General features: G+C 59.2%; 3 protein-coding genes across 3 annotated transcripts in view; all 3 read right to left on the reverse strand.

The window, feature by feature from the left end:
* PCSK9 (proprotein convertase subtilisin/kexin type 9) overlaps positions 1-13,229 on the reverse strand; it is a 16,192-nt gene extending 2,963 nt beyond the window's left edge. Inside the window, exons 1-10 of the mRNA XM_051856432.2 lie at positions 12,624-13,229; positions 9,069-9,260; positions 6,188-6,311; positions 5,393-5,541; positions 5,040-5,181; positions 2,631-2,827; positions 1,762-1,945; positions 1,107-1,280; positions 720-868; positions 1-134 (exon numbers count right to left, since the gene is read on the reverse strand). The exon at positions 1-134 is cut by the window's left edge and continues 38 nt beyond it. Coding sequence (XP_051712392.2) covers positions 1-134; positions 720-868; positions 1,107-1,280; positions 1,762-1,945; positions 2,631-2,827; positions 5,040-5,181; positions 5,393-5,541; positions 6,188-6,311; positions 9,069-9,260; positions 12,624-13,127 — 1,949 coding nt within the window. The 5' untranslated portion in view covers positions 13,128-13,229. The remainder of the gene's footprint in view (positions 135-719; positions 869-1,106; positions 1,281-1,761; positions 1,946-2,630; positions 2,828-5,039; positions 5,182-5,392; positions 5,542-6,187; positions 6,312-9,068; positions 9,261-12,623) is intronic.
* A 17,951-nt stretch (positions 13,230-31,180) lies between these two features.
* On the reverse strand, positions 31,181-39,935 carry BSND (barttin CLCNK type accessory subunit beta). Its single transcript, NM_001082221.1, is given in 4 exon segments — positions 31,181-31,598; positions 32,495-32,767; positions 33,502-33,596; positions 39,759-39,935. Coding segments are annotated over 4 exon segments (963 nt in total).
* An 8,879-nt stretch (positions 39,936-48,814) lies between these two features.
* On the reverse strand, positions 48,815-57,567 carry TMEM61 (transmembrane protein 61). The gene is made up of 3 exons (XM_008265200.4): positions 57,316-57,567; positions 52,981-53,330; positions 48,815-49,197 (listed from the first exon to the last, which is right to left on the reverse strand). The coding sequence occupies exons 1-3, from the start codon at positions 57,388-57,390 to the stop codon at positions 48,945-48,947; spliced, it is 678 nt and encodes a 225-aa protein (XP_008263422.3). The 5' UTR covers positions 57,391-57,567; the 3' UTR covers positions 48,815-48,944.
* Between the last annotated feature and the right edge of the window lie 11,483 nt (positions 57,568-69,050).

Raw genomic sequence — 69,050 nt, forward strand, 5'->3', positions numbered from 1 at the left:
CCGCCAGCCCTGGCTGGTGGGGCCGTGTGGACACTGCAGTTGGCCTGGGGCAGCAGGCAGCACCTGGCAATGGCGTAGACACCCTCACCCCCAAACGCGTTGTGGGCCAGGCATACCCGCCTGCCCCCTTGGACCTGAGAGAGAGACAGACACAGGGACCTCCTCCAGCTGGGCCGAGTCCCCAAACCCTTGTCGGTCCCACTCCCAGCCCCCCCGAGGACAGGGAGCTCCTTCCTGCCCTGGCAGGGGCTTGGCAATGGAACCACAGGGAAACCTGAGAGAGCAGAGCGGGGACCAGCCTGTCCTTCCCCACCGCACCCCCAGCCCGGCTCCAGCCAGCACTCACACACCCAGTCTCTCCGCTGCAAGTGCCTGCCCCCACCCTCCCACCTGCATCCGGGCACCTGCACCATCCACACCAGTGCCCCCTCTTGGCTGGCTTCAGCTCCAAGCACCCCAGACAGTATGAATGGAAAGCGCGCTTGGCCCCAGTCCCCAGCCTCCCAGGAAGCCCCTCCTGGGCCGCCCCTGCTCTGGCCCAGCCCTGCAGGCTTGGGACAGAGAGCAGGGACGGAAGTGCTGAGGATGGAGGGGCTCTCCAGGGCCAACCCCCGTCCCCTGAGCTGAGAACTGACAGCACCCTACACACACACACACACACACACAGCAACAATCCCCCTGCCCACAGGAACACACTCAAGGCTCAAGGCTGCAGTTACCTTGATGCGCTCGCCCCGCCGCTTCCCGCTCCTGGAGAAACTGGAGCAGCCCAACAACTCCTCATCGGGGGCGCAGCGGGCCGTGGCCGTGGCCATGCACATGGGCCCCGAGTGCGCCGACCACACGGTCCTGCAGAAAAGCTGCCCGCCTGAGGCGAGGCCCCCAGTGAGGAGGGGTGGCCTGAGCTGGGACACTCCAGAAGTGTCTTCAGTTTGTGGTGGGGAGACAGGGCCTTCAAGAGCGTCATCTGCAACATCTCCTCACCACAGTCCACACCCCAGCCCGGTGGACCGGGTTTAAGGTACAGGAGCAGAGATGGCGGGGGCCGCAGACCCTCCATACCCCCGGCCTGGACTCGGTCCTCCCTGCCCTGCCATCCTGCTCACCTGCTGTGCCGGTGCTGGGGGGCAGGGCAACCACCAGGTTGGGGGTCAGGACCCGCTGGTCCTCCGGGAAGCAGGTCTCATTGATGACATCCTTGTCAGAGAAGTGGATCAGCCTGTGCCTTAGCTCGGCTGGGGAGAGCCCAGGCGTGGAGGCCAGCATCATGGCTGCAATGCCTGTGATGGGGCAGGCGGTCAGAGGTGGGGGGCCGCCTTCCCAACCAGGGGATTCCTGCTGGCACACACACGCACGGACACATGCCCAGCACATGGGTGCGCACACAGACACACCAAGCTGCTATCCCCATGCAGGTAAGCCAGCCACACCCCATGCATGTGAAAACCAGGTGGTAGGACATCGGGCTCTCACACCTGTGGGCCTTGGCAGCTGCTGTCTTGTGTGCCAGGGGAACGCCTTCCATCCACCAGCTCAAACCCCTCCCCTCCACGAAAGCATCCCTGACCCTCAGGCTGCCAGGTGCTCCCCTGGGCTCCCTCTAGCCCGGCCCCACCTACTTGGTGTTCCCACCCTCCGCCTCCCCCAACAGACTGTGTGTTTGTGCCCAGGCCCAGCATAGAGCCTGGGGCAGTCCCTGCCTGCCGGAGGGGCTGGTAGAAGCACAGCAGACAAGGCCATGTGGGGGGAGGGGGGGCTCACCGGCCACGTGGGCGGCAGCCTGCGATGTCCCACTCTGCAACATAAAGCAGGGGTCGCAGTCACTGGCGGCACCAACGATTTTCTCCCCTGGGGCGAAGAGGTCCACACAGCGGCCATAGTTGGTCCCCAAGGTCTCCAGGGCCAGTGGCTGGTCCTGGGCATTGGTAGCCCCAACAGTGATGACCTGAGAAGGTGAGGATGCAGGGGTATCGAGAGGAGTTGTGGGAGGGGCTGCAGGCACAGACTGGGACCTTGCCAGCGACACCGACTGACTCCTAGAAACCTGCTGGGGTCCCACCCAAATGGCCCAAATGAGGGACGTGCAAGTCCCTGGGCAAACTCTGTGCTCCCTGCTCTACCTGAGTGCCTCCTGCACTAGCCTGGAGCCATTCCTCTGTTCTGGTGGAGCAGAGCAGGCAAGGCTGGACCAAGTGCTGGGTTTTGTTTTGCTTTTTTGCAGTTTTAAATTTGGCAGCCAGGGGATCCAGAGAAGGCCCAGGTTATCACCGCCAGGTTCCCATCTGCACCCCCCACTGCCCCCCACCTGACTCTGAACCCCTCGAGCTGGTCAGAACGGCCTCAGCCCCAGCAGGCCGTCGGCTCCTCTGAGCCAGGCACACAGCAGCCCCCTGGTGCCCCCGGGTGACTGGCTCTGACTTGCATCTGCTCCTGAGCTCCTGAGCCATAGGGGACAGCTGCCTGCTGGGGGTGGGACTGAAGGTGCTGCCCTTCCCAGGAGTTGGGATCGTCCGGAGTCATGCCCTCCCCTCCCCGGGCTGCTGCAGGGGAGCCAGGCCTGCACGGCCTCTGGGAAGGGGACCCATCTTCTCCTCCATTCTGCGGGCCAGGGGCAGCATGCCAGCACCCACCTCGGGAGCAGAGGCTGGGGAGTAGAGGCAGGCATCTTCCCGGAAGTTGCCGGCAGCAGCGACCAACACTATGCCTGTCCTGACCAAGCGCTGGCAGGCGGCATTGAGGACCCGGCTATAGCCACCGGCCAGGGGCAGCAGCACCACCAGCGGCACCGTGGGCTGGGCCAGGTGGTTCTTCTGAATAAACTCCAGGCCTGAGAGGACAGAGCCAAAGTGAGACCCTGGAAAGATCCACCCTTCCAGGCCCGTCCCACAGGGGTGATTCCAGGGCAGCTCCATGCCCTGTGTCTGCTCAAGCACTTGTCTGCAGGCTGCCAGGAAGGTGTGTTTCGGATATGACTGACATTTCAATCAGGAGATGCAACAGCAGATGGCCCTCTGTGATGGGGGATGGCTCATCACCCAGCTGGAGGCCTCATGAGAAAAGACCGGGGTCCCCAGTAAGAGGGGGTGCAGCTGCTGGCTCGCGACACCTGCTATACTTCCTAGCCACCGCATCTCGGGAGCCAGTTCCTTCCAGCTCTTCTGAGCACACACATCCTGCAGGGCCCAATGGCCTGGGACCCCCTGACTGACACCCATGAGAAGCACATGGACAGCACCCACTCCAGCCCTTCCGGCTGTGGGTGCTCTCCAGGGGTTGAGTATATGAGCTCACAGCTACCTCACAGCCACCCTATTACCAGCCCTCTCCAGGAATCCGGGGTCCTATGGGGGCAGAGGGGCCTCAGAGGGATGACCAGGGCCTCCTTGACCCACCCCCAGGACCTGGCTCACACGCCCCTCCCCTACACCTTGGAGTCCTAGACCCACACACACTGGGGCCCTGTCCTGGCCACCCACACACCAGCTGCGACCTTTGGGACAATTGCTGCTCAAGGTTTAGTCTGCATGTCCTGCAGTGGGGCCTCCCCAGCCCCCTGCCCTGAGGGTCAGCTTCCTGTGACCTCGGTGGCACTTTGCCCCTCTTTCTTAGGACCTGAGCTTGCAGGCCAGGGTCTGCCTTGGGTGGCCAGGAGGGATGGATGCGTCTAAGCCCTGGCCCCACCAGCGAGCCCTGGTCCACCGTTGAGCCCTGGCCCAGGGGCCTGGAGACCTGGAGCCTAACAGCAGCTCTGGTGCTGCTGCGCCAGGGGACCTGGGGATGATAGCTGGTCCCCTCATGCTCTTGCTCCTGCTCTGTCAAAATGGGGGGGGTGGCCTGGCCATCCCCTCAGAACATTCTGGATCCTGGTCTCTGGGACATGTCCAAGGCGGTGGAATCCCACAGCTGGCTCAGAGTGGAGGTGGCTGTGCAGATGGGAGAGCAGCCAGACAGGTACAGCTGCGGCCACGGCACACCTGCTGTGTGCGGGTCCCTGCGCTCGGACCATCATCTGCTTCCACAATGCAAGGAGCAGCAACTGTTCGCAGAGCCCCTGTGCACCAGGTAACGTACCAGGGGCCGCGAAACAAGGCCAGGGCTGCAAGAGGGGGCTCCTTCTTCCCTGGGGAAAGCCTCTTGAGAAATGGCAGCCTCCTCACCACACGCTGACCTGTGGGCCTGGCCTGCCTGGGCGTAGGAGAGCCAGTGAAGGCAGGGTCAGGCACAGGGGCCAGCTGACGGGACAAGAGGTGACTGATCTTTGCCTTTAAAGTGGCAGCAGAACCTGTGGTCCCGAGGCAGAGCTCATGTAGCACAAGGCAGCCTCCCAGGCCTCCTCCACCTTCCAAACAGGCCTGCGGGCTGTCTCTGCCCATGCAGGGGCCGCCGTCTTACACAGGGCCTGGGGTTCAGGGGGAGGGCTAGCCACTGCCCACAGCCGGCACTTGTACCAGTGAGGTCAATGACATGTGACTACACGAAGTCACCTGCCTCTCTGCGCTGGTTGTGTCAACTGCTTCCTAGGAATGGCAAGGCCTGCCCAGGGTGTGGGGTGCAAAGCCCCATGCTCCAGGTCTTGCCACAGGAGGAAACTGGCAAATGAGCACTCACTCCTGGCTCTCTGCCCACGACTCTCAGCCAGACCTCCCCAGGGCTCCTCTAGGTGGACCAGGTGGAGGAAGCTGCAGACGTCTGGAAGAAGCCCTCGGCCTGGCTGGGGCACCTGCAGGCGCCAACAAGTTACGCAAGCCAGTGAGGTCCCCGGCTTTAGAGGCGTGCAAGCAGAAGAGAGAGAAGTGGCGTGGGTCACCTCAAGCTGCCCTGAAATCTAGGACAGCACCACGCAAGCCCTAACCACGTAAAGGGATTTGAAAATGGGAGCCCTATGGAGCTATGAAGAGACCAAGGAGCCGGCCTCTTGGGCTCCAGTTCTCCACCTGCACCGCGAACCCTGGGGGCCTGCCCGGCCAGGAGATGCTGCTGGTTCTCGCTGTGCTGGGGCCACCCGCCCAGCAGGCGCAGGTGCAGAGAGCCCCACTCACCCATGAGAATGCTGCTCACCGCTCCCCTCCCTTGGCAGTTGAGCACGCGCAGACTGCGCAGGCTGGTGCCCTTGGCCACGCCAGCATCCCGGCCACTGACCACCCCTGCCAGGTGAGTGCCATGGCTGTCACACTTGCTCTCCTGCAAAGTGACACAGAGCCGTGTGAGAAAGCCCACCCACGCACCAGACATCAGCAGGGGGCTGGAGGGACTGACATCCCCGCCCCACAGTGGAAGGCAGGGAAGGAAGAATGAGGGCTGGGAAGGCCAAGTTGGCGGTGCAGCCACGATGCCAGCACTCAGGGCAGTGGGCCCCACCCACCTCCAGGATGGTGACAGGAACAGGGCTCACCTGTCTATGGAAGTCTATTCCATCCTCTTCAGGCACGTTCTCGAAGTCGGTGACCGTGACCTTGCCCTTGATTTCCCGGTGGCCACTCCGGATGCTTGTGTCTAAGAGATACACCTCTACGAGGCCACTTCCATCTGCCCTCATGGACACTTGTGCAAGAGGAGAGAATGACCCTGTAGTCAACGCTGTGGCAGCGACGTAAAACACTTACTACATCCCAAGCACTGTGGTAAGCACCTTCAATGCTTCCCCACATCCCCCACATGTGCTACGATGTCTTTATGTTATAGACCAGGAAGGGGAGGCACAGAGAGGGCAGGCAACGGTGCAAGGCCACACAGCTGGCAAACGACAGAGCCCGAATGTGAATCAAATCATCTGGCTCCATCATATTTATAATAGCACAAAATAAGAACATTCAAAAATCATGTTATGGTCTAAGATGACCCAAGCCCTCATTCCTGGCCTCCCACAGCTCAGCAAGCCCAAGAGGGAGACAGATAAGGTTTGAAAAAAGTAGAAGAATAATGACTGCCCAGCAGTGGGAGCTGGCCAGCTCGTCCCACAGAGAGGAAACAGGCGTGGAGGGGAGCCTGGGGGTCTGGGCCACTCCAAGGATTTGTGGGAGGTGAGGAAGGACTCGCGTGCCCCGTGGGCCAACAGAAGGCAGCAATTGGGCTTCGGGAGTAGGGATGGGACAGACAAGGGCCCCCGGTGGGGAGGAGGGGCAGGCCAGGGCTGAGCAAGTGCCCTCAGCATGGGTGGTAGGGGGCAGGGCACAGCCGGGGGTCTTACTGGACGGGCGGTGCTCATCCGCCTGGTACCGCACAGGGAAAATCTGCTCCAGGTTCCATGGAAGCTTCTGGGCAAAGACGGAGGAGTCCTCCTCAATGTACTTGACGTGGGGCAACTTCAGGGCCTGCAGACACCAGAGACCAAGAGACTGCACTGGGCCAGCGGCCACCACAGCCACAGCCACGCCCTACCCGCCCAAGTGCAGCCCAGCCGCCTGGCAGGCTCCCTCCAGGTGCCCAAGTGAGGCAGCGGCTGGGGTCTCGTCACTCCTCCATCAGACTGGGAAGCTCAGCACTCCCACAATTCAGCCATGGAGCCGGGACCGTCCTTTTAGGAAGGATTCTGGATTTCACAGCTCATGCTAGGAGCCACTGCCCGGCTCTGAGCAGTCTGGACAGGGATCGAGACGCAGCACCCAGGGCTGTGAACCAATGGATGGTAGATCTATCTGTATGTGTGTGTGTGTGTGTGTGTGTGTGTTACTTTCTGTCACTCAGCCTAAAACTCAGGATTGGAACTCCACAGCCAGGTCTCACTGAAAGCACTGTTTGCCCCCAGATCCACTCCCTGCTTGTCTGCCCTGCTCAGCACCCAGGAGGCTGACCCTACAGACTGCAGCTCCAGGACCGCCCCCCGCCCCGCCCCAGCTGTGCTCAGCCAGTGGGAGGCAGCAGCAAGAGTGTGGGGGGCCAGAGTGTGGCTGCAGCACTCCCCCTCCCCCACTCTGGGACAGAGATCCAGCAGCGGCTGCAGCCTCCAGTGACCCGGCCCCCTCCTCCACCCTGCCAGTCCCCACTTGGCAGAGGGAAAGCTACACGCTCCCCATGCCCTTCCACATAGAGGTGCAAACAGCTTCCCACAACCAGTCTCTGGGTGCCTCAGTACCCCGGGGCCGCTAACCTACCCATGCCTCCGTCATTTCTGTACTGAGCATCTGCCTAGAACCTTCACGCCTCTAGGACAGGCATTTAGCCCAGAGGATAAGGCGACACTTGGCACACCTACATTACATAAGAGGGGGCCCGGGATCAGTCCCAGCTCTGCTCCCTGCGAATGCACACCCTGGGAGGCGGCAGCTGAGGTCTCAGTAGCTGGCTCTCTGCCACCCAGGTGGGAGATCTGGATGGGGTTCTGGACTCCTGGCTTCAGCCTGACCCAGCCCCAGCTATTGTGGACATTTAAGGAGTGAACCAGCAGATGGGAAAATTCTCTCTCTTTCTCTCTCTCTCTGCCTTTCAAATACATACATACATAAATAAAATGTTTACTTCTTCATGGTTTTACTTGGCCCTTAAACAGCGACCCTTGTTGTTATACCTGGCCCACAGACAAGGGGCTGGGGGCCCAGGAGGTGGAGGAATGTGTCCAAGCTTAGACAAAGTGATGAACAGCAGCTTCAGGACTTGCACCCGGGCTGGGGTGCAGCCAGAGCCTCTCTCTCCTTGGCCAATGTCTGCAGCTTCCTCGCCTCTGTGAAGCTGCCCTGGCCAGTGGGCATAGGCTTTCCATTGGGCAGTGGGTGGGCACCGTGGCCCTTCGAGACTTGGCACACTGACTAGATCATGGGCAGCAGTGCCATGGAGGTAGGAGAGCTGCCAGTCATATGCTGTGTGACTTCAGGCAAGATCTGTCCCGCTCTGGGCATCAGTGTCTGCAGGAGGCTGAGAAGCCCCCAGCCCAGTAGAGAATCAGTGTGAAAGTGATCATCAAGTTAAAGGGCAGGGAGGGAGTAGGTGGGGAGGTGGGGGCACAGGCAGGAAAGTCTCTTTTTAAGATTTGCATTTGGGCCGGCGCCGCGGCTCACTAGGCTAATCCTCCGCCTTGCGGCGCCAGCACACCAGGTTCTAGTACCAGTTGGGGCGCCGGATTCTGTCCCGGTTGCCCCTCTTCCAGGCCAGCTCTCTGCTGTGGCCAGGGAGTGCAGTGGAGGATGGCCCAAGTGCTTGGGCCCTGCACCCGCATGGGAGACCAGGAGAAGCACCTGGCTCCTGCCATCAGATCAGCACGGTGCGCCGGCCACAGCGCGCCAGCCGCAGCGGCCATTGGAGGGTGAACCAACGGCAAAGGAAGACCTTTCTCTCTGTCTCTCTCTCTCACTGTCCACTTTGCCTGTCAAAAAAAAAAAAAAAAAAAAGATTTGCATTTGGCACACCCTGGGAGGCAGCAAGTGATGGCTCGAGTACTTGGGTCCCTGCCACCCACGTGGACACCTGCATTGAGCTCCTCATCGCTGGCTTTTGCTTGGTCCACCCTGGCTGTGGTGGGCCTTTGGGGAATGAACCAGCAGATGGGACATCTCTCCCTATGTGTCTCTGTCTCTGTTTCTCTGACTTTTGAATAAATGAAACATGTGCATGGAAAGCATTAGGGCCTGGGTAAGGAGAAGCGAGGCCAGAAGTCACCCAGGTCCCTTTCTGCCCGTCCAGCAAGGCTGTGACACTCGGAACAAGCTGGAGGGAGGAGGCCCTCCCACCCCAGCCTAAGGGAGGAAGGCCACCATGGAGAGCATCCGCTGCACAGGAATTCGGGGCCCTTGAGTCACCACTTTCATGAAATGACTCAGAGGCCTGGAGTGTCCCCGGGCCTTGTACCTACATGTTCCCACAGGGAGCAGGTGCACCAGCACGAGGACAGCTGGCAGGCAGACACTGCATCTGACCCAGCTGCCTGTGTGATCCACTCTGAGCCCCAGCCTCTTCTTTCAAGTGAAAATGGACTCACCATGGCAGGGGTGGGCATGACCAGACTCAAAGGACCCTCCACACAGAGGCGGTAGTCACCGCTCTGGGCGCTGTCTCCCGATTGGGGCGCCGGGCGCACTAAGGACAGCTGCCCGCAGCCCAGGCAGGAGCGAGCGGCCATGCCAAGGAGGGCGGCTCACCAGGTCCAGCAGGTCACTGCTCATCTTCACCAGGAAGCCGGGGAAGAGGTCATGGAAGAGGTGCAGGACCTTGGTGAAGTAGCCACAGCGGGCAGCCCGGGCCTGCAGGCGGCGGGCGGTGCGCTCTGTCTGCTCACGGCTGCACTCCTCCTTCAGCACCACCACGTAGGTGCCCTGCAGCCTCCAGAAATCCTGTCCCAGGCGAGGAAGAGGAACACGATGACACCGAAAGCCCCACGCACTCCGGGTGCCCCTTGTCCTACTCACGACAAATCGGAATGACGCAGCATAGTAAACCACAAGGAGCAGGCACCAAAAAGGGCCCAGAAATAAACACAGCGTCACCTGCAGGCCGACCCTTAGTTTAACGGAGTTCACCAGCAGTCAGACAAACATGGCACCCAGAGCTACATGCAACAAAGGGTTCTCCTCTGTGCCTGCACCTAGCTCCCCAGGGGCCCTGCCAGGTCCTGGTCACCCCTGGAGGCTCTGTCTAAACGCCATCGCTGCCCAGAGGCCTTCTTGGTTACACCGCAATCAGGAGAGGCCACTCCCTCCCCACTCAGTGCCCCCAGGACTCCTCCCCCAAGGAAGTCCAGAGGGCTTTCAAGCCAGAAAAATGTGCACCTGATTCTCAACTTCACTCTTCACTGGTTGAGTGGCCATAAGCAGGTCACTCAACCTCTCTGAGCTCAGCTCTCTCATCTGTGTTATGGGGACCACAGCCACAGCACAGGCTTGCTGGCAAGGCCAAGAGAGCAGGTTGTGGAAGGCACCCAGCAGGACAGTCCACATGGGCAGGCAGTGAGCCAAGACCACACTTCCCCAGCAGGCCACCGTCTGCAGGAGATGTGCTGGGTCTTAGCTCTGTCTGCTCCAACTGCTCTCAGGCAAACACATTTGCTCTAGAACCTTCCACAAATGGGCTTTTCACGCAGGCATTAAGATGCATCTTAATGCAACTCGGGATGCCCACATCCCAAGTCAGAGTGCCTGGGTTTGAGCCCTGGCTCTGCTCCTGATCTTAGCCTCTGGCTACTGTGCACCTGGGGAGGTATCAGGTGAGGACTCAAGCACATAAGTTCCCGCCACCCGGGTGGGAGACTCAATGGAGCTCCAGGCTCCCGGCTTCAGCCTGGCCCACCTGGGCTGTTAAAGGCATCTGCGCAGTAAACTGGCAGATGGAAGACCTCTGTCTCCCTTTCACATAAAGTGAAAATTAATTCATTTGTTTTTAAGATTTATTTGTTTATTTGAAAGTCAGAGTTACAGAGAGAGAGGGAGAGAGAGGGAAAGAAAAGTTCCATCCACTGGCTCACACCCCAGAAAGCTGAAACAGCCAGGGATGGGCCAAGCTGGAGCCAAAAGCCAGGACCTTCATCCAGGTCTCCCACGTGGGTGGCAGGAGCCCAAACACTCGGGCCATGTCCCACTGTTTTTCCCTTTAGCAGAGAGCTGGATGGGAAGTGGAGCAGCTTGGACATGGGATGCTGGTGCCACAGGTGGCAGCTTTACCCTATATGCCACAATGCCCAGCCCAAATTTAATTAAGTTATTCAACAAAAAGCCTTACACAGTAAAATCCAAATGCCATCTTCCTCCTTGGTCCCCTGTTAGCCTGCCTGTGCAGCCTCATCTACACACAGGGTAGGATAGAGGACACAAACCCTTTATCCGAAGCCACAGGGCCATATGCGTTTTGAAATTCAGAATGTGTTGGGATTTTGGAAATGCAGTAATGAGCATGCGCAGAAGAGTCTGCGCTGCATCCCACAATCCACAGCAAGTGCATGCCTGAGCATATTCACACACGTGGAATATGGAACCCTGTGTCGGGCAGCTCAGAGTCCATCTCTGGCTAAGTTACAAAAACCCTATGGCTTCCAGGGGATGTCACATTTCGGGGGGGGGGGACAGAGGCCTGGAGATCCGCACCCCCTGCTCCCACCTCTGCCGTCCCCTGCTCTGTGCTGGTGTTCCTTCCTCCTGCCACCTTCATGGGTCGAACTCCTGCTTAGGCTTCAAAGGCCACCAAAATAATTACCCCGTGCTCAGTGAAAGCTGACTGAACTGCGAGGCTTGTCCTGCAGTGGAAGCAGGACTCTCCGGGGAAGCTGATTCTAACACGCCTCCTCTCTCTGGGCCTCCGTGTCCTGCGACTACAACACAGAACATTCTAAAATTTTTCTTGATGGCCAATGTCATTGCCATTCTAAATTCAATTCATTCACTCATTGAAGGAATGAAGTCTAGGAGGTCTCTGTGCTAGTCTGCCACCAGCCTCGACTCAGGGATCTGTGCAGCCCCTTACTGCCCTCTCAGGGTGGGGTGCTCGCTGCTTGCACAGCAGTTATTTTAGGGCCGTGCAGACTTGCAATGCCCCTTCTTATCCCGGCCAGAACCCCACCAATTCCCTCAATAACGCAAAGGCGCAGGAAACCAGGAAGAAGGTGCTTTGAGGCGAGCGAGCGAGGACCTGACACCCTGCAGCCCAGTATACCAGGGAGAGGCAGGACACAAGGCTGACAGTGGCAGGATCTTCCCCTCTGCCCCAGGGCCTGCCCTTTGCACCAGAGAGGGTGTCGCTGGGGTGCCACCTGGCGGCTAGGGACTTAACTACCTCCTGCAAGTGACCACCCCTGGTCACTCACGCTGTCAAATTAAAACTTCCCCTCCACTTTCCCCACCCCGCCCCATCCACTGCCACCCCCGGGGAAGGACAGCCCCCTCCCTTCTAGCCGACAGTGCAGGCTAAGTGACTTGCCAAGCCCCACAGGAGTCAACTCCAGATGCGACTCCACCCTGGGACAGGGGATACCAGCAGAGCCTGGGGCTTACAACTGCAGGGCACCAGAGGCTGGTACCAGGCAGAAGCTGCCCAGAGCAGGTGGAGAGGGCTGCGGGCTCGGGAATCCCGGCTACCACGAGCCAAGCACCCCCAGCCCCTGCCCTGTCCTAACCCTGACGCCCAAACACTCCAACGGGGCCATGAGAGAAACTGTGCCCCTTCCCCTTGCGTTCGTTCTTTCTTCAGCTGAGTAAGACCCGGGTACGAGGTCCCTGGCATGAAGAAATTGCCACCTGCCCCACTGTCTGCCGTGTCTACTCCCACCGCACCCCTACATAGGGCAACCACGCCCTCTCTCCAGGACTCCCTCCGCAACCACGGTCGGCTGGCCGCGTTGTCCCACGAGCATTCCAGGCGCCGCCTCTGCCACGCGTGTGCAATCCCGGCCGAAGATCACCGCGAGCTCTCTGCTAGCCGGACCTCCGCCCGTCGGGCCTCCCATCCCGCGAACCTTGCTACGCACAGAGCTGTGCGCCCCAGCGATTCCCCAGACAGCCACCTTCCCCGTCACCGGCTCTTCGGTCACCGCCACCTGTGCCTGTAGTCCCCAACAGTGCACCAGGCCCGTGGCCGGTGAGAACAGGGCCCCTGGAGACCTCCATTGCAGCCCCTCTTACGTGGGGGGAAACTGAGACTGGAGGAAAAAGCGGCATCCACCTGCATTCCCGCCGCGGGCTCCTCCCCGCCTCGCACCCTGGCGCCCGCACCTTGGCGCAGCGGTGGAAGGTAGCGGAGGCCACGTGCTGCGCCGTGTTCGCCGGGTCATCCTCCTCGGATGGGAAGGAGAACGCCAGCTCCTCGTAGTCGCCGTCCTCGTCCTCCCGGGCACGGGCACGGGCACCTGCAGGACCCAGGAGCAGCAGCAGCAGCAGCATCGGGGCCAGCGGCCACCACGGCCGCCCAGAGCCGCCGTTGCCCATCGGGGTGACAGGAGGGGTCTGCGCCCTGCCGCCCAGACCCAGAGGATGCTCGCGGTCCACGGAGACCGCACCCAGTGTGTGGCGGTGTGAAGACCGTGCAAGCGCGGGAGCTCCGACTCGGGGCTCGGGGCTGCGTGCGTTCTGCGCGCCACAGAGAAGGGGCAGCCTGGGCCAAGCCGACTCCTCCGGGCTCGTACCCCGAGGTGGGCGGCTCCGCCCCGTCGCGGGGAACCGTGTCGGGTGTGGGTGATCCACGCCCGGGGGCCGGAGATCACACCACCCGAGCCCCATTGGACGATCCGATCCGATTAAACATTAACGGAGCCCCCCCCCCCCAACTGGAGGATCAGGTTTCGGCATCGCCCTCCCCAGAGCGCCTCAGATGACGCCCGGAGGGAGGGGGAAAGGGTCCCAAATCCTAATTGGGCTGGAAGGCCGCCGGTGGGCGGCATGCACCTCCTCTACAAGTCTCACCCTGCGCCCTGCGAGCTGTGCCAGGCTCCCTTCCCCGGCGCCCACCTCGACAGCATTTCCGGGTCTGCCTTCCACCTCCCTGGCCTCTTGCTCCAACGATGTTTAGCCACCTCCTCCAGCCGGCCTCCTCCCTGCCCCTGGTGACCCTTCCTAATCAATGTAGCTGCAGGCTGTGCCCAATTCTGTCTCCAGCTTCACCTGGCATCTTTCTCAATCTAGCCTGGAGCGCATCCAGGCCTCTGCCCCCTTCTGCTCCCTGTGCTTGGACCTCACCAACTGGCTGTTCTTGAAGACACTGCTTGCTTCTCATTTCCAGCCTGCAACACATTTCAAGGGACCAAGACTCCCCCAAAACTCAGTTTGATCATGTAAAGCTATCATACAGGTACACTCAACATCCCACGGTCAGCTCCAGCTCAGGGTTCCAAATGATGGTGAAGATTCCTTTGACACACTGTGTCCAAGAGCTGAGCAGGGCAAGTGCCCAGGGACCACCTACCGTGTGCCACGCCCGAGAAGGCAGAGACCTTTGGGTGCAAAGAGGTTGGCTCTGCCCAGGAGGGCTGCACCGAGAAGCACAATGAAGGTTTGTGGGTCCCACTTTGCAGACACACCGCTCCTTCTGAGAATAGCCCCAGCTCGGGTCAGAGGTGTTGCTATAGGAACCCCTAAAACAGGGTCAGCTCAGTTGTTGCTCAGGAAACCAGGCACTGACATCAGGCTGATGGGGCCAGGCAGGTATATATTGCAATGTGCAGTCATCACTCAATCCCCGACTCCCCAAGGTCACGGCAGTGAATCCTACAGAGCTGGGACTGAGCAGCTCACGGCTGGGCCTCAGCCTGCAAATGTGAACTGGTCTGTGATAGGGGCTAGCACATTGCCTGTGGGATGGCAGAGGTGGGCTCCTGTCTGTCTGGGTCTAATGGTACACAGGGTGTTAATTTCTTTGATCAGGGCTTGAAGTTCCTGGAAAAAAAGGTCTCAGTTAACGGCTGACAGCAGGATGTGAGCTGCAGAGGTGATAAGGGAATTCCTGGGATTGGAGCCCTGCCTGTGAGTCCTCGCAAGGGCGCAGAACAGAGACCGTGTTAGCTGTAGGGACGAAGGTGCCATTCCATGGTGCTACTCCCCACGTGAATGAAGCTTGACAGAGGAGCTGCGGGGCTAAGCAAGAGATACCAGCACCCAACAAAATCCACATCAAAGGCTCCTGGGGCGGGGGCTGGGCTGCAGGTGCGAAGTGACTCTGAATCTGGAGCCTAGACTGCCAAGGGGGCGCCCTTTTCACCCAGGCGGGCCACTGTCCAAAGACGGTGCCCCCCAGGGGCGCAGGGACAGAAGCCTCCGCGAGCGAGGCAGAGCCGCCCCTTTTTGTTCCGGTTTCCTTATCCAATGCGGTCCCTGGCGCGGGAGAGGAGCGCATTAATCATTTAATCAAGGGGGCAGCCGTGGCTGTCCTTGGGCTTCCCAAACGGAAGTGTACTGGCAATGCGCTTTGGGCAGCATCCTGGCCCAAGGCTTTGTCCTGCCGCGGGGAGAGAGGGGACCATGCTTCCCTGAGGCTCCCCTGTCTGCCCAGGCACAAAGTCCCCAGGGAGCTGCTGCCCAGGGTGCAGTGAGTGCGTTTGGATTGGGGGCGGGTGAGGCAGCCCCCTCCTCCACAGGTGCCCAGGCTCTGTGACAGATGGAAGCAGAGGGGCAGTCACTTCTCATCACACACCCTCCACTGCACTCTGCGGGGCCGCCACCTGGCAGGGTTTCATCCTTCGGTGATTACTCCCTGACCCGTAAGTCGCCCGAAGCTGCTGTGTCACCTCCTCCCTCTTCTCAGATGGTCCCCCGCACCCGGCCACTGACAACCAGGCTGCTTCCCACGGAGCTATGGACAGTCAAGTTCAACACGGAACGTTCATCTTCACCCCACCGTAACCCACTGCCGTGTGCTGAATAGTTACCCCAAAAGATATGTCACAACACAGCTTCTGATACCTGTGCATGTGAGCTTATTTGGAATAAAGTTTGTGCAGATGTAATAAAGCTATGGACCTCATGACAAGGTCATCCAGGGTTGAGGGTGGGTGCTAATGCGATGACTGGCGTCCGAAGAGAAAGGGGAGGGAATGAGCAGAGACACAGGCCCTGGCAAGAAAGCCAGGAGCCACCAGACGCTCGGAAATAGGACATATCTCTCCAGAGAACTCACTTTATTCTTTTTTAAAAATTTGTTTCATTTATTTAAAAAGCATAGTGACACAGAGAGGGGGAGAGACACAGTGGGGGGGTGTCTTCCATCTGCTGGCTCATTCCCCGAGATGACCTCAATGGCCAGGGCTGGGTCAAGCCGAAGCCAGGAGCCAAGAGCGTCTTCCGGGTTTTCCACGTGGATGCAGGGGCCCAAGCACTTGAGCCATCTTCCACTGCTTTCCCAGGCCATAGCAGGGAGCTGGATCAGAAGTGGAGCATCCAGGACTTGAACCTACACCCATATGGGATGCCGGCATTGCAAGTGGCAGCTTTACCTGCTACGCCACAGTGCTGCCCCAATAAATATTTATTTGTTTGTTTGTTTTAAAGACACATGCATTCCACATCACAGTAGCTGGGTTCAATACTCAACTCCGGTTCTTGACTGCAGCTTTTTGCTAATGCAGACCCTGGGAGGCAGCAGGTGATCCATCAAGTTCTTGACCTGCATGGAGTTCACAGCTCCTGGCTTCAGCCTGGCCCAGATCCAGCCCTTGTGGGAATCTGGGGAGTGATCCAGAGGATGGGAGCTCTCATTCTCATCTGTGTCTGTGCTGCTCAAAACAAAACAAAACTCCAAGAGCAGCCCTGTTAGGCAGGAAGCTGGAAATCAGCCTGTGGGTGTGAGAGGGGCCCCAGAGCCCACGGACTGGAGTGGAGCTGCCTCCGGAAGCTTCGGGAGGCACCTTGGGGGCAGCCCGGCATTCCACACTGCAAAGCCCTGCCCACACCCCCACACCCTACAGGTGGGCCCAGCCTTCCCCCAGAAAGGCCTGCGAGGACAGTGCTGGTGCCGGGGGGCTGCCCAGTCTGAGGACGTAGGGAGGAAGTTCACCTGCCTCACACCCAGCAAGCCCAGGAGAAGAAGGAGGAGGGAGGAGAAAAGACGGAAAGGTGTGGACCCCACTCCCTTACAAGCCCCGGTCTGAACAGAGACTGCACTGTGCTCTCAGCGTCTCCCGAGATGCCCACCTGGTCTTTCCAGCGCACTGCTCTCGGCCCTTGGCCCTTTGCTGAGATGCCGCCTGGTCCACCACCAAGTGGCATAACCCTGCCCACACCAGTCTGAATGGCCGGGCACTCTGAGATTCCATCCGCTCTGACATATGCCCTGGCCGATTCGACCCTGATACTTTGTTTCCCACTCCTCTCTGTCTCATCCCTGCATTCTTTCTTTCTTTCTTTTTTTTTGACAGGCAGAGTGGACAGTGAGAGAGAGAGAGAGAGAGAAAGGTCTTCCTTTGCCGTTGGTTCACCCTCCAATGGCCGCCGCGGCCGGCGCACCGTGCTGATCCGAAGCCAGGAGCCAGGTGCTTCTCTTGATCTCCCATGGGGTGCAGGGCCCAAGCACTTGGGCCATCCTCCACTGCACTCCCTGGCCACAGCAGAGAGCTGGACTGGAAGAGGGGCAACCAGGACAGATTCCGGCGCCCCGACCGGGACTAGAACCTGGTGTGCCGGCGCCGCAAGGTGGAGGATTAGCCTAGTGAGCCCCGGCGCTGGCTTGCATTCTTTCTTGCATGAGGACAGGAGCCTCTTCCACTCACCCCTGCTAATGGCCCTATCCAGGCCTCTTGGCACAGGGGACTGTGTCTGTTTCACAAATTCCTAGCAGTGGACATTTTGACGGAAAAGGGGTCCCATGAACACTTTATAGTGACACTATCCCACCAGCAAGCTTGGGGAACTGTCAGAGTGGGCAAGGCTCTGCTCCCGTCACAGCCTCCAGCGCTCAGGGGCTGCAAAAGGCAAGGGTTAAATATTTCTCTCCCACACCAGGTGTCCCCAGAGGGCTTTGCACCACAAAGTCCTTGTCCTTTTCCTCAAAAGGGCTGATAAGTAACCATGTGGGAAATTGCCAGAGGCCAAACCAGGGCACCACCTGCGCCTCCACCCAGAAGTGACCCCACTGGCTCCCTTCAAGACCTTGAGCAAGTCCAAGTTCAAAGGTGGGCACCCAGGAGGAAAGTGGCAAGCATGGCAAATATCAGCAGATTGCAAAACTCACCTGCCACCTGTTGTGTGTGCTGCAGAGCTGGTCTCCAGCTTGTTGATTGGCTTTTGACTTTAAGATAATTTTTCAATAAAAAATTTTAATTTTTATAGTCAAATTTATCACTGTTTTGTTTCATGACTTCTGGATTCTGTGCTGTGCTTGGAAGGCCTCTCTCTTACCAAATCACACAGAAATTGTCCTTTTTAAAAGATTCATTTATTGGGGCCGGCGCTGTGGCGCAGAGGGTTAAAGCCCTGAAGCACCGGCATCCCATATGGGTTTCGGTTCAAGTCCTAGCTGCTCCACTTCCCATCCAGCTCTCTGCTGTGGCCTGGGAGGGCAATGGAGGATGGCCCAAGTGCTTGGGCCCCTGTACCCACGTAGGAGACCCAGAAGAAGCTCCTGGCTCCTGGCTTTGGATCGGTGCAGCCCTGGCCATTGCAGCCAACTGGGGAGTGAACCAGCGGATGGAAGACCTCTCTCTCTCTCTCTTCTCCCTCCCTCCCTCTCTCTCTACCTCTCCTTCTTTCTCTGTGTAACTCTTTCAAGAAATAAATAAATCTAAAAAAAAAGAAGTCCAGATGTTGTGTGGCGGGGTTGGAGGGGCTCCATCTGTTCCCGTGGGTCAGAGCCCCAGGGGTCTCTGGCCAGCACTGCCCAGTGCCGTCTCCTGCTTCTCAGCAGGGTGAGGGTTCCCTCTGAAGCCCACAGAGTCCCTGTGCTCTCCCAGCCTCTGGCTTCCACGGAGTGTCCTGGTTGAGAGAGAACAGCCGGGAGGGCACACAGCTCCCCGCAGAGGAGCAGGGGACCGGCAGCTGCCTAGTCCCAGGTTCTAGGAGCTGTCCTGGTATTTGGGGCACCGTGGGGGACAGTCATTAGCAAGGATGCGTTGTATGTCTTAAAGTAGCCTGAAGAGGGGACTTAGAGGTGCTCATCACAAAGGAATGTGTGTCTGAGGGGCTGGATGGGCTCCCGCCTCAGATCTGAGCACTGCACCTGCTGCACAGCACAGCCTACCCCGGAGACAAGACAGTTCTTGGGTGTCCTGGAGAGGTTTTCACATTTCCCTGGTGAGCCTCTCCTCTCCAGCTCAGTACATTAAAACGGTTTTTTTTTTTTTTTTTTTTTGACAGGCAGAGTGGACAGTGAGAGAGAGAGACAGAGAGACAGAGAGAAAGGTCTTCCTTTTGCCGTTGGTTCACCCTCCAATGGCTGCCGCGGCCGGCGCGCTGCGGCCGGCGCACCGCGCTGATCTGATGGCAGGAGCCAGGAGCCAGGTGCTTTTTCCTGGTCTCCCATGGGGTGCAGGGTGCAGGGTCCAAGCACCTGGGCCATCCTCCACTGCACTCCCTGGCCACAGCAGAGGGCTGGCCTGGAAGAGGGGCAACCGGGACAGAATCCGGCGCCCCGACCGGGACTAGAACCCGGTGTGCCAGCGCCGCTAGGCGGAGGATTAGCCTAGTGAGCCGCGGCGCCGGCCTACATTAAAACATTTTAAGAGGATTTTAGAATTTTTTTTTTATTTTAAAGGCAGAGGGGAGAGAGACAGAAAGACAGAGAGATCTCCCATCCACTGGCTCACATCCCAAACGCCCACGATTGCTGGGACTGGGCCAGGCCAAAGTCAGGAGCTGGAAACTCAGTCCGGGTCTCCCAGGTGGGTGGCGAGGACCCAAGACCTTGAGCCATTTCCTGCTGCTTCCCTGGGTGTGCGTTAGCAAGAAGCTGGGCTCAGGAATGGAGCCCAGACTCCAGCACTCTGATGAGGGAGGCGGGCATCCCAAACAGCACCTAAGGATGGCACCAATGCCCACCGCTCAAGGTTGTGGCTCTGAGAGGGTCTGAGATCAGGAGAGAAGCGCCAGTTTGCTGGTTTTTCCTGGAGCGAGGCCCCAGAGATGCTCGTGGGCTGCTGGGCATTGCCGGAGGGAGCAGGGTCTTTATTGGGGCGCGGGGCGGGGGGTGTGGTTTCCAGTGCACACCTGGGCCCCGCATTCACAGGAAGATGAGGAGGAGGGCGGGCACGCTGGCAGGTGGAGGTGGCAGCGGGAACCACTGACGCTCTCTGCTGAGTATATTTTCTCCCTGGGGCGGGAAGCAACGCACGGCTGTAGCAGGGTCGGGGAGGGCCCTGGAGGCGGAAGGAGAAAGGAGCGGTCGTCTGGCCAAGCCGCGTGGTGCGGCGCGGTGCGGTGCGGTGCGGTGCGGTGCGGTGCGGTGCCGGCTGGGGCATGCAGAGGTGAGCCGCACGGGGAGGTGCATGGGAGTGAAGGGGAGAGACTAACGGGGGTTTGGGAGGCTGCGGTGGGCGGGGCAGTGACCAGAGAAGGGGGTGCGTGCAGGCCAGGCCGGTGGGGTTGGCGGGGGCCCAGAAAGGGGCTGTCTGTGCAGGCAGGGTCCTCACCGCGAGAGAAAGGGACCGGGAGCTGGAAGCCGAGTCTCCAGGCAGCACAGGTGCAGCCTGGCTGTAATCTGAGCACAGGGGTCCTGGACCAGGTGGCTGGGGAGCGGGAGGGCTCCTGGGGAGGCCCTGGGAAGGGGAAAGCAAGGGGTGCGTGGGGGTAGGCGTGGGAGATACTGCAGAGGCTGCGGAGGACCGAAGCGGGGTGGGGGGCGGTGATGGCCAGGATTCCCAGGCACAGTGAAAGTGAAAGGGAGGGAGGAGCACACAGGGAGGGGGGAGCACAGACCAAGAGAGCCAGCTCTCCTGGGAAGTCTCCGGCGGCTCAGGAGCAGGCCTGTGCCCCGCTGGGCCAGCAGAGGGCGCCCAGGGCCCAGCGTGAGCGCCCACCGGGAAGCAGGTGAGAGCACAGGTGTTTGTGAAAATGACTGCAGGAGGCCAGTAGCACAGAGGGGACAGGCTAGGGGCCGTGGGACCACAGTTGCATGGGCACTGGATCCAGGCAGGCTTCCCGGAAGTGGCAGTTTAGGATTTGTAGTCCAGCTGTAGGGAGCAGCTGGGACGTTGGGACCCAAGGATGATTTTTTAATATTTTACACACACACACGCACATGCACACGCATACGAGCACACGTGCACACACACACGGGAACTCCTCCAGGCCAGCCATGATGCAGGATCCACCACCTGCTCCTCCACACCCCCTCTTTCCAGGCAGCCCCGATGGATGCCTCCCAGCTGCCACACTCTCCCTCTGGGTCTCTCTCCCCTTCTCACCCGGGCTTGCTCTTCCCCTCTCCTGCCAACCTCTGGGCACATTCAGCTCTCCTCCGCCCTAACAAAGGTTTCATTAAAGCAGCAGCCAGGACGCCGGCTCCCTGTGACTTGGCTCGGGCTGCAGGAACTGGGCGAGAGCAGCCAGCAGCACAGGCAGAGGCCCCTTCCAACACACAGAGTAAAGCTGATCAAACCCAAAGCAGCCAGCTGTTCGTGTGGGAGTGGCGCTCAGGGCTCTGGGGGACTGGAGAGGGAAGGGGGCGCCATGTGAGTTGGGGAGGAGTGGGCGAGGAGCCCGACTATTCTGTAGGGTGGCCGGGAGGGTCCCGCTCTGCAGCTCTGCCTTGGCCCGGACTACCTTTGCCCCCAGCCCAGCCCCTGTCATGTCCTGCTTGTGTGGCCAGGGACAACCCCAGACGCGCGCTCGGGCCAGAGCTGTGGGGAGGGTGGCGGTGCCAGCCTGTGGGGGTACAGAGTTCTCTGAGTGGCCCAGGATTTCTGGGAGTGGGGCCCGGGGTCTGCACGCCACAAGCCCCCCAGGAGATTCTGTGGCAGCCCCGAGTGTGGCACCCTCAGATCTCCTTCTGGGAAACACACCCCTGCTTTGTGAGGGCCACTGTGCAGACCCCAGGGGGCCATGCCTGGTGTGTGCTGGCCCTTCCTCCTGGCCGCCCTGCCCTGCATTCTCTGCCACCTAGCTCGTTCCAGGGCCCAGCTCCGAGGTCCCCTCCTCCTCGGGTCATCACTCCCTGCACGTCCCCAGTGCCCCCTCCTCCTCCTTGCCCTCTCTCTCCCTGCCGCGGGAGAGCCCTTTAGTCTCCTTGGGGTCGGTCTGCAGAGAGTGGTCTCAGAGCCCCTGCACATTTAGGAAACCCTCTCCGATGGGCATGGGAGGGCCCGGCCCAGGGCACTGGCCAGCCGGGGTCCCCTGCTGTGGGGGGTTTGAGGGGGCATTGGCATTGCCTATGATCGGGAGGGAAGGAAAGAAGAGAGGGGAGGGGGTAGGAGGGGGCCTGTGGAGTCAGGGCGGAGACCTTGGCAGCAGGTGGGACAGGACCCCTGCCGGTCCCAGCACAAAGCTCCACCACTAAAGGCCCCCATGTGACACTGGCGACAGCCTGCCATCTCCAAGCCTCTGTGCACCCATCAGGAAAATGGTGACAGGGACCTGACCTCAGGGAGGGGATGTGAGGCCAGAAGAGATGACAGACGTGACCATACCTCATGTTTCAACGCACAGAACATGGGCACTCGTGACACGAGAGAAGCCTGGCTGGCCAGGACGTGGCAGGCTGATCAGATGGCAGCCCCACCCCTCCGCAGGCACTGACCTTGTCACCAGACTGCCGATTCGGAACCCAAGGACCCAAGGGCGTGCTCCCAACCGCATCAGGTGCTCCCGGAGGGCAGGCGCGTGCTCCCAGGTGCCAGCAGTCCCAGGCCCCAGGGCAAGCGGGCCAGGACCAGGAAGAATGTGCCCTGGGCAGCTGTGGGGGCTGCTGGCCGTCACCCCGGGCAAAGCCTTCCCACCACCTCCTGGTCCAGTGCCCGCGGTGCAGGAGAGTCAGCCCTGTGAGCACAGGAGGGGCCCGGAGCTGCGAACGCAGTGTAATCGCAGCCGCACTCACCCTCCCCCAGGCCTGGCGTCAGCCTTGGCGGGCAGAGTTGCTGTGGGGCGGGGACTGAAGCCGGGGACCCCACAGGAAGCAAGGGGCAAGGTCTGGATTCCCCACCCCAGGGGATCCCCAGGCTGGATCTCCCTGGCAAGAGGGAAGGAGGTATTGATTGGCACCTCATTCATAAGTTTCAAAGCAGGAATTTTTTTTTTTAAGATTTATTTTATTTATTTAAAAGTCAGAGAGAGAGAGAGAGAGAGAGAGAGAGAGAATCTTCCATCTGGTGGGTCACTCTCCAAATGGCTACAATAGCCAGGGCTGGGCCAGACTAAACCCAGGAGCTTTTTCCGAGTCTCCCACATGAGTGCAGGGGCCCAAGCACTTGGGCCATCTTCCACTGCTTTCCCAGGCACATTAGCAGGGAGCTGGATCAGAAGTGGAGTAGCTGGGACTCTAACTGGTGACACAGGCAGCAGCCTTCCTGCTATGCCACAGTACCTGCCCCAAGGAATTTTTTTTTTAATTTGCAAGACAGAATTTCCATCCACCAGTGCACTCCTAGATGCCCACAGTGGCCCAGCCTGGGATAGGCTGAAGCCAGGGGCGGGGGACTCAAGCTAGGTCTCTTATGTGGGTGGCAGGGACCCAGTGCTGGAGCCGTCACTACGTCCTCCCAGGGGTGCCCAAGCAGGAAGCCGGAGTGAGGAGCTGGAAGGGCGTGTGAAGCCCAGGTCCTCCAAGTGGGCATCCCAAGCAGCGTCTTGACCACTGGCACCGTGAGAAAGCCGAGGTCCAGCACCTGACCTGAGAGCGTTGGGATTTGGGGGACGAAGGACGTAGAGGGGGTGAGGGAGGGAGGAAAGGAAGAGATCAGAAAACCCCTGTGGGGCTTCCAGCTCCTTCTGGCTGCCCCAGCCTACCCTATCTAAGAGAAAAGGGGAGAGGGAGAGGGGCGCAGAGCGGACGATGCCCCAAACCCATCCCTGATGGTGCAGCCCCGCCCCAGAGAAATCACACACACACACACACACACACACACACACACACGCGCGCGCGCGCGCGCACGGACCAGTCTCTGACCCAGCAGCTAGCAGCCGGCTCCTCTTAAAGAGCGCCCTGTGGCTAAGGGTGCAGGCACTAACAAGGGGTGCTGGGGCTGTCCCCAGGGCCTCCCGTGCTGGAGGCCTGACCCCGCTGTGTGGAAACCAGGAGAGCCCAGGGCCCTGCCCTCAGAAGACAGTGAAAGTGGTTCTGACCGGTTAGTTCCCACAAGAGCGAGTTCTTGGGGAAACAGCGAGACCACTCCCTCCTGGGTTTCTGGCATCTCACCTCAAGATCCCGCCCCCTCCTGCACCACCACCGCTGTCCACCAGGGGGCCCTCTCCAGGGGCTCAGTGGATGGGGCTGCCTGGCCTGGGACTCCCTGCCTCCAAAACTGTGACCCAAATAAGCCTCTCCTTCCTTTCTTTCTGTCTTGTCTTTTTGCTTCTTTTCTTTTTTAAAAAAATGTTTTTTTTAAAGATTGATATAAAAGGCAGATCTAGAGAGAGAGACAGAGAGAGAGAGACAGAGACAGAAAGAGGTCTTCCATCCATGGCCGCAACAACCAGGTCTAGACCAGGCTGAAGCCAGGAACCTGGAACTCCATCCGGGTCTCCCACGTGGGTGCAGGGGCCTAAGGACTTGGTCCATCCTTCACTGCTTTCCCAGGTGCATTAGCAGGGATCTGGATGAGAAGTGGAGTAGCCGGGACTTGAACCCATGCCCACGGGGGATGCTGCATTCGCAAGCAGCAGCTTAACCCACGGCACAACAGTGGCACGCACTCACTCTGTCCTTCCTCCTCTCTTGCCTGCCTTCCTCTCTCTCCCTCTTTCCCTCTATTCTCTCTCTCCCTCCCCCTCCCTCACTCCTTTCTTTCACAAGTGCACAGTGGCTAGGACCAGCCCTGCGGGTGTAGACGCAGTGGCTGCTGCAGGGCAAACACTGGCTCTGTCCTCACAGCTGTTGCCAGTGCATTTCGGGAGCAGAATCAGCAACACACACCCACACCCCCCCACACACACACACCCGCCGCCGGCATCTTTTCTCCTTCCCTTCCTGCTGGAATTTTCTTCTGTCCTTCCCCAGGGTCACTTCACAGAGACGATCGGGTTCGCTGTGACAGATGTCAGCGGCTTCCTGTACACCTGTCTTTACAGCCAGCACAGGTGCGGCCCCACCTGCAGACCTCACGGCTGTGCCATCTCGCTGGAGCTTCCTTGGCTGAGCCGCTGGGGCTGCCGATGGCCGGCCTGGCAGAGCGGCCCGGGCCTGGGTGCCCAGTCTCAGCCGAGCACGGGAGCATGGACGTGTGCTGGCGGGAGCCAAGGCCCAGCTGGGCTTTGGGTTTCAGCTGTTCCTGGGGCCCTGCCGTCTGCCCTGCCTCCCCCAAGAGGCTGGAATCTCACAGCTTTAGAGGGAACTTTTAGAGGTCAAGTCCGCCTCCAGCAGAGCCAGCTCTCCACGGGAGGGAATGCGCACTCCCTAGGCAGGTGGCAGTGAGCTACCACCTGGAGCCCCACTATTCTGATTTTTAAAGAATAGAATTGGCATCGTTGTTTATTCTCTGAAAGCCAAATGTTATATTTCTGATCATTATTGGCATGCTTTTTATAAAACATTCATAAAATAAAAAATATGAAATAGAATCCCACCCCCAGATGACCCCTTGCCTTACCTCTGTGTTCATACTCCCACACAGAGCTACGTATGAGATCCGTCTCCGTACCTGTTGGATTGCCTCAGCTGCAAGCCTAGTAGCTTAAGCACCTTCAGGGGAATCTCTCTCACATAGCTAGAACACTTAGGCTGGCTGGCCCTGGCTGCTGGCGCAGCAGTTCTAGGCCCAGCATCTCTGGGAGTCTCTTGGAGTTTCCCTCAGCGCCAGCCACGTCATCTGTATTTAAAGCCAACAAAGGCAATTACTTCTGTATTGTTTTAGGGAAAGTAAAAACTTTCCCAGACGAACTTCCAGTAGGTTTCTCTTTAGATCTCATCGGCCTGAACTGGGTCTCTAGGCCATCTCCAGCAGCCGAGAATAAGAGTCACGATTGGTCTGTGGACCGAGAGTGGGCTCGTGGATCCTCCTCAACAAACTCGAGGAGAGGGGATTAGGTCCGCTGCGGCAGGCGTGGCCTTTTATACCCCGCGCTCGTCTCTTTCTTACATGTGATCAGTGTCTTTGCACGCCAGGAAACACGCTCAGTCACCTCTCAGCGGTTTCTGGGAGCACTGTGTGCTCAGCACCTTCCCGGGGCACTGAGCACGTGGCAGTGCACGTAGGAGAGCGCCGGCTTTCACGGGGCTGCAGAGGGGACCCCGCCTCGCGCAAGCCGATCCGCTGCTGGCCGTTCCCACTCTGTGCGCGTGGTAACCCTGCTGGTCCACGTGACGGCCTCGTGCCGCCATTGTCCGTTAGTCCCTTGGGACGACTGAGCACTGTGGCTCTTCACGCACTGCTGGGGCCCTGCCTGAGGCGTCCCTCCGCGCTCTGATCAGGGTGCAGCCAGCGCTGTGGGTGAACCACGGGTGTGGCAGGTCTTTCCCGGGCTGGACCGCCTTTTCTTCCCTGCAGGAGTTGTCCATCTCTCTCCCCGCCCAGCCTCCAACCGGCAGACGCAGACGCGGCGGTGCCCATTCCCAGTGTCATAAAGCCCTCCTTCTGTCCTCATGTTCCTGCCCACCAAGCCCTGGGTCCCACGTACTCCAGGGCCACACCCACAGCCCCTCCCAGTCTGGACCCATGTCCCCTCCAGCCACACGCTGCCTACCCTAAGCTCTCTTCACGTCCACCCCACATCAGTCCCGAGACGTGGTGGGGTGACGTAGGGCTCCCCGTCTTGGCCTGGGCTGCTCTCCCTCACTGTGCTTCCCTGGGGGGCCCTGCAGGGCAGAGCTCCATGTGAGCTGCGTCCTGAGACCCCTGGCTGTCTCCAGGGTGTCCACACCCCTGCTGTTTCCCTCTGCTCAGCACTGATCTTGCTGATCATCACTCTGTGGTCATTGACCGCTCTGTGGTCATCCCACAGGAGTGGGGCTCTCTCTGTCCCCAGCCCAGGGAGTGGCACCAAGCGGGTGATTATAGTATTTGAGGCTAGAATAAACGAATGAATGAAGAAACAAAAAAGTGAATGAATGACATCGGACTCTCCTGCCCACAGGCTGCTGACCCCGCATCCGAAGACTTCCACCACTGCCCACCAGCCCCCCAGCCCCGGGCTGTCGGGAGGGAGGTTGGGGGAGCAGCCTGAGCAAAAGCAGAGGCCAAAGGTCGGGTTTCTGGTGGCACTGGGGGGAGGGGCAGTCGGGCCGGGTCAGGAAAGGCCTGGGATGTCAGGCAAGGAATCAGACTGACCTGGTGGGCAACAGGGAGTCACGGGAAGCGGGGGAGCAGGGCAGTGACTCCCGCCGTGCTAGCACAGGGCGCGGTGCAGGTGGGCGCTCAGCGGGCCCTCGCTGCCTGGTCTGCAGGTGAGCGCCTCTCTCCTGTTTCTGGGAGGGTCATAAAGGCGGGGCCTGCAGGGCAGTTCCCGCCAGGACTGTGGGACCTGCAGCCTCGCCGCCTCTCTGCCAGGTTGCCCTTGTCTGAAAGCACGGGACAACGATTTGGTTTCTCTGAGCCTTTACTCCTCAGCTGTAAAATGGGACCAATCCTGCAGGTTGTGAGGCTAGCATGAGTGAGAGGAGCGCACCGCACAGCAGGTGCACCCTCCAGCCTTTCCTAAAGGTTTGCTTCATTTATTTGAAAGGCAGAGTGATAGGTAGACACACGTGTGCACACACACACACACACACACAATCACACAGATCTTCCATTCACTGGTTCACTTCCCAAACACCCAAGGATGGGCCAGGCTGAAGCCAGGAGGCTGGAGCTCCATCCGGGTCTCCCACGTGGATGACAGGGCCCCAGCACTCGGCCAGCTTCTCCTGCTTTCCCAGGTGCATCGACAGGGAGCTGGATCAGGAGCAGCGCATGCTCACCTGGACTCTGATGTGGGCTGCCAGCATGACGAGCCGCGCCTTAGCCCACTGCATCACAGCGCAGCCCCATCGTGGAGGCTGATTCAGCGCATGGGGCAGGGGGTGCAGCAGGAACCCAGGCTCAGAGGCTCTGCATTTGAATCGCAGCCCTGCACCCATGATGGCCCTCTCTCGGGGCCAGCAGGAGGACTGAATTCCGGGAGGTCACCCAGGTGGAGCACCTGCCATAGGTAGACACTCCGTTACCGTGCTCGCTGCGTTGTCTGCCCAGGTACAGCAAACTTGCTCCTCCTGCATGCTCCTGGGACCCTGGCCCTCTTGCTCTGCATACCACCTCCTCCTCCTTTCCTGCAGGCGGCGCTGTCCGCTGAGCTGCCCCTCAGCCCCTGGCCCTCAATAGCCACTCTTAGCCTTCACATTCAGCTTCTCGCTGCTCACTGCCCATCTTACTTATCAGCAGGGCAGAGTTGACCCCCTGTGCATAGAGAAAATTTCCTCCTAAGGAAGGAGACGGACATCATTTGTGCACCTGCCATGTGCCAGAGGCGTTATACCCGCTAGCTCTTTGCGACAGCCCAAGACACTTGCCATACATAAATGTGCACATTGAGGCTCAGAGAGGGGTAGTGACTTGTCCAAGGTCACACAGCACAGCGTTGAGAGCGGCTGAGTGCAAATCCGAGTCTTTCTGACTCTGGGGTCTGGGATTTTGAACAATCCTTCGCCAGGTGAGGTCAGCAGGTTCTTCCCCAGGGCTGTTTGGGGGATGAGATAGGGTCACAGGCCTGGGGACGCCTGGCAAGCAGCGCCAAGGATGGAGGTAAGGGTGGAACCTTGTCCACCTGTGTAGAGGAAAGGACAGAAGCCCAGGGAGAGCTGTCTGGGGCCCCGGTCACTGCGAGCAGCCGGCAGAGCCCCAGCCCCTGGCCCAGGCCCACTGTCTTCCCTGCTCACACCCTCCGAGGTAAGGGCAGGGGCCACGCCTGCAGGGCCTGCGCCTCCCTCTGAGCTGCCAGCAGGGCGAATGGCAGCAGGTGTTTCTGCCCGGCACGCAAGCCGGCATCCCCGGTTGCCATCTCCAGATGGCTCCTCAGCCCCTCACAGCTCTGCCCACCCCTGGGGGCCCTCCTGAGCACCCAGCTCTCCCCACCCCAGTTGCTCAGCCAATCAGGGAGTCCCAGAGGTGCTGGTGTTCTCAGGTGAGCCTGGACGGCAGCAAGGCCAAGGGTGTGATCCCAGGCGCTGTCGTCCGTGGGTGACTTCATCACGGAGCTCCAGACGACCCGAGCTGAAAAAACGCAGGTCACCTGTCCCAGGTGCTCAGGCTTCCCCGGAACTGCAGGCCCTCACTGCCAACAAAGCCCACGGCGTGTTCCACAACCACCCGCACCCCCACCCCCGCAGCCCCCATCAGGCTCCAGGGGGGATGGCTGGGCAGGAAAGACCTGAGCAGGAGACATGAGGACCCCATGGGAGTCACTGCGGAGCACGGGCAAATCACGGGTATGGTCCACAGCACAGAAAGGACCAGACACCCCGCCTGCTGGCCAGAGGGTGGCCGCGGCTTCTGTGCCAATGATGGGCCTAGGACCCAGCTTCCTTGCGGAGAGGCCAATGAAGACGCCTGGCCACAGCATCCAACCCACAGCCAAGCCCAGGCTGAGCTGCTCAGTGGACGCCCCCAGCACCCTGTCTCAGAGACAGCCGTGGTCCCCCTTCGCTCCAGCAAGCACAAAACCCACTTCGGTGACTGTGGGTGTGCCCCTGGAGGTCTTCCCCCCACCTATGCCCGTGGGAACCGCACCTTGCCTCTGCGCGTGAGGGAACAGGTCCACGGAGGCACCCACTGGACCGACCTCAGCCAGCAGGGAGGATGTAGAACTTATTGTCCAAATGGACAACATCTGTGAGGGATAGGGTGTGTTACAGGTAAGCAGAGGGGGCGTCAGGTGTGCAGCTCCCCAGTGGGCAGAACGGGGGGCGCTGTCTCCTTGCTCTGCCCCCGGCCACCCAGGGCCAGGTGAGCTTCCCTGTTAGGCGTCCTAGCTGCTGCAGCAGCAGCCCCGGGGCACGAGGCCGTGGCTGAGATCCAGCACCACATGGCTGCCCACACAGTCACGCCTGAGCCCCCTTTGCCTTTGGGCTGCCCAGCCCAAGGGAGGCCAGGCGATTTTACAGAAAAGAATCTGCAGATGGAGGAAGGTGACACCTTTAGATGTTGAAACTGTTTTTTTTTTTCCCCGGCCACAGGTGCTGGCTCTGCTCTGATGCGGGTCACAGGTGGCCCTGCCTTGACCAGCAGAGCAGGGAAACAGGCCACCCCTCTTCTCATCCATGACCAGGGCTGTCAGCAGTGACAACACCTGTGCCGCCTCCACTCGCCTAGAGGTTGTGCCTGCTGGTGCCCCTGGCTACCCAGGTAGACACAGCTGTGAAGCAGTGTGGGGGGTGCATTCCAGAGAGGGGTCCTCCTGGCAGGTCTCTCTCTCTTGGTCAGGACCCCCACCACCACCCGGAGTCCCACCCAGGCGAAGGTCTCCACTGCCCGGTCTTCCGCAGCTGCTGCCATCTGGTGGCCGTGTCCAGAAGGGTGGTGCGCAGAGGGACCGCGCGGGTCCGGGACTCCTGGCGCCCTCGCTGCGGAGGCGGAGGCGGCTGAGCGCAGAGCTCCGGCTGGTCGCGATGGTGCTGTGGCTGCTCCCCAGCTGCACCCTCACCGGGAGGACCCGTCTTCTGCTGCTCTGCTCTCACCTCGCCTTCTTCCGTGCACTTGGCTTCCTGACTTACAAAGAGCCCGCCCGGCCTCGGGACTGTGCGCTGTCGTCATAGGGAGGGGAGAACCCGCTGCGCCCTCCAAGGCTCTTTCCCTGCGGGGATGGCAGCCGAGCGTCGGGCGCATCGCAGAAGCTCCTGAAAATGCCACCTGGTCCCAACAGAAGCGAGCCGGGGAGCTTGACTTCACCCAGGCTGGCAAGCCCAGGAAATGCCCGCTACAGGTGCGGGTGGGCTGCTCTGGGCCAATAGGAAGTTGGAAGGTGGGAGAAGCCAAAGCCTGGGGGAGGGCGGAGGGAGACCCAGCCTGCAGGTGGCTGCACCCCCCCCCCCAACTCTGGCTGGCCGCAGGGCAGGCACCTTGTTCCAGGAGACAGTGTCATCAGGAAAAGCTTTCAGAGGGTCCTGTCTGCAGGGTCGCCCCTTTGGCAAAGGAGCTCCCCTTTGGCAAACAGACAAGGAGGCCCAGCTGTCCCAACAGAGACCAGGTCTGGGAGGCCGGGGCTGGGGGAGGGGCTGCCCAGGGATGAAGGGGGGGCAGTCAGCAGGGGTCAGTCACAGCAGGTGCATGGGAGCCACAGAAGGGCCTGGGCGGGGGGGAGGCGTGATTTGTCTGGGTGGGGACAGTTTGGGGTGTCTTCCAGGTTATGACTCCACAGGAATGGGAAGCGTGAGGGGCCCCACCAGGGATGGGGCACTCAGGGAGAGCACCAAGGAGGAGTCCTGGCCGGGGGCCAGCTTTAGGGGAAAGCAGAAAAGGTTTTTGAGGGCCCCGGTGGCTGCAAATATTCTCAGCAAAGCATATTTTACCTTCAAAGTTTTGCCAAAGAAAACCAAACGGGGAAAGAGCCATGGCCCCTGACAGCACCCAGCCCCTCCCCATGCATAGCATCACAGGCTCTCAAAGTACATGCTGTCCCCCGTCTCTTTTGAATCTCCAGCCAATCCCATTTTGCAGGTTGGCAAGCTGAGGCCCTGTGAGGTGGCCCGGGTCTTCACAGTGGGGCCAGGCTGGAGACCAGGGAGCAGCACCGCCTCAGCCCTGCGCATCGGGCTCAAAGCCCAGTTCCTTGTCTGGGAGGGGGTCCCCAGGGCTGTCGGGCAGTCCGTAGTACAAGTCCTCCTCTTCCTCCTCGGGCTCCTCAGCGCCTGCGTCCGAAGCCGCCTTCGCGTCCTCCCTCGTCCTCAGGCCGCGCAGCCAGTGGTTGGACAGGGCTGCCTCCTGCTGCTGCCCCCCCAGGGGCGCGTCGTCCGATGTGGGCACCTCATCAATCAGGGCGAAGTCGTGGAAGCGGTCGGGCGGGCTCCTGCAGGCCCAGGGCTCCCCTGGTGGAGGCGGAGGCTCCTCCCCGTTGGCTGGAGATGGCCTGGGGCTGCTGCCCTCGCTGGAGCCCACTTCTAGGTCATCTTGGAAGGAGGCCAAGGGTGCAGGGCCCTGGGGACAGGCCGGGGGGCTGCAGGGGGCAAAGACAGCGAGGACGAGGGTAGCTCTGAGCCAGACTGCCTGGGTCCAGCTCCCAGCTGCTGGCTGCAAGGCCTGGGGTGGGACAGTTCACCTCTCTCACCTCAGTTTGCTTCCCTGTAAAGTGGGGGAGTAACAGCACTCACTTCTCTGCTTGTTTCTGAGTTACAGCAAATAATCCATGCAGAGCTCTCTGCACAATGCCTGGCACTGAGGAGGTACTCAAGAAACTGGGCTCTTGCTATGTTGTTTCCCACCGGGTCACTCCTGCCTGCCTCCAACCATTGGATCTCCTCCTCGGGCCTCTCACAGCCCCAGGCACACTGGGGTCTCCTCCGGGTCCCTTGTCCACCTCCTGCATCACACAGGGAGTTTCTGGAGGCTGGAGGCCGACCAAGGCCTGGAACAGGGTAGGGGCCAGGGATTTTGAAGGAATGAATAAACGGACGACCCGGGAGCTCAGTTCACAAGAAAATGAGGCCAAGGATGCCCGGGGCCGCACAGCAGGTGAGCAGCAGAGGCAGGATGTGAACGTGTGAACGCAGGGCCTCTGGCTGCTCCCAGCAAGGAGCATAGCCCTGCATAGCCCTGGTGCTCACAACAACCCTAGGTGACAGCAATGAGTATCCCAACACCGGGAAACTGAGGCTGGGAGGGGAGAAACTTGTCAGGTTACACAGCAAAGCAGCCGGTGTTGGAACCCAGGTCCATCTGACCCCGAAGTCCATACCCATTCTACGGCTGCACCTGCTGCCCCAGGGGCTCTGCACCCTCCACCGCCCTCCCCTTCCTCCCAGTAGGCCCCACTCCCCCCACCTCAGTGGCCTCTCAATCGTCTCCTGCTTTATGCAGGAGCCGGGCAGCAGGCCTGCCGCCCCTGGCACTCACCCAGGCCTGCTCTGGCTTAGGGTCCTTCCTCCCTCCTTCTCGTCCGAGCCTCGGTGGACGACCACAGCGGCCTCCACCCAGGACTGAGCGTCTCGGGGGCCCAGGCCTCCTCTGTCGTCACTGCTTCCAGGCTTCAGCTGAGCCGGCTCGGAGGCCAGCAGAGGCCGGGGGTCCTCGCTATAGCTCATGACCTTCATCTGGATGCGGCTGAAGTCAGGCAGGCTCTGGTCGTAGGCGGCTTCCTCCCACAGCCTGACGTAGGGGGCCTGGGGGCTGGGGAAGAGGCAAAGACACAGTGGGAGAGACCACCGGCTGGGGGCTGTGGGCCCTCACCCTACAGGCACCAGTGTTCGCCCTGACCCTGTCTGCTCTGGGTGCGTGCTCTCCCCAAGACTCAAGAAAGCCTTGAGGGCTTTGCTGTACCCATTTCATGGACGAGGAGGCCAAGGCCCCCCTAAGTGAGTAAGTGAAGGGCAGAGCTTGGGCCTGACCCCAAGTCTGGCTGTGTGGTCAGTGTTTCTGTGGTGTCCCCCGAATCAGCACAGAGGTGCGGTGTGGGTGAAGACAGCTCGAATCCATGCCCGATTCCTTTTTTTTTTTTTTTTTTTTTTTGACAGGCAGAGTGGACAGTGAGAGAGAGAGACAGAGAGAGAAAGGTCTTCCTTTGCCGTTGGTTCACCCTCCAATGGCCGCCGCTGCAGCCGGCGCACCGCGCTGATCCTGGCAGGAGCCAGGAGCCAGGTGCTTTTCCTGGTCTCCCATGGGGTGCAGGGCCCAAGCACCTGGGCCATCCTCCACTGCACTCCCTGGCCATAGCAGAGAGCTGGCCTGGAAGAGGGGCAACCGGGACAGAATCCGGCGCCATGCCCGATTCCTAAGAGTACCTTCTCAGGGAGAGGGAGGCAGGGCCAGGAGCTGGGCCGGGGGGAGGAGACGCGGCCACCCCTCTCTCCGCCCCCTCCCTCCCGCGGGGGAGACCACCCAGCCCGTGGGGGGCAGCCGCCTACCTCTTCATCTCCACTGCAAGCCCATTGTCCAGCAGGCCCAGGGCTTTCGGGGACATGATGCCTTGGAAGTCGGAGTCGGCGGGGACAAAGGTGATCTGCAGGGCAGAGGGAGGCAGCCTGTGTGCAGTGGGCCTGGGAAGGGCCTGCTGCCCCTGCAAGCCTGGGTGCTGCTCCCCTGGGGTGCTAGCGACCCCCTCCACACAGCTGGGCCTCGCTCTTCCACGGGGGAGGGGTCTGCTCAGGGCTGCCCAGCACCAGGGGGTGGGTGCATCTCGGGGCTCCTGCTCAGGCTCTGCCTCCTTCTTCTTCACTCAGCCAGCATGTATTGAGCACCTGCTGGGTGCACTGGTGGGCAGCAGCGAGTGGAAGACACAGACTCCTCCCCTTGAGCTCACATCTTGTCATTTCCCGGTGCCCAGCACCTGCCTGCATTCATGGAGAACAAGTGGGAGGCGGGCCACTCTCAAGGGCTTCTTGGCCCAGGGGCTGCAGTGGGAACAGAGAAGTGCATGGCGGCTGCTGCGCCCACCAGTCCCTGTCCCAGGATCTGGGTGGACCCCACCTGTGCAGCACCAAGGGCTGGGCAGGGGGTGGTGGAGGGGGAGGCAGTGAGAGCAGGCAGAAGGAGCCCTGCCCTTGGTGCCTGGGGTACAGGGTGAGGCCCCTTTCTCGGCCGGGTCCTCACTGTGGGCCCCGGCAGCTAGGCCCTCCTCCCGGAGCCCCTCCGGCTCTCTGTGGGATGGGGCCAGCTGCCAAGAGGCACTTGCACAGCTGTATTCAGAGCAGCGCTAGCCACAGTAGCCGACAGATGCGAGCAGCCCCCACGTCCAGCGCGTGCTGCTGTCTCCACTCCATGGAGGACCATGAGCCCAGCAAGGAGGGGCCGCTCCCACACCCGTGACACGGATGGACCTTGAGGACATTATGCTGAGCGAAATAGGCCAGCCACAAAAAGACAAACAGCTGTATAGCTCCACTCTACAAGGGCCCTATAGGAGAGACAGTGGAATTGGAGGAGGGGGTGGGGAACGGGGCATGGGGCAGAGTTCAAGTTTCACAAGGTGAAGAGTCCTGGAGATTGGTGGCACAGTCACGTGAACGTGTTTAGTCCCACTGAACATTTAATGTGGTTAAGACAGGCCACCACCTGTGGTGCCAGCATCCCATGTAGGTGCCAGTTCAAGTCCCGGCTGCTCCACTTCCAATCCAGCTCCCTGCTAATGGCCTGGGAAAAGCAGCAAAGGATAACTCAAGTGCTTGGGCCCTTGCACCCATGTGGGAGACCTGGAGGAAGCTCCTGGCTCCGGGCTTCGACCTGGCTCAGTCCTGGCCATTGTAGCCATCTGGAGAGTGAATTAGTAGATGGAAGATCTCTCTTTCTCTTTAACTCTGACTCTCAAATAAATAAATAAAACTTAAAAAAAAGACAGTAAATTTAAGCACATTTTACTATAGTTTTTAAAGCGGGCCAGTTAAGCCTGTCTCCTGGGTTGCTGTAGGATCCCAGGGGCAGCCCCAGCCCGGCGCTGATCCCTGCTAACTGCTCCGTAAGTCAGGACTCATGGCCTCTGAAGATCAAGTCACCTGGCTTCTCTGAGTCCCTCTCCTCAGCTCCACGTTTGTTTCGTGGATGAGAGCCCACTGTTCCCTGATGAGAACCCACTGTTCCGTCCCTGGTCCATAAACGGCGCCCGCGCTGCCCCTGCCTGTGACGGCATCGAGAGGCTACGCATCTGCTCCAGGGAGCTCTATCCCAACGGGTGGAGCCAAGATGGGGGTAGGGGGAGGGTGAGCCCCCCCACGTCTGAACTCCAGCAGGGACCTGGGCACCTTCCACCCCATCAGCATGCCCTGATGCCTGCTGGCTCTGTGCTTCTAGAAGATACCTTTCTCTTTGTCTCATTACCTCCTGGCCTAGTCACTCACCATCATCACCATCCCCATCCCTATCATCACCATCATCCCCGTCATCACCATCACCACCACCTCCGTTAGCATCCTCACCATCACCATCACCATCACCATCATCCTCACCATCACCATCACCCTCCTCACCATCACCATCACCATCATCCTCACCATCACCATCACCCTCCTCACCATCACCATCACCCTCCTCACCATCACCATCACCACCTCATCATCACCATCACCCTCCTCACCATCACCATCACCCTCCTCACCATCACCATCACCCTCCTCACCATCACCATCCTCACCATCACCATCACACTCCGCACCCTCACCATCACCCTCCTCACCCTCACCATCACCATCACCATCACCGTCACCATCACCACCTCACCATCACCATCACCACCTCACCATCACCATCACCCTCCTCACCATCACCATCACCCTCACCATCATCATCACCCTCCTCACCCTCACCATCACCCTCCTCACCCTCACCATCACCCTCCTCACCCTCACCATCACCATCACCACCTCACCTTCACCATCACATCACCATCACTTACACCCTCCTCACCATCACCATCACCACCTCACCATCAGCATCACCCTCCTCACCCTCACCATCACCATCACCCTCCTCACCCTCACCATCACCATCACCCTCCTCACCCTCACCATCACCATCACCCTCCTCACCCTCACCATCACCATCACACTCCTCACCATCATCATCTGTGGGCAGCCAGTCGCCCTTTTTGTTTACGTGTAAACATATGGATGGAGACATCTTGGCACAGACAAAAGGCTAAGGAGGTTCCAGGAAGAGGCAGGAAGAACCTTATCTCACTGTTACACTTCTTACAAGAGACCTATGTAGATAATCAATCAGGCTTGAAACCTGCATTTATCCCTTAAGTGTTTTATTGTACCCTTGTAGTCAATGATTGATAACATTTTATGATCTGTCAAGTAGAAGAACCTTGTCGGGAACTCTTTGTAACCCCAAAAAGTCTTTTACATATGTAAATCTTTTGTGTGCCTTCTTGTATACAACTGGTCATGTTTAAATGCTGCTGGGTTTGTTGAATAAACCAGCCTTGATCAGGATTTGTCTTGGCTCCATTCTTTGCGTCCTTGTCCCCATTCCCACTCTGTTTCAGGAAACCCGGTTCTTTGTGCTGCAGGCCGTCACAACCATCACCATCCTCACCATCACCATCACCGTCACCCTCCTCACCATCACCATCCTCACCATCACCATCCTCACCATCCTCACCATCACCATCACCATTACCCTCCTCACCATCACCATCACCATCACCCTCCTCATCATCACCCTCTTCACCATCACCACCACCATCACCATCCTCACCATCACCATCACCATCACCATCACCATCACCCTTCTCCTCCTCATCATCGTCATTATCATCACTAGGAATCAAAACACAGAAACCCCTGAGCCTGAGCCTAAAAAGCTCAGCCTTCGTCCAGAAGCAGTGGAGGAGATCACTTCTCGGCCTTTTGGCTAAGATCAAGTGCAGAAGCAGTGGGGAGCCCTGGCAGAGTTCCTGGCAGGAGACTACACAGTCTGCGCTCACGCAGAGCACGAGTGGTTCCCAGAGGCAGGGAGGCTCACACAGAGGACGGAGCCTGTAGCTGCCAGCCAGGTCCTGGTCCTGGGCCCCAGCAGAGTGACGGGCTCTTTGTGGGCAGACTGAAGCTGGTCGGGGCGTGGCCCTGCTCTCCCGACACTCCTGCCTCTTCTCCCAGCTTCCCTGCCCATCTCAGCCAGGGGCTCAGCACCCCCAACCACTCCCCTCAGGAGGGTCCCTGCCGTGGTCCTGAGCCCCAGCTGACCACCAGATCGGTACGGCTCTGCTTGGGAAGCCAGCGAGAGCACCTAGAGGGGTGCGCGGGTGCTGTCTCCAGCCTCCACCGGCACCCAGTGTGTGAAGACCTAGAAGTGCCCTGGTTCCGGCAGCCCTCACTCTGCCTCTGCCTTAGCCCCCGAGCAGCCCCTCCCACCTGTGCCAGAAAGGAGCCTCACGGGCACAGCCCGCCCATGAGCCAGTCACTCAGTCAGCAGAGCGGGCACGCACTCTCCTGTCCCATCAGCCCAGCATCCCAGGCCCCGGAGCTGAGCCCCTCACTCCACCTTGTCCTGGGCCACGTCGTCCCACCTGCCTTATCCCTGTGCCACGTGGCTTGGGCCACGCTGTTCCTCTGCCTGGCAGTCTTTCCCCATCTTCTCTGTCAGGCAAACTCCTATTTAACCTGCAAAGCCCAGCTCACCTCTGGAAAGCCTCCTTGCTCCCCCAGCAGACTCCCAGCTCCCCCAGAGCAGGCACAGCTGCACCTCCCCCATGTCCTGACGGCTGGCTCTATTCCTGTTTGTTTCTGTTTCTTCCAGTCCAGAAAATTCCCATTCCTGAAGCCTTCCCTGGTCAGGCATTGAGAGCAGGGGGTGGGGTCGGCTACCATGGCCCAGCCCAAGGACCATGCCATGGCTTACCATGCCCTCTCTCCCTCCCTGGTTGCAGTGGACCTGTGCCGGCTCTCACAGCCAGGGTCCTTGTAACACACCGGCGTGCAGCTCCCCGCCCCGGGCACCGCCAACACCAGTCCTGACAACGGAGCCTCTGCATCCGTTCCCTGCCAGGCGTCATGCCAGCCTCCTTCTGCTGTCCCGCCTGAATCCTGGCAGGGGGAGGGGGAGAGGGAGGGGTCCCTTGGCCAAGGTCACAGGAATGAGCTGTGAGGGAGGGGGCAGGGCTTGAAATGTGTGCTGTTCTCTGCACCCCCAACCCCACGCTGCGTCCCCAGCACAGGAGCGCGTGAAGCTGTCAACAGTTACTCATTAATACCCAGCAATAGGCCTGCTCTGCCCTGGGCCGGCCTCACCCCAACAGCCACCGCGCTCAGGGCCACCACACCAGAGCCCCCGCTGGTCCAGGAGGCTGGCAGGAGGTGCTTCCCTCCCCACCCGCCAGCCCCTCGCCCTCCCCCAGGGAACAGGGATGGCATGGGCAACGTGGCAGTGGTGATGCCGGTGGCGCAGGCCCCAGGACCTCTTCCCGAGGTGACCTCTGCTGAGGGCATCGCACACACAGAGGCGAGTTGACTGTAAACTGCTCAGTAAATGACTGAAACCAGCCCAGGCCGCCCCAGCACCGGGCTCGCCCACGGAGGGGGCGGGGCTGGGGAGAAAGAGCCTGGGCCAGGGCGGGAGCCTCCTTCCTCCTCCCTGAGCCCCTGAGCACAGCTGCCCAGGCGGGAGGAGAGGAGGGCCCTGGGGTGCCGGGTGACCTGTCTAGAGCCCTGGAGCGGGGGAAATGGGGCTCACAGAGCGAAGAGGCGTGGGTAGGGACTCCCAGGCAGTTTCGAGACAGAGGCCAAGCTGGATGCATGTTTCTCTCCCGTCTCCACCTGCCTCTGGGCACCTGTGTGAGCTCGGAAGCGCCTCCCAAAATCTCAGCTCCCAACTGTCCATCCCAGGCTATCAGGAGGTGGACTACGGTCACCGCAGCAGCCCTCCACCCAGCTGTCACACGCTGCAGTGTGCCCAGATTCCTCCATCCCATCGCTTCTCGGAGCCCCACGAGAACCCCGAGGCCATGCACAAAGACAGGCTTAGGTCCCATTTCACAGGTGACAAAACCGAACCTCAGAAAAACAAGTCACACAGAGAACTGAGATTAGAATCCGGGACTCCCAAACCAATGCTCTCCCCACCCCAGGTTACCCACGAGGCTAGGAACACAGTCAGACTCGGGAAGATAAAGCTATGGAACCTCACCTCTGAGAGCCTTGGGCTTCTGTACTGTGAAATGGGACTACAGAAGGGGCCATGAACCCAGGAGTGCCCAGTGGGTGGTAGGCACATGGGAATTCTGCTGCAAGCACACGGGCCATGGCTGTGCCTCAGTGTCTGGTTCAGGGCTTCTTAATCGGAGCCCATGATCAACTACACTGTGTGCTGGCTGGATGGATGAGGGGATGGATGGGTGGACGGGTGGACAGGTGGACGGGTGAATGGATGGACGGGTAGATGGCTGGTTGGGTGGCTGGGTGGATGATGGTGGATGGATGGGTTGAGATGGATGGGTGGCTGGTTGGCTGAGTGGATGGCTGGGTGCATGATAGCTGGACAAAGGGGCAATCAGAAGAGCAGAGAAAAGAACACAGGGAGTGAAATGGGAAGCATGAGACTACTGGAGGCTGAAGGCTGATAGGGGAGCCGAGGCCTAGCCACCAGCCCTCTGGTCCCTGTTCCCAGAAGCCAGAGCCCCAGGCCCAGCCCAGCTGACCTGGCCCCACCCAGCCCCGCCGCCGCCTACCTTCGGGTAGCACTGGCACATGCTCCAGACGACGCCCCCAATCACCATGACGCCGCCCATGGCGTAGAAGGTGCCGTAGACCTGGGGCCGGTCGTGGCTCAGGAGGAAGGTGCCGAGGGAGAGCAGGAAAAGCCCCAGCACGATGAAGCCGATGCGGAAGGTCTTCTCGTCTGCCATGGCTGCCTGGCCAGGGCCTGGCCTGTGCACGCCCGCAGAGGGGACCCGGACAATGCCGTGCAGACGCCGTGCAGGTGCAGACGCCGTGCAGGGAGAGGCGCCGCTCTGAACCACTGCTGACCAAGGCTTGCAGTCCCAGGGAGCCCAGGGAGCTCAGGGTGCCTTCGGGCCCTGCTGCAGTGCCGGACCCCCAAGCTCAAGAGGGCCAGAGGAGGCACGGGTCTGTGGCCCTGGGCACCATCCACCGCTCTCCCTCCTCACCTTGGGCCCCGCTCGCCTGGAGTGTGTGTGTGTGAATATGCGTGAGCCAGGACACAGGGGAGGGGCGGGGGAGGTCACTGGGGCTGGGCCCCAGCCAAGGCTTTGACATCACCTCATTTGCCTAGAGTGGAGCTGAACTGGCTGAGTGGCTGGCCCCACACCTTCCAGCTGCACACAGGTCTGCAGCCGGGAGCCGGGAGCCGGGAGCCCGCGGGCTGGCATTTTGGAATCCTGACCAACTCAGCTTTTCAAGGGCATGTGGCCCCCGGGGCTGCAGGAATGGTGACCCCTAGTTACGGAGCGGTGGCCGTGAGCACAGCACACATGCAAACACAGTGACGTGCTGGAGGGAGCCCCGTGGGGCAGGTGCCGCGCTCCCTACTCTGCAGGTGAGGACACTGAGGCACAGAGGGGCCACTCGCCCAAGTCACACGAGGAGAGACGCCAGCACAGCGGGGACTGGGTCGTGGGGGCAGTGGCCAGCCCTGGTGGGAGACTGCTCTGCTGGAGCCGGAGGGTTAACCGCAGGGGGTTTGACCCCAAGGGGAACTGTCCACGCCGGGGCCTGGCTCCTCCACCAGGGGGCGCCACGTGCACTAGACTAGGTGGCCTGCCTGTGTCTCCTCGGCTTCCTCCTCGGGAAAGTAATGCTCATAAAAATCCAAGATGCCCCAAAATCTGAAAGCTTTTGAGGGCTGATCTGATACCACAGTGGAACATTCCACAGCATGAAATTGTGGCTCGTGTGCAAAGTTACTGAAGATGCCCTGTAGCATCACTTGCCGGTGATGTGTACAAGGTGGGTATGAAACAGAAGAATTGTATGCTTAGACTGGGCTCCCATCCCCAAGATGTCTCAGTATGTATATGGCAAGTATCTCCAGGTCCTCCCCCTGCCTCCCCAAACCCCCAATCCTAAATATTTCTGGCCCCAAGCATTTTTGTTTTAAGACTTATGTATTTATTTGAAAGGCAGAGTTACAGAGAAAGAGGAAGAGATGGAGAGAAAGAGATCTTCCATCCGCTGGTTCACTCCCCAAATGGCCACATCAGCTGGTGCTGGGCCAGGCTGAGCCAGGAGCCAGGAACTCCATCTTGGACTCCTGCATGGGTCCCAGGGGCCCAAGCACTTGGGCCATCTTCCACTGCTTTCCCAAGCGCATCAGTAGGGAGCTGGATCGCAAGTGGGGCAGCTGGGACTCGAACCGTTGCCCATATGGGAGGCCTGCATGGCGGGCAGTGGCCCAACCCGCTGAGCCACCGAGCAGGCCCAAGCATTCTGGATAAGGGTCATTCAGCCTTCAGCACCTCTGAGAACGGCAGCTGTCCTCCGGGGCCTGGCTTCCCCGCTTCCTCTTCCTCCCCCACACTCTGGGCACTGCCCAGACCTGCTTGCCATGAGCTGCCCCCCTGCCCCCAAAACACAGGCTGTGACAAATTATCGTCCCCGGGAGTGTGAGCAAGTGACAGCCATCTCCTCAGTTTCCCCCAGTCTAGCCAGGATGCCTTAATCCTGGGGACATTCTACCAGCCGATTCCAGGCCCAGGGACGGGCCGATGGGAGCCGGCAGATGGCCATACAGGAAGCCAGAGAAGTGCAGGGCACCCCATCGCCGGGTGTCCCGCACACTGGCTGGAGCGCAGGGTGAAGCCACTGCTGCGAGAGGCAAGGCTCTCCCGTGGCTCCCTGACCAGTCACCCTGGGCTGTCCTGTTTGCTCCCCGGCCTGCTCCCACCTGCTCAGCCGCCCCCCACCCAGGCCTACAGACCCGGTCTCCCACGCTCACGCCCACCAGCCCAGCCTAGGGCGACTGCGGCACGTCCAGGTCCCCCGTTCTTGGGTTTTGTCACCTGCGGATGGGGGCGGGCGTGGTGCAGGGAAGAGACGCGGTGGAACGCGTGTAGCCTGTGCTGAGTCGCGGCGCCCGTCTCCAGAGCACCACTTCTCTTCTGTAGAGGCTGCTGCCCCTCTCAGAAACGGACACCGAGGCCCAGAGGGCACTCGGCCTACCCCGCCCAGCGCCTTCTTGCGCCCACTGGCGGCCGTTAGCAAGCACTGGGAAGCCCTGCTGCCCCGCACCCCCAACTTCACCGAGCCCAGGGACCCACAAGCCGTGGTGCAGGGCATCCCGAAACTGAGTCGGCGGCTGGGCGGGAACAAGACGGCTCCGGACTCCGGCCATTCCTGAGAGGCTCGCGGTCACCCACCTTCTTCGCCTCTTTTCTGGTCCTTTCTCCTCTTAGACGAGAGGAACAGTGGGTGCTCAGCGAAAAGGGTCTGACCTCCCCCGGGGGGTGACGAGGACGACACCAGACAGCGTGGGGACCCTGCGCTGGACACGTGGTCAGCAGGCGGTGCCCGCTCCCTTGGCCTGCCCCTGCCTCTGCCTTTGACTTTCCTCACCCGCCCAGTCCGCCAAGGGTGGGAAGTGGGGAGGTGTCCGTCGTCTTCCAGCAGAGGGCGCTCTAGCCACTGTTTTCTTCCTGGCTGAAGGAATTCGGGTTGCTGGGGCAGGAACTAACCCCACAAGACCCGGAGACACAACAAGGCGGGGAAACACCCATTTGACAGATGCAGAATCTGAGGCCGCCAGAGCCAAGGTGAGCGACCCAAGGCAGAACCTGTACATAACAGAGCTAGAACTCTAACCAGGTGCCCAGCCCCCTCTGGGCGAGCCCCTTACCTTGGAGACACAGGTGTAAGACGTTCTGATAAGCATCCCACTCCAAGAACTGCTGCCCTGGAGCCTGCCTTCTGGGAACGATATGGAAAGGCAGAGACTGGGAGGCCCAGCATGAGGGATAGCCTGGGGTAGGGGGTGAGGCAACTGGAATTCTGACATGGCAGGGGAGGTGTTCCAGCAAAGGGACCAGCATGTGCAAAGCACTGAGGCAAGTTCCCATGGACACGCAGCTGCAGACAATGCTGGATGCCAGACACAGGCTGCTCTTCAGGCCTGCAGCCCCAAGTCAACACCACCCTCCCGTGAGTTCCCAGACTGCCCACCGTGCTCATCTCCCTCTCACCCCCACCTCCTGTGGGCTCCATCTCCTAGACGGAAGGATGCCCTCACCGTTGTCACCCTGGTCTGAGCCCCTGTCATCTTTCTCTAGCTGACCTCCGCTTCCGTCCTTGCCCCAGGAAGTCACCTCAGGGTCTTTGCACCTGCTCTCTGGCTGCCCCGAGTGCTCTTCCTCCAGATGTCTGCATGGCCCCCTCCCTCCAGGCTCACACACCCCCTTCACACGGAGGACCTGCGCTTGCTCTGAGCATCCAGAACCCCGACCCGGAAGGGCTGCCTGTCCCCTTTCCAATCCATCTTTCACCACAGTACTCAGCCCCACCATGACACCACGCACGCTGCTCATTCATGCCGTCTCAGATTTATCTGTCTCCTGCCATGGGAGCCCAAGTGCCCAGGGGCTGGGCCCTCTGCGCTCACTGCTGGATTCCCAGGGGTGAGAACAGGGCGGGCTCTGGATGCTGTTTGTAAGCAGGGAGGGGCTGAGGAGGGAGTACATGGAGGAAGGAGAGGGAGGCTGGGGCGGAGCCACGGGAAACCTCCTGGGGTTGTGCAAGGGGACTGGCCATGTGTCGGATGCCAACAGGGAACCTGTGCAGACCGCGACACCGGGGGGACGGTGCTGGCATCTCACATGGGCACCGGATCGAGTCCCGGCTGCCCCACTTCCAATCCAGCTCTCTGCTGTGGCCTGGGAAAGCAGTAAAAGATGGCCCAAGTCCTTGGGCCCCTGCACCCACGTGGGAGACCTGGAAGAAGCTCCTGGCTCCTGGCTTTGGATCAGCACAGCTCCGGCCGTTGCGGCCAGTTGGGGAGTAAACCAGTGGATGGAAGATCTCGCTCTCTGTCTCGCCCTCTCACAGTCTGTAACTCTGCTTCTCAAATAAATAAATAAATATTAAAATAAAAAAGTCACTCAAGCGCTGGGTGAACCAAACGCCGTGCGTCCACAGGGGAATTTTCCAGAAGGCCCGGGAGAACTCGCCCCTTGCAGGTGACTTCCACTGGTTCTGGCTGCCGTGGAGCCGGCAGCAGCTATGTCAAGGACGTAGAGGGCTGCTGGCTCCAGCAGAGCCTCTGGCAAATTCTTGCCAAGTGGCGTCACAGCTGAGCAGGGGCTCAAGAGGCAGCGAGCGAGAAGGCACGGGGTTTGCTGCCCAGAGCGTGTCTCACCGCAGCTGGCACGCGTCAGCCTTACAGGGTGAAGGCCCAGCCCAAAGGATCTCATTTCCACAGCCACCACGGTGGCTCCCAGTCAGCCGGGGTCCAGGATTGGGCCCCTGGGTGTCGGGCAGCACCTGGCTCAGGACGGCTGTGTCGTAAGAAAGAGCTCAAAGGGCAGGTTTCGGGTGCTGCCTGGGACGCCCGCATCCCACGTCCGAGTGCCCGACTCCAGTCCCTGCCGCACTGCTGCCCATCCAGCTCCCTGCTGTGGCCTGGGAAGGCAGTGGAGGATGGCCAAGTGCCTGGGCCCCTGCACCCACGTGGGGGACCCTGATGGAGTTCCAGGTTCCTGATTTTGGCCTGGTCTAGCCTAGTCCTGGATGTTGGGAACATTTGCAGAGTGAACCATCAGAGGGAAGCACTCTCTCTCTCTCTGCCTTTCAAGTAAATAAGGTGGTTTTTTTTTGTTTTGTTTTTTGTTTTTTGGTTTTTTTTTTTTTTTTTTTTTTTTTTTTGACAGGCAGAGTGGACAGTGAGAGAGAGAGACGAGAGAAAGGTCTTCCTTTGCCATTGGTTCACCCTCCAATGGCCACCGCGGCCGGCGCACTGCGGCCGGCGCACCGCACTGATCCGATGGCAGGAGCCAGGTACTTGTCCTGGTCTCCCATGGGGTGAAGGGCCCAAGCACTTGGGCCATCCTCCATTGCACTCCCTGGCCACAGCAGAGAGCTGGCCTGGAAGAGGGGCAACCAAGACAGAATCCGGTGCCCTGACCAGGACTAGAACCTGATGTGCCGGCACCGCAAGGCGGAGGATTAGCCTAGTGAGCTGCGGTGCCGGCTTTTTTGTTGTTGTTGTTGTTAAGATTTATTTTATTTATTTGAAAGGCAGAGGGGCCGGCACCGTGGCTCACTTTGTTAATCCTCTGCCTGCAGCACCAGCATCCCATATGAGCGCTGGATTCTAGTCCCGGCTGCTCCTCTTCTGGTCCAGCTCTCTGCTGTGGCCCAGGAGTGCAGTGGAGGATGGCCCAGGTGATTGGGCGCCTGCACCCGCATGGGAGACCAGGAGGAAGCACCTGGCTTCTGGCTTCAGATCGGTGCAGCACTGGCCGTGGCGGCCATTTGGGGGGTGAACCAACGGAAGGAGGACCTTTCTCTCTGTCTCTCTCTCTCACTGTCTAACTCTACCTGTCAAATAAGGAAGGAAGGAAGGAAGGAAGGAAGGAAGGAAGGAAGGAAGGAAGGAAAGAAAGAAAGAAAGAAAGAAAGAAAGAAAGAAAGAAAGAAAGAAAGAAAGAGAGAGAGGCCAGGCTGAAGCCAAGAACCGGGAGTTTCTTCCAGGTCTCCTATGTGGGTGCAGGGGGGGGGCCTATTTACTTGGGCCATCTTTCACCGCTTTCCCCAGGCCATTAGCAAGGAGCTGGAGCAAAAGTGGAGCAGCCAGGACTTGAACCAGCACCCATATGGGATGCCAGCACTGCAAGTGGCAGCTTTACCCACTATGCCACAATGCCGGCCCCCACGGTTATTTTTAAGAAAGCAGATCCCACGTTATGACATGGTGGGTTAAGCCACCGCCAGCAACGCTGGCATCCAATATGAGCACCAGTTAGAGCCCCTTCTGCTCTGCTTCTGATGTCACTCCCTGCTAATGTGCCTGGGAAGGCAGCAGGTGATGGTCCGAGTGCCTGGGCTCCTGCCACTCACTGGGAGACTGGATGAAGCTCCTTGTTCCTGGCTTCAACCTGGCCCAAGCCTGGCCATTGCAGCCATTTAAAGAGTGAACCAGTGGATGGACGGTTTCTTCATCTCTCTGTCTCTCTGCCTCTCAAATAAATAAGTCTTTAAAAAAAAGCTGAAAATGGCATTGCTGTTATCAAACATAGCCATATTAATCATGATTAAAATAGCAATGTGTGTTCCTACAGGACTCATAGCAAACACGCGTCACAGCACAGCTCATATGGGAAAGCTGAGTCAGACTTGATCTTTGCCATCAGAGAAAGAGCAGATGAGCAGTCATCAGCAGCTGGGGGAGCAGCCAGGGAGATTTATGACTGGGAGGGGCCCGGGAAAGCGTGAGAGAGGCCCCGTGCTCCCAGGGTTGGGTTCCCAGGGTCCCTGACACCCAAGGCCCTGCTGGCTGGCACTGGATGGCAGGTGAAGGGATGCGCCAGCCTTGCCAGGAGGAACAAAAGACACCAGGAAGCCAAGCGGTGCCTGCTGCAGGCTGAAGAGTGGCAGACCTGGCCCTCATGCAGCCCCTCAGCCAGGCGCCCTGGCAATGGGCACGGGGACCCACCCGCTCACTCACAGCGAGAACAGGGCGGCTCAGAGGGTACAGAGGCTCACCCAGCTGGAGACTGGCTCTGTGGCCTTGGCTGGGCCTCCAGGGTGCTGGTGACCTTGAGCCAGTGACTGTTCTCCTGGGGGCTGCCAGCTAGGACACAGATGAGTTGACCTGGAAAGGAAGGTGGGAAAGGTCCCCGGTCTTCCCGTCACACCTGCAACTTATTAACTTACTGCCCGCAGGGAAATTCTTCACTTTGGGGACAGGAGGCTTCACCATTAATCCTTTGGGAATCAGAGCTGGTGGGTTCACCCTAAGAAGGCCAAAGCAGGACTCCAACTCCAGATCCAGACCTCAGTTTGCCCTGGGGTCATAGCAGGGAGTGGCAGGGGCAGCAATGACGGGCCAGGGGTGAGAGGAAGGGAGAGAGGCACAGGAGGGGATCTGGGTTTTGGTGAGCTGGTAGGGAGGGGGCTAGCAAAGCACCACTGGTGGGTAAGGGGCCAGCCCTGGGGAGCAGTTTCTGGAGGCAGAGGAGAGACAAGTGCCCGGGACCCTGGGAGACAGGCCGCAGCTGAGCGCAAGGCGGGAGCCCACCCACACCAGCCCTCTCCCCAGCGCAGAAGTGGAGGTGAGGGGTCAGCGCACCACGCGCTGGGAACCCTATGGCATTCTGGGCCTGGGCCTGAGGACTGCTGTCCCCTGGTCTCGAACAGGCTCACTCTGGCTGCTAAGCTGGGAGACCAGGACGGGGTGTGGAGGTTCGAACATACACCCCTCCCATTCCCCACTCTGGGACGAGCCCGGCCTGCGACCAGGCTAGGCCTGAAGGAAAACACTGGCTCTGACTTCGTGCTCTGTGACTTGGCCTCTCTGAGGCTGTGTCCCTGCCTGTTAAGCGGGGACGCCATCACATGCAGTGGAGAGGCTCTTTAATTTTTATTTTTAATTAACTCATTAGAGAGGCAGAGAGAGAAAGAGAGATCTCACATCCACTGGTTCATTCTTCTACGAGAGCCGGGCTAGCCCAAACCCAAGCCAGGAGCCCAGAACTCAGCCCAGGTTCTCCCTCATGGGTGGCAGCCATCACCTGCTGCCCACCAGGGAACACATTAGCAGAAAGGGAGAACTGAGGGCAGAGCTGGGACTTGAACCCAGACACTCTGATAGGGGACGCAATCATCCCATGGAGTATCTAACGCCTGTGCCCACACTTGCCCCAGAATTTTTTTTCTAAAGTCTTATTTGCCTATTTGAAAGGCAGAGCAACACAGAGAGAGGGAGAGACACAGAGATTTTCTATTCACTGGGTCATTCTCCAAATGTTCACAATAGCAGGGGCCGGGCTAGGCTGACGCCAGGAGCCAGAATTCCATCAGGGTCTCCCATGGGCCTCCCACATGGGTGGCAGGAGCCCCAGTACTTGAGCCACCGTCTGTTGCATGTGAGCAGGTGCAAGTGAGCAGGCAGCTGGCTCAGAAGTGGAGGTGGGGGTGGCGCTGTGGCTTAGCATGTAAAGCTGCCGCTTGCGATACCTGCATCCCATACAAGTGTCAGTTCAATTCCAAGCTGCTCTGCTTCCAATCCAGCTCCCTGCTAATGACCTGGGAGAAGCAACAAAAGATGGCTCAAGTGCTTGGACCCCTGCCACTCATGGGGGAGACAGAGAAGAAGCTCCTGGCTTTGTTTGGCCTGGCCCAGCCCTGACCATTGCAGCCATCTGGTGAGTGAACCAGCAGATGGAATCTCTCTCTCTCTCTCTCTCTCTCTCTCTCTCTCTCTCTGTCCCCCCCCCCCCATTCTCTCACTCTTATTCCCAATTCCCATTCTGCCAATGAGGACACTGAGGCAGAGATGGAGAAAGTCACTTGTCATGGCCACTCAGATGGTACCTGGTAGAGCTCATGCTCAGGTGGTCTGGATTCAGGGTTCACGTTCATCTGGTTATAAACTTGAGCTGTGACCTTGGGCTGGCTCTGCCTTTCCTTCTCATCCACACAAAATCTAGGGGTAGCCAGCACTAACCGCCAGCCACATGAGCGTGCCAGCGTGGACGTTCTGAATGCCTGCAGCCTTGCTGACATCACAGGTGGCAGAAGAACCGCCCAGCTGGGCCCAGAAACCCACAGGATCATGAGACATCTTAAAATAGGCTTTATTTTAAGCCAGAAGTTTGGGGGTGGCTTGCTCCATAGCAATAGATAAGTGAAACAGCTCTCAGCAGCAAACACTGCAGACCAGGCTCTGTGTGCAGTTTTTTTCTCCAGTTTCAGGGCCGGCTAAGAGCCTGTGCCTGCAGCACCTGGAGCAGGGCTCGTCTCTCCTGAATGGTGTCAAGGTCAAGGACAACGCTCTCGTAGCTGGGAGGGGGCAGGGGCGGCGGGGTCCCAAGCAGGGCATCTCCCGGGGCACTGTGCTTCAGGTCTGCCTGCATGGGGTACACAGGTGGGGTCGGCAGCCCCTCAGCCAGTGGTTGATGCATGGCTTCCAAATAAGTGGGGATGGTGACTCCCTCTGGGGTCCTGGGGACACAGAACAAGGGCTGTTAGCAGGGGCTCGTGCAGATACCTACTGTGTGCCAGAGAACAGGAGGAGGCTGGGGCGGGGGAGGCTTCCCACCCTGGCCTTCCTGCCTGGGCGGCTTCCGAGTATCCCGTATGTATGACTGATGCATGGCAAGAGCCAGCCCCTGTAGGCCCCTGCAGACCTCAGCCCTCCCGCCTCTCCCTCCGTGCCCTACATGCGCCCACTACACTCCTCAAGCCTCCTCCATGTCTCCTCAGGGACAGCCCTCCCCATGCCCCTCCCCCATCCTGCTGCTCCTTGGAGACTGTTCTCCTTACCACTCCCCCCCACCCCACGTGCACAAGCGCACACGCACACGCGCACGCACCCCTCCCACTCCCCACTCTGGGCTCCCACATGCCCTCCTCTGCTGCCACCTGGCCCTGCTTGGTTGTTCCAAGGACAGGGAGTGACTCCGAGTGTCTACAGGCTGCGTGACATACAGACAGACAAAAAGACCCTGGCTTACTGAAATCTCCTTGACCAGATCACAGCTGTGGTGCTCAGAGCACCCGAAGGCTTCCAGCCCTGGTATGGGAAGTCGGCCACGGGACTGCCTGCGCTTGCCTCCAGAGCCGCGCTCCCGGCCTCCTTGGCAGGGAAGGGCAGGACCAAGAACAGGGCTCCCGGATGCTGGCAAGCTGGGTCCCATTGCTGTGTGACCTGGGCCCTGTTCACACCTCTGAGCCCCTTTCTCCTCATCTACAAAATGGGGACCATCATCCCCATGTCACAGATTCAGGGCGGGGAGACACTTTGGGAAAAGCTTCGGCAGCATTCAGAAAGAGGTGAGCCAGCCAGAGCCCCCAGCCCCTGCCCTGCTCACCTGCCAGCCACGCCCCTGCCCCTCCCCAGCTCTGTGAGGCCTGGGGACAGGAGCTGGGCTCTGGGTCTGCCTGGGGCCACCCAGCAGGCGACAGCTGGCACAGCCAGGCACAGGTGCCGGGTGAGCTCAGCCGGAGCAGGAAGTTTGCTTAGAGGGCAGGTGTGGAGCGGCCCTCGGGCCACCCACTGTTGCCTTGGTGGCCAGTAGGGCCTACCCAGCCCTAAGTCTCCAAGGCCCTGGCCTAAAACACCAGGAACCGCACACTCCTGGGAGGAGGGCTCTGTTCACGGCGTATTCTGGGTACATAGTGGGTTGGTGGGGGGGTGTCCTGCCAGGACAGTCTCCACGCACAGGCAGCTGCACCTGGGCTGGCGCTCACCCACACTGGGGCCTGGCACTGGCCTCGCTGTCCCTCAGCCGAGTGAGGCAAACACAGTGGGGGAAGCAGAGGAACTTGTGTTCAGCCCACAGCTGGGCCCTGTAATCTCACTTCCTACTCCTGAGCATCCCGGTGGGGGAGGAGGCAGCAGCTCCCACGTGTTTCACAGATGTGTGGATAAAGCACGGGCTTTGCGTGATGGCGAGGCTCACGCTGACTCCACCCATCACACCTCTTTCCTAAGCTAAAACTTCACCCTGCCTCAGTTTCTTCATCTGTAAAATTGGGCCTTGTCCTTGTATGAACCTCACTAGCTGGTGAGGGTCAAGTCAGGGAGTGTGCCGGGGAGCACGCTGTATGCTGTAACGCCCGGCCCTGGCGGAGAAGCGAAGTGTGCATAACCCTGACAGCAGACACACTTCCCACCGATCCGTCTCTGGAGCCCACCAGCATCACAGGCAAAGGGCTGTCCCCACTGGGACTGTCAGAGGGAGACTCTGACATGGCTCAGGAAACCTGAGCTGCCAGTACAAGGACACAGAAGAAGGAGCGGAGACTGAACCTGGTCTTGCCTGCTGTCCCCACTGAAGGTGGGGCCGTGGGGCGGGGCTGCCAGTCAGGGTGCGGGCTCCCCAGGGTCAGGGGTGCTGTATGCGGCCCATGACTGTCTTGTCAGATCTCTGAGCAGGCCCCGTGCCCAGCACGCATTCCATCAGTAGTTAAGGCCACAGAGAAGGAGTAGACGATTACACGGGGATGGGGAGTCCCAGGAGGGAGCGGGTCCTGCACCAGCCATCAGCCAGGGGGCCTCTGGCTGTGACCTGACGGCCAGGTACCCGGGGCAAAGGCAGCCCAGGAGCCTCCCTGCGGGCCTGCTGGGGCTGCGTGGGCAGCTGGGCTGAGCAGACACCATGTCGGGGACGGGAACAAGGGTGGGCAGCTCGCACGGGCCGCTGCCTTGACACCCAGCCACCCTGGTTTCAGAGCCCAACACTGGGGTCCCAGGGCCTAAAGCAGGCCCCTAAGTGGGCTTCCTGCTGGACGAGGTGGCCCAGGTCCTGCTGCGTCAACAGGGCGTGTGTGCGGATGCCACCTGCCCCGTGCATGCAGACCAGGCACCAGGCCAGAGCGTCTTGGGCCTGGCCTGCTTCCTGCTGGCTGCTGCCTGGGAGCCGGTCTTCTCCCAGGAGGAAGGAAGGCGCCAGCCCTGGCCTCCAACAGTCAGCTCGCACCGCATCGGACCCAGATGCCATCCTTGCTGGTCCTGGGACAGCCCAGGCCGCCAGTGCGAATGCTCCTGCACCTTTAACTGGAGGTAGGTTTTCCTTGCAACAAAGACTGGCTCCTGGAGGTCACAGGTTGGAGGTCAGAGGTCGGAGGTCAGGCTCAGCACCTCGTGCCTCAGCCCAGGGCTTAGGCAGCGGTGGAAGAAGGCGCTGCAGCCAGCAGGGCCCGCACTCTCCAGCCTGTGAGCTGCACCTTCCTCTCTGCCACCGGCAACAGTGACTCGCTGCCAAGGGAGGCGGGCAGGAGGGGACCACAGAGGCCCCTCCCTGGGAGGCAGAGCGCAGCAAAGGCGCGGGCGATGCCTGTGCTGTTACCAGGCACAAGCCAGCTCTGGGCTGGGCTGATGCTCTCGTTACAGCTCCAGTACAGTCTGACATCCCAGCCGAGTTGTTTCGCAGCATGCATTTCTCACAGACTTTGTGGAGCTCCCTGGTAACCACACAGAACATATCAGATACACACTACATTTGTGGTGTTTAAATGTCCCGGGAGAGGATTAAGAAAAAACGGCCAAGAAGACTGAGTGGAGGCGGTAATGAGAAAAGATTGAGAAGTGCTGGCATAATGCACTCTCCCACCCTCTCACCCTCCACCCCAGCCCACCCCCCGGCCTTTGCCCCAGGCTCTTTTGCCCCCTGTCTGCTTGAGAAGTCCCGTGCCATGCACCTGCTGTGTGCCCAGCCACAGGCTAAGCTCTGCACACCACAAGCTGATCCCATCCTCCCACAGACGCTAAGCGTGGGCACCCGTGTCCAGGTGCTGCCTGTGACACACAGCAGTTGGATGACCTTGGCCAAGCTACCTGACATCTCGGTGCCTGGCTGTTCTCCTCTACATATGGGATTAACGACAATCAGCACCTAGCGCAGGGGGCTGCTGTAGGACTCGGTGAGTGTCTTACAATAGCGCCTGGTGCTGGCTGGAACACTACAAGTCCTTGCCATTAGCCTCATTCCTATTCTATTTCAGATGAGGAAGTGGAGATTCCCAGAGCTGGTCAGGGATAGACAGGGACCCAGTGGGCGTGACCCCTGTGCCAGGGCCCTCCACTCCTCTGCCACTCTGCTCCACAAAAGGCTGAGGCCAGTTGCCACCTCCCCATGGAAGCCCTTCTGGCTTTCTCCATGACTCCACAGGACCATGTCCGCCCCTCGCTCACGGCTCTAACTACTCTGGTTTGTCATCTGTCTCGGTCGTGGAAGGCCTGATGCCAGGTTGTGTGACTGGGCCCCCCAGCCCCCTGCTGACCTGCAGCTCTTCTTGTCCAAGGCCTCCACGGTACAGTAGTCCAGGTCTCTGGGGCAAGGGTGCGGGTCCCACTGGGGCGGCCCCTGCATGCTGGCCTTGAGGGACCAGAGCAGGCCACAGAGCAGCAGCAGGCCCCCAACGCTGCAGCAGAGGAAGCTGACCGGCCTGAGCAGGGGGCCGGGGGCGGCAGGGGCGGGGTGCTCGGTGGGCAGGGCCTGCTGGGTGGGCAGGGCACCTGCCTCTCCTTCACTCCACCAGGCGAAGCACAGTGTCCCGGTCACCAGAATCACCAAGCCGCCAGCTGTCATGCAACAGCGGGTGGTGGAGGCCAGGCGGCGGCCATTGCACATCTGGACAGGGCAAAGGAGAGAGAAGAGCAAGTGGGCCGCTGCTCGGGTCCTGGGGAGCCCAGGTACAATTTCCCCGTGAGCGAGGGCACTGTGAGACCCTGGAGAGATCGTGGGATGCAGATGAAGACTTGGCAGTGCCCTCTGGGAGCCACAAACAACACGTGTCGGGTTCCTGGCACCACGCCCGGGGCCTGGTCAGAGCGGCCAGGTGTGGCCCTGCTCATTCTGGGACTCTGCAGGCGCCAGGAGCTTTGTCACCTGCTGGGTACCAGAGGCTGGGGGCCAGGAGAGGGAGCACTTGACAGGCGGGCCACCCAGGCCCACGGGGGCGCCACGCTGCCCTCCCCATCTGACAGGAAAAGATTTGAAAACCCGGAACAAGGGGGAAAGAGCACGCTGAAAAGTCTGAGGGTGAACTTCACGACGTGGGACAAAACGTCATGCGCAGCACAGAGATGCTCACCGTGGCCTTGTCTAGGAGGCCATGATGTGGAAAGAGCCAGAATGTCCAAGTATAAAGAAATGGAAAGGTGGGGCCAGCGCTGTGGTGTAGCCGATAAAGCCACTGCCTGCAACACTAGCATCCCACAGGGTGCCGCTTCGTGTCCCGGCTGCTCACTGCACTTCTGATCCGGCTCCCTCCTATTGGCCTGGGAAAAGCAACCAAAGACAGCCCCAGTGCTTGCGCCCCTGCACCCATGTGGAAGACCTGGATGCAGCTTCTGGCTCCTGGTTTTGGCCTGGTCTACTGCTGGACAGTGAAACAGCAGATGGAAGATCTCTCTCTCTCTCTCTCTCTCTCTCTCTCTCTCCACCTTACTCTGTAACTCCACCTTTCAAAATAAATAAATCTTTTTTAAAAAAAGTGAATGTGGGCTGGCGCCGCGGCTCAAGAGGCTAATCCTCCACCTTGCGGCACCGGCACACCGGGTTCTAGTCCCGGTCGGGGCGCCAGATTCTGTCCCGGTTGCCCCTCTTCCAGGCCAGCTCTCTGCTGCGGCCCGGGAGGGCAGTGGAGGATGGCCCAAGTGCTTGGGCCCTGCACCCCATGGGAGACCAGGAGAAGCACCTGGCTCCTGCCTTCGGATCAGCGTGGTGCGCCAGCCGCAGCAGCCATTGGGGGGTGAACCAATGGTAAAGGAAGACCTTTCTCTCTGTCTCTCTCTCTCTCTCACTGTCCACTCTGCCTGTCAAAAAAAGAAAAAAGAAAAGAAAAAAGTGAATGTGGCAAAATGTTCAAAAGCAAAGCGGGAAGTAACCCACAGCATGACTTCTGGGTGGAATGATTAACATTAATCCATTTAAAACACATCCAAGAAACTCGGCACAAGCGTTTGGCAACCGGGAGGAAGCACACGTGATGCCGTGCTATCTTCAAGCTATTGGAAGGAAGCCTGGCCCTGGCCCACACAGACTGCTGAGGCCGAAGCCTGGGAGCAGGCTGTCCCCAAGGCCACCCTGTAGGCTGTGCATTGTCCCCACACTTCCCTCGGCCTGCTGGCTTCCACGGGCTCCTCCCAGGACAGCCCAGTCCTCACCGGAGAAAGCTTCTCTGAGGACACATGAAAATGCCCAAGGGCCCTTCCCCTGTCTCCCTCCCTGAGCCCCTGACGCCACTGGAAGCAGAGAGAGAGGCCACTTGTCAGTGCCTAGGATTCCCCGCCTGTGAATTCCTGCCTCCGGTGTGCAGCTCATGCAGGGAGAAAAAGAAGCCGGCTACACCTGCACCCTGCCCCGTCAGAGAGTGCAGGAAGGCTAGAGAAGGCAGTAGGTGCAAAATGCGCCAGCAAACCAGCCAGAGGGCACCCTCATCTGCTGCACACTCAGCACCTGCCCGAGTTCCCCGCGGTCAGGGCCGGGAAGATGCTCATTTTACAAAAGAGGAGACGCAGCCCCAAGAGGCAAGGGAGCCACCCAAGTTCAGAGACAGGGACTCCCACCTGCACCAGGGGACTGGGAGGCATTTTACTCTGCCTGAAAGTGGCCGCGGCTCCTTGTGGGGAAAGGAAGGAACCACAGACGAGAATAAAATGCAACACAGAAGTCACCACACGTGCTGCCGCCCGGAGAGGAGCACCGGCCCTGCGGGGACGTGTCCTGTCCACTGCTCCTTTGGCCTGCACACAGAGGGTGTGCTGGGCAAGAAGCTTGCTGGGCACCACGCCCTGTATTTTGCAGCTGCCCCATGGCTTACTCCACACAACCCAGGACAACCCCTGGGGCGACAGCTTGTCCCAGGTCAGTGCTGGACTTAGAAACAGGTCTAAGCCGACGCCAGTCTCTCTGTGTGTGCATAGCCAAGCCTCTCCCTATGCGGTGGGGACCACACTGAGCAGAGATGTGTGCACGTAGACATCTTTCGCATGGGCAGCCCTCACGCTCACCACGTACTGCCCTCCTTTCTGGCCTCGAGGTCCCCAGGCCTCAGACAGGCCTGCACAGCGGCCCACAGGGTGTTCCCACCTGGGTCACCTGTGTGTGCATTGCCCTCCCTCCCTAGGGACCCCCTCCCCCACTGCAGGCAGGGTAGCCTGCCATCCTGGGTGCTGTCAACATCGCCTGTTCCACTGTGCCGCGGTGGCTTGCTTTGTTACAGATCAGGCTGGGACCCGCTACCAGCAGGAGGTTCTGGCCTCCTGTCCAAGAGGGGGTCTTCAGGCAGTAGCTCAGCTCTCAGGACCATGCACCTCCAGATCTGGACCCTGATCAGGGAGGAAGGAAGGGCTCCCTGCCCTGGGGAAGGCATAGCCCCAGTCCAGCGGGAGGAGACAGGCAAGAAGTTCCACCAATCTCGGGAAAGTCCCACCTCCAATCCGGGCACTCACTCAGGACCTGCCAGGTTGCCTTTGCCTCCACTGCCCTCCCACCCATCTCCTTCAGCCACCCCCCACCCCCCGCTGCCTTTCCCCAAACTCCTACCTGGGAGCCCTCTGCTCCAATCCAGGGCCCTCACTGGATGCCTTGTTCCAGATCCACCCCTTCCCAGAAGTCCTTCTGCTGGGAGCCCCACCCCTCCAGCCAGGGCAGCGGGGTCAGATCTCTCCGTCACCCCTCTGGCCAGGGTTATTCTGTCAGCTCTGGGACCCTGGGCAGCCTGTTCCACCTGTCTGAGCTCAAATCTTCAGAGGAGACGCCAGCTATAGATGAGGCAGCGTGACACCGAGCTGGGCAGAGCCGGGGCTCTGCTCCCACACTGGGCACGCCATCTAGCTCCTGCAGCCTCAGTGCTCTGCTCTGTGAAGTGGGCACAGCACCACCAGGTTGCCTGAGAAGATTAAAATACATGGAGGGGCCAGCACTGTGGCACAGTAGGTTAATCCTCCGCCTGTGGTACTGGCATCCCATATGGGCGCCAGTTCGAGTCCTGGCTGCTCCACTTCCGATCCAGCTCTTTGCCATGGCCTGAGAAAGCCTTGGAAGATGGCCCAAGTCCTTGGGCCCCTGCACTCATGTGGGAACCCCAGAAGAAGCTCCTGGCTCCTGGCTTCAAATCAGCCAATTGGGGAGTGAACAAGCAAATGGAAAATCTCTCTCTCTCTCTGAATTTCCTTCTCTTTGTGTAACTCTTTCAAATAAAATAAATAAATCTTTTTAAAAAAATACATGGAAACCACTTATTCTCCTAGCGCTAGGCTTTTTCTTTGCACAGCAGCACTTAGTACCCGTCGGCACCCACCATCTTACCGCACCTGCCCACCGGGCACCGGGGCCAGCCTGCAGGGACGTCAGGGCTAGGGAGCCCCGCCGAGGCCCCATCTCGACTCCAGGTGTCCAAGAAGGGCACTTGGGTGCCAGTTTCCATGAAGATCGAAACTCTGAGTGAGAACTGGGCTGACCCGGCCCTTTCTAACCACCAGGGAAACCGAGGCCACCCCGCAAGTTAGAGCCCAGGCGGATGCTGCCCGCAAGCCACTGCGGCCAAGCTTAAGGGACGGGCGCTAGAAGCCGCCGAGATGTCGCAAGCCAGGGCGAGAAGGACGCTTACCCCGTGCCGGGGCGCGTGGAGACGGTGGGCGGGCCGCAGTCCCGTCGCGGGCTGGGGGGGTCTCCCGCTGCCCATGGGGCGCTGAGCCCGGCTACGCCCTCTGCTCGCAAGGTGCCCGCCGCAAGTCGGGAGCGCTATCCGCCCCCTCTCTCCTCCCAGACTCGTCCCTATGGCTCGCGGGTCCGGCGACTCCCGGTGGCCGGTGGCCGTGGCTTGGGCGGCTCCAGGTGCCCAGTCGCCAGCCACTCCCGCTCCGCCCGAACTTAAAGTGACAGCGCGACTGGGCCTGGCTGGAGAGGCGGGGCGGCGGGGCCATCCCCGGAACTGCTGGAAATGTCAGTCCTTGGGGCGGCGGCGGAGGGCGGGGGGGGGGTGGGGGGGTGGGGGGGTGGCGGCAAGGCGGCCTCCTCCTCCCATTCTACAGACAGGGAAACTGAGGCCCGAAGTGGCAAGTCTCCCGCCTACAGCGCAGATGTAACCATGAGGGCCTTTTTCTTCTCACCGTGGTCAGTCGGAGAGCAAAGTCCCCAGCCAGCGTGACGGAGCATAAGGCGTTCTTGGCGAAGAAGACCCTCATCCAGGCCCTCCCAGGTCGCTGTCTAACTGCAGAGGTCTGACCTGCTCCTCCGGACTCGCCCCCGCCCCACAGGGGAGGACGGGGGTCCCCAGTTCTCACCTGCGCATGTGAAGGGAGCCAGTTCTAGGATCTGTTAGGATCTGGGTTTTGCTACTGCATTTTTCTGCTGTTCCAACCAATCAGGGGACTGGAGTCAGAGTGCCTCCAGCCATGCCAAGGCTTCCCCCTGGAGCTGTGGTGGCCACCTCCTCCTCCAGCCCAGCAACATGGACGGCGGAAGGTCGGAGCATCCGTGTGGGAGCAGAAGCTCAGAGCCGCAGGGCAGGTCAGACGCAGGGCCCAGGCCCCTTGTTCCCAGACTCCCGGGCCTGAGGATGCCTTCCAGCCCGGAGCCCTGGAGTGCTCCGAGCACCAGTGCTTCCTCTGGGACAGTGTTTCAGCTGTCACCTCATCTCCCCATCCCTGGGTGTGCCGTCTGTGTGCACAGAGACAGGCTCAGGGAGGGACAGTGGCCTGGGCAAGCCCATGGGGCTCAGAAGCAGCTGAGCTTAGCTGGGGACCCGGCAGGCCTCCTTCAACCTTGCCTATTCCAGAGGTGGGCAGCATCCGGAACCAGAGGCCACTGGCAGCCCTGTGGGTCAGGGGAGAAGAGAGTGGGCAGCTAAGGCCATGGATCGTTCAGCCCCAATCATTGCTGCAAGGCATAAGTCCATCATTGGTTAAAAGAGACCCTCCCAGGGCCCAGCCAAGGAGCTGAGCTCCTGCCTCGCAGCATGAGGGTGATTTGATTGGGTCCCTGGCTCCCAACTTCATCCCAGCCCAGCTCCAGGCATTTGGGGAGTGATGCAGCAGATGGGAGTGCTTTGTCTGTGTGTGTGTGTGTGTGTGTCCCACCCCCACCCCAGGCTGAGGTCCCGGCCTGGGCAGGATGAAGTTGCTGGGATACACCCAAGCATGGCTGAAACTGGAGCCTCCTGGAAACTAGGGCCACAGAATTGGCCAGGTGGTGATTTCTGTCCTGTCAGCTACTCCCAGGCCGGAAGAGGAAGACAGGCCACGGGCCACGTGCTTCTCTCTCTCTTTTTATTTTTTTTTAAAGATTTATTTATTTATTTGAAAGGCAGATTTACAGAGAGGCAGAGCCTAGAGAAAGAGAGAGAGAGAGAGAGAGTCGTTTTCCATCCGTTGGTTCACTCCCCAAATGGCTGCAATGGCCAGAGCTGCGCCTATCCGAAGCCAGGAGCCAAGAGCTTCTTCTGGGTCTCCCATGTGGGTGGGACTTGGGCCATCTTCTACTGCTTTCCCAGGCCACAGCAGAGAGCTGAATCAGAAGTGGAGCAGCTGGGACTTGAACCAGCGCCATATGGGATGCCGGCTTTGCAGGTAGCATCTTTACCTGCTACGCCACAACGCTGGCCCCCACATTCTTCTCTTGAAGCTGTGATCTCGTTGTCTATAAAATGGAAACAATAGTAGCTTCTCACCAGGGTTGTCTGTTAGATCTTATCCCCTGGGGAGCCAGCCTGGCTCTGCTGTCACGTGACATGGTGGCTCCATTTGGGAATCTTCCCTGGTCCATGGTGACCCCCAACCCCACCCCGGGAGCAGGGAGCAGGCGTGATGCAGCTCACACCTGGATCCAGCCAGACCCGGCCCACCTGGGACCAGAGAGGCTGGTTGGGGCTAATGGGGATCTAGGGATCTGGCCCATTCCTCTGGCTCCATCTTCTTCCTCCCCCTCCCAGGTAAACTGGTCCAGCCTCCAGGTCTGCGTGACACTCAGGCATGGTGGTGAGCTCGCAGGCTGGGATGCACCTGCAGACCCTCGCTGAACAAGCAACTGGGCCACTCAGAGAAGAAAACTGGTCACCAGCTTCTGCCTCAAGGGGTCAGGCAGGGAAGGGGCTGTCGCTGGTACCCACTCATTGCAGGTCAAGTCCTGGAGGTTTGGAGAGAAGGGTGTTGCCCACGGTTCTCAGCTCGGAAGCGGGGAAGTGGGGAGAAGAGGTGTTGGATCCACCTGCGTCTGGATCTTCCAGAGCTTGTGCACTTTTCCATTTTTACCACATTGCCCCTTCCCCAGTTACAGCGTGGGCTGCTGCTACCACCTCCCCCGGCCTGTCCGTCCCCAGAGCCACCTGCCTGTCACGCACACCAGCTTGCGCTTCCTGACCAGTGTGTCACCTGCCTAAAGCTCTCGCTGGCTCCCCATCGCCCTCAGAATACCCACCTCAGCTCCTGAGCACCCTGGCTTTGTGAGCAGGTCCTGGGCACGCCCAAGCTTTGTTTCCTGTGCTCCCCACTGTGCCACTCTGGAGCTCGCTGTCTGCTGTGTCCCGGGTACAGCGCCCGCCCCCGCACCGGCTTCGCCTGGTAAGCTCACGCACTTCCTCGGAAACTCAGCTCACAGGTCACCTTCTCTGTGGGACCTCTCGGTGTCCCAGGGCAGCGTGATGTGGTCCCTCTTCATGACAGGTGGAAGAATGGCCTCCAACGAAATGCTCCCGAAAAGCAGCCAGCCTCGGAGAAGGAATGAAACATCAGCCCTGGAACCAGAGGGCCCCAGGGGTGCTGTGAGGGTTAAGTGAACTATCATACAGTGTTGGACTCAGAGAGCAGCTGTCCCTGCTGGTGCCGTTCTTCTGTAAGCAGGAGACGACCTGTGGTCTTGGAAAAGCCTCCTCCCCACCTCCTGTCTCCAGGACAAGGGTCCGGTGTCCTTTTCCAGGGACTTCAGACTCAACCGGCCACGTGTGTATCTGACAAACATTGGCTCATGCATGGCACACCGGTTTTTCATCGAACACAAGCTACCATAAACATCTTTTTATTTTTCACTGCACTCTAATTAACTGCTTCTGTGTCTGGCTCCCCTACTGAATGCCTCTCAGAGGCGGACACAGTCATCTTGTGCCCTGTCCCTGTGCCCCTTGCCATCTCTCAGCAGCACACAGTAGGCCCACCATGACTTTATGTTGCAAGCAGCATGGGACATGCAATGGGGGCTCTCTGTGCCCTGTCTCCGCAGGGAGGGAACAGGCTCAGTGTCTCCTGGCTGTGCAGCCTGGTCGGGTCAAGTCAGGAGCGACAGTGTCTTTAAAGTCTCACGGTCGGCGCTGTGGTATAGCAGGTAAAGCCACTGCCTGCAGCACCAGCATCCCTTATGGGCACTGGTTCATGTCCATGCTGCTCCACTTCTGACCCAGCTCCCTGCTAATGCACGGGAAAGCAGTGGAAGATGGCCCGAGTGCTTGGAGCCCCTGAGGGAGACCCAGATGAAGCTCCTAGCTCCTGGCTTCAGCCTGGCCCAGTACTGGCCATTGCAACCATCTGGGGAGTGAACCCGTGAAAGGAAGATCTGTGTGTGTGTGCGTGTGTGTGTTGTGTGAGTAACTCTGACTTTCGAAATAAATACATAAAGCTTTTTTGGTGTTATTCCTTAACACCAAAAAAATAACAAGATTCAGAGGTCCACTTCATAAAAGAGGTGGCTTAGGCCACTGTGATCAACCTCATCCTCCCAAGTGACTTTGGCAATGTGTGGAGACAGTTTGGGTTGCTATTGACATCTAGTCGTAACAGCTCCTCCAAGAAAGAATTACCCAGCCCCAGGTGTCAAGTGCAGAGGTAGAGAAAGTCTGTATCTCATTCAGGATCCGGAGAGGGGCTGGTTCAAAGACTGTGCCCTGCAGAGAGACTCTGGGGCTGCTCCCAAAGGCGGAGCAGGAGCCAGCGGGCAGGAGCCTGGCCACACTCCCAGCCAGCGGCAGCAGGAGCCCTTTTGTCAGCTTTTGATACAGTAGTTCTGTGTTGGGGCTGGCATTAGAGCACAGTGGGGTAATCTGCCTCTCGCAGTGGCAGCATTCCATACCAGAATGCACTTGGAGTCCTGGCTGCTCCACTTCTGATCCGGCTCCCTGCTAATGAGCCTGATAAGGCAGCGGAAGATGGCCCAAGTGCCTGAGCACCTGCCATTCACCCATGTGGGAGACCAAATGGAGTTCCTGCTACTTGCAGGTAGAAGGGTTTTCTCCCTTTACAGCTTTTACTGAGAGACAATTTGTGGACCAGAAGACACCCATTTAAATCCACAGTGCGGTGGCTTTTAGCACATTCACGCAGCTGTCCGTCCAGCACCATCGTCTGTATCAGAACGCTCCATCACCCCCGGAAACTGCCAAACCCTAGTTCCGTCACTAACCTACTTCCTGTCTCTGAGGATTTTCCTATTCTGGACATTTCTTATAAACGGAAATGTGAGAGATGGGGTTTTTTTGTGCCTGATTTATTTACTTGGCCTGTGATGTTTCAGCCTTATCAGGACAGCATTCCTTGTTACTGCTGAGCAATATTCCCCTGTATGGATATACAGGAGCCCCTTCTTTTTTATTTTTATTTATTTGACAGGTAGAGTTATAGACAGTGAGAGAGAGACAGAGAGAAAGGTCTTCCTTCCATTGGTTCACCTCCCAAATGGCCACCACAGCCGGTGCTGCGCTGATCCGAAGCCAGGAGCCAGGTGCTTCTCCTGGTCTCCCATGGGGTGCAGGGCCCAAGCACTTGGGCCATCCTCCACTGCCTTCCAGGGCCACAGCAGAGAACTGGACTGGAAGAGGAGCAACCGGGACTAGAACTCAGTGCCCATATGGGATGCTGGTGCTGCAGGCGGAGGATTAACTAAGTGAGCCACGGTGCTGGCCCTGGGAGCCCCTTCTTATCTGCAGGGGACAGTGAAGACCCTCAGTGGATGCCAGAGGCCATGGACAGCACTGAATCCTACATATACCTTGATTTCTCCTACAGGCACATGCCTATGACAAAATATAACTTGCAAATCAGGACAGTAAGAGGTTAACAATAATACTACTGATAAAATTGAATAAGTGTAACAATATTCTGAGAAAATTGTCAACATAACTCATCTTGTGCTTTGGGGCCATTATTACATAAGCAAGTGTTATTTGAACATAACACTACAGCACCATGACAGTCACTCTGATAACCAAGACAGCTACTGAGTGACTACTGGGCAGGTAGCATATACGGTGTGGATGCACTGGACAAAGGCCTGGTTCAAATCCCTGTCGGCACAGGGCCAGAAGGAGTAAGATGGTACAATATTTCATCACAACACTTATCATAAATAGCATGCAATTTAAACTTATGAATTTGCTTCTCAAATCTTCCTTTAAGGTTTCTAAGCACCGTTAGCCGAGGGCAACCAAAACCACAGGAGCTAACCCGCAGATATCGGGGAAGCATTGTCCCACGTTTTGCTTACCTACTTATGCACTGACACATATTTGAGTTGTTCCGGCTTCTTGACTGTTCTGAGTGCTAGTGCGTGGAACATTCCTGAACAAATTGCTGGGTGAACACGTGTTTCCATTTTATTTTATTTTATTTTTGACAGGCAGTGTGGACAGTGAGAGAGAGAGAGAGACAGAGAGAAAGGTCTTCCTTTGCCATTGGTTCACCCTCCAATGGCCGCTACGGCCCGGCGCGCTGCAGCCGGCGCACCGCGCTGATCCGAAGGCAGGAGCCAGGTACTTCTCCTGGTCTCCCACGGGGTGCAGGGCCCAAGGACTTGGGCCATCCTCCACTGCACTCCCTGGCCACAGCAGAGAGCTGGCCTGGAAGAGGGGCAACCGGGACAGAATCCGGTGCCCCAACTGGGAGTAGAACCCGGTGTGCTGGCGCCGCAAGGCGGAGGATTAGCCTAGTGAGCCGCGGCGCCGGCTCACGTGTTTCCCTTTTCCTTGGGGGAACCCACAAGTGGGCTCACTAGACCACAGGGTTAATGCCGTGTGTAACCAAGAGTTAGGAAGGAATTTTTATTTGCACTTGGGGATTGAGGGAACTCAGGCTGAGAGGAGTCAGAAGGTGCAAGATCACAGGACAGAGCAGGCGGGGCCGGCGTGCTGGTGCAGCAGCGGCAGTGACCACCTGTGACAGAGCGCCAGTTCAAGTCCCAGCTGTTCCACTTCGGATCTAGCTTCCTGCTAATGCACCTCAGAAGGCAGTAGATGATGGCCCAAGGGCCCTCCAAAACACATCCGAGATTGGGATGGAGTTCCTGGCTCCTAGCTTCAGTGTGACCCCCGCCCCAAGCCTGGCTGTTTCAGCCATTTGGGGAGTAAACCAGTGAATGGGCACTTGCTCTCGCGCTCTCTCTCTCTCTCTCTCTCTCTCTCTCTCTCTCTCTCTCTCATTCTGCATTTCAAATAAATAAATCTTAGGGGGAAAAATGAACAGAGCATGGGCCAGCTATGGACCCCAGTTTGAGTCCTGGTTGCTCCACTTCCAATCCAGCTCCCTGCTAATGTGCCTGGAAAAGCAGCAGAAGATGGCCCCTGCACCCGCTCAGGAGACCCAGAAGAAGTCTCTGGATCGGCCCAACTCCTTTGCAGCCATTTGGGGAATGAACCAACAGGTGGAAGACCTCTCTCTCTCTCCATCTCTCCTTCTCTCTGTGTATAACTCTTTCATCTTTAAAAAATAAATAAACAGGGCAGGTTTCAACTCAGTTCCATCCAGCACCAAAGCTCAGTACCCTCCCACTCAGGATATATATGAAAAAGTAAAATGATGCAGAGTCCTCTTAAGTATATTCTCTTCAAATGTTAAGTTCTTGAGAACAACTATCTTTGTCTGTTTTGTCCAAAAAGTTCCAGCACCTAGGAGAGGCTTTGTGCATAGTAGGGTGCCATAAATACTTGGCAAACAAACAGGAGAAGGAGCCCCTGCACAGACCGGGAGGTGGGAGCATGAAGGGCTAGGAGGTGCCCCAAGGTCCCCAGCGGGTCCCAAGTGGGGTCACTTGGGGCCAAGATGACTCTCGAGCCCCTGGGAGCTGCCCCCTACCACCCAGCAGGTGGAGTGCCCTTGCCGGGCGCCCATCACCCCTGTGGCCCTGCTGATTCCTGGAAGAAAAGGATCCACGGACTCAAGGCCATGGCTTCCTTGGGAGATGCTTTCTGCCCTGTGAGTCAGCCCAGCTATTCTGGGGCCTCCATGCTGGCGAGGCCCAGGGTATCCAGCAGCCCTGGAGCTTGGGAAGCCACAAGCACTGGGAGGAGGAAGGCTTGGGAGCCAGGACAAAGGCTGGGGCCCAGGGTCTGTGGGGGTGAGGCAGGTGGCGGCCCCAACTCCAGGGGGGCCCAGGGGCACTCAGGTCCTGTTTACAGACGCTCTAGAAAGACAGAGTGGGCCCAGAGGCCAGTGTTGAGGCCCAGTGCTGATGTGAGTGGGCAGAAAGTGGGCTGGACAAGAGGCCCTGGGTTTGGTCCTGACCGTGAGGTGGCCTTGGCCAAGTCGTGCTCACTCCCAGCCTCAGAAATTGGTCAGAAATCGAGGGTCCTTCTGAGCTCTCTTTCTCCCTCCTCTTCTCACTCAGACTAACCCATAAGTCCCCACCCAAATCTCACAGAAATCCTGGACTGTATGTGGTTATTGAGTCAGTTCTTTTCAAAAAAAGAAAGAAAAATGTGCTTATTTGTTTGAAAGTCAGAGTTACAAAGAGAGAGGAAGAGAGACAGAGAGAGATCTTTCATCTGCTGGTTCATTCCCCCAGATGGCTGTAATTAATGGCCAAGACTGGCTCAGGCCAAAGCCAGGAAGGAGCCAGGAGTCCGGAGCCTCCTCCAGGTCTCCCATGGGGGTGTCAGGAGCCCAAATACTTGGGCCACCCTGCACTGCTTTTCTCAGGCCATTAGCAGGGAGCTGAGTTGGAAGTGGAGCAGCCAGGACTCGAATCAGTGCCCACATGAGATGCTGGGGCCGCAGTCGGCAGCTTTACCCACTATGCCACGGTGCTAGCTCCAAGTCAGTGTTTATTTTTCGATGTCTGGAAGCTCTTCAGGCATAACCTCCTGTCTCTTCCAAGACTTCTGAAATCTTTTCCTGCCTCAGTTCCTGCCCCCTGTGCCAATCCACCACCCTGCCCCAGCCTCACTCATCCAACAACCGATATCCCATGAGGTCGTTGCACTTGGCCCATTCAAACTAAGTCATCCTTTTCCCCCTAAGCCACCCTGTCCCTGTGCACCTCAGCCAGCCTGGGACATGGGAGGTAGCACCGCCAGGTCTGATAGAAAAGCAACTCCTTGCTGTGCTTTCTGGGCCTGATTTCTCAGCAGCTAAATGACAGCTCAGGCATGATGGCATCTACGGCTGCCAATAGGCATGGATGCTCTGTTGTTACTCCCGACCCTGCCATTAGCCTGCAAGTGCCCCTGGCCAAGTCCTCCCGCCGAGGCCTCCGTCTCCCCATCAGTCATTCAAAGGGTTAGATAGGAGCAGGTAGGTGGCTGGCAGAGAGGAGCTGAGGTCTCAGAGCTCCAGTAGCTGGCACAGCAGGGCAGGCCACAGTGTGACGGCTCCAGCCACCTGCTGCAGGGTAGCTCCGGCTGGCCTGGCCTGGCCTGTGTGACAGCCCAGCCTGTGCCATTCAACCCTGCTTTCTGTGCACTTCCCAAACCTGCCTCCCGCATTCCAGCAAGCCCTCCTCCTTCCAAATAGCAGACACAGCTGGAAATACCCAAACAGGCTGCAGGCTCTGTGTAGGATGACCTTTACGTCATTATAATATCATCATAACAAAATGACCGTGGCCAAAACATAAAATTGCCAAACACTCCTCCCTCTTCGACTATTCAATCAAGCCCCACCCCAGGCACCCCCTATGTCTGCTGAGTGTATAAAAGGATGGCCTGGAGGCCAGCGTTGCTACAGAGGGGGTTAAATCTCCACCTGCAATGCCAGCATCTCCTGTTGGCACAAGTTCAAGTCCTGGCTGCTCCACTTCCAATCCAGCTCCTTGCTAGTACTCCTGGAAAAGTAGCAGAAGATGGCCCAAGCTCTTGGGCCCCTGCACCCATATGCGAGACCCACAGGAAGCTCCTGGCTCCTGGCTTTGGCCTGACCCAGCCCCAGATGTTGCTACCGTTTGAAGAGTGAACCAGTGGCTGGAAGATCTCTCTCTTTTTCTGCCTCTCCTTCTCTCTAACTCTACCTTTCAGGTAAATAAATGAATCTTTAGGAAAAAAAGAGAGATTTAAATTAAAAAAAAATCCTGAAGCTTGTTTCTCTGTTATTCTCTTTCTCACTCTCGCTCTCTCTAGCTTACCTCTACTTCATTTCCTTTAAATAAAGCCTGCTTTGCTGTATGCCTTTATGCCTCCCCCTTCAGCTCTTTCATGCATGGAGGGAAGAGCCTGGGACACTCCCAGCCGGGGTCCCTCTGCCCACAACCGATGGCACTGAGATCTGAGCAGGCGCAGTGCTGGTTTACTCCCCAATTGGCTGCAATGTCCTGAGCTGCACTGATCTGAAGCCAGGAGCCAGGAGCTTCTTCCAGGCCTCACACGTGGGTGTAGGGGACCAAGGACTTGGGCCATCTTCTACTGCTTTCCCAGGCCATAGCAGAGAGCTGGATCTGGAAGTGGAGCAGCCAGGACTTGAACCGGCATCCACATAAGATGCTGGCACTGCAGGCGGCAGCTTGACCCGCTAAACCACAGCGCCGCCGCATGCTCCCTGCATTTTTACAAATGATGCATTGGCCGGTGCTGTGACCACGTGCACTTGCAGTCACGGTCAGCCTGCCTGGCACAGGCCTGGTAGAGCGCTCTGCCCATGATCATGCCCCTCCCCTGACACGCCGTCTCTTCACCACGCCCTTTATCCCTTCTGCACGGTCACTTAGGCTCGACCACGGTCTTTGCTGGCTTTTAAATATTTCCATAACTGCACGAAGAGGCTTCCAGCCCTAACACCCGACACATGTGAGTGACGGAAGGACGGGATGTGACCCCCGGAGCAAGGGCTGAGGCAGGTCTGCGGCAGCTGGGGTGCAGCTGCCCGTGCCCCTGCTCCTTTGTGGGCACACCTGCCCCTTGTTAGGCAGCTGTCCCACCCGGGCAGTGAGTCTCTGTCACGCTTTCGCAAGTCATCATAATAACAAGGGTTCAGACGCCCAGGGATGCGTGAATTCTATTGGCTCTCGGTCTTTCCCACAACTGCCCTTACTCCTGCTGCGGAAATGGAGAAACTGAGGCTCAGGGTTGAGCTGACCAGAATGGAAACCATCCTGTCCAGCGCTGGGCCACTGTCCTGTCCACCCCTCCGCACGGCCCCAGGCACCGCGGCCTCTGTTTCTGTTTCCCGTAGCGAGGTGGGGGTGACCTTCAATCTCCCTTGGGCTTAGTCTTCCACCCCCATGAATCCCGCGCCCCCCACCCTCCCCTTTCTCTTACAAGCATAGGTGATCACCACCTGCATAGCCGCGTGCCACTGTGCCCTTAAACAACAGGTGTGGGAAGGGGATACACAGCCAAGTAAACCCCAGCTTTCTTTTCTCCACTGCCTGCCAAGAGTGGCAGGGAGGCTGGCACCGCGGCTCAATAGGCTAATCCTCCGCCTTGCGGCGCCGGCACACTGGGTTCTAGTCCCGGTCGGGGCGCCGGATTCTTCCCCGGTTGCCCCTCTTCCAGGCCAGCTCTCTGCTGTGGCCAGGGAGTGCAGTGGAGGATGCACCCCATGGGAGACCAGGATAAGTACCTGGCTCCTGCCTTCGGATCAGCGCGGTGCGCCGGCCGCAGCGCGCCAGCCGTGGTGGCCACTGGAGGGTAAACCAACGGCAAAAAGGAAGACCTTTCTCTCTGTCTCTCTCTCTCTCTCACTATCCACTCTGCCGGTCAAAAAAAAAAAAAAAAGAGGCAGGGACCCCTGGAGAAAAAATAATTGTACGGCCCATCCCCCCACCACCCCACCCCATCCCACCCCAGCCCTCTGGCCTCCAGATGGCCCCTCCCCCCTGCTGGACTGAGCAGAGCCAGTCTCCCTCACTGCGGTGACTCTGCTTGCTATTTCTAAGCCGATACCTTTCTGCAGCCTAGAACCTTCTCTAAACCTCATGCCCACTGCCTTGGATTTCCAACACCACATGCCCATAAACAGTGCTGTTGGGGTTCCAGCACCCACCCGTCCCTCCCTAACCTAATCAGTAACTGCTGTGCTTTGGGGAGATTTCAGATCCTCCCCCGCCCCCATACCCAGGCAGACCTCTCAGCCTCATGTCCCCATGAGAGCCCGGCAACTGCTCCCCCGCGCCAGCGAGTGTCTCCTCTAAACTGCACGCAAGCTGTTCCATCCTCCT

This window comes from Oryctolagus cuniculus, chromosome 7 (assembly GCF_964237555.1).
Source record: "Oryctolagus cuniculus chromosome 7, mOryCun1.1, whole genome shotgun sequence".
NCBI classification, from domain to species: domain Eukaryota; kingdom Metazoa; phylum Chordata; class Mammalia; order Lagomorpha; family Leporidae; genus Oryctolagus; species Oryctolagus cuniculus.

Bases quoted from the DNA above. Each gene is read 5' to 3' on its own strand.
- TMEM61 (XM_008265200.4), bottom strand. From the start codon at position 57,390: ATGGGCAGCGGGAGACCCCCCCAGCCCGCGACGGGACTGCGGCCCGCC. The intron at 53,331-57,315 runs GTAAGCGTCCTT...TGCCCTGTCCAG, and splicing joins TCCACGCGCCCCGGCACGGG to ATGTGCAATGGCCGCCGCCT. The intron at 49,198-52,980 runs GTCAGCAGGGGG...CTGTGTCCCCAG, and splicing joins TTGGACAAGAAGAGCTGCAG to GACCCCAGAGGGAGTCACCA.